A 72,089-nucleotide genomic window follows, 5' to 3' on the forward strand; every position below is an offset into this window, starting at 1 on the left:
GCACTTCCCGTTTGCTGATGATGTCATCAGGAAACCTCACAACTCCTCTCACCACTGTAGCTCCTCCTGGTGCGGGCACTAGTCCGGCCACATCCGATTGCGTACATTCAACCGCAGAAGAAGAACTACTGTCTTTGTAGCTGCTGAGATTCAGAGCATTCATCGTGCCAGAGGGGGAGCTGTGTATCTGAGAGCTGACGTGCCAATTACGTCACTTCCAGGTACCTGGCCAATCACAGGACAGTGGGACAGCTCTCGTTGGCTGGCCAATCATAACACAGTCCGAGTTCTGGGGGTGTGATTTTGGTCTGAAACAGCGCGGCTGACAAGAGCGTCAGTGAGGAGATATTTCGATTGGCTCGTTTGCAGCGACGAGGAGGTTTTTAACCATGAAAACAAGTTAATATATGTAAGTAGACCTCCATAACTAACATGTGCGATACAAGCATTTGATGTCACCTTTCAAGTCTGTGATCAAGCAGGTATCAGTGTTAATGTCTTGTCTAAGAGCTACATGGTGTCTGGAGTGAATGTCTGCCTTTCTAACTCTAGAGAAAATATTAAGCACACCTATGGGCCACTCTCCAGTAACTTATATTCCCTTCAGTCGGGCTGAGAGCAGAGGAATTGCTCCTCAAACATATTCATATAGTTTTACGTGCATAAATCTTGACAGAAATGTCAAGTTGTTGATGCTACTGCAGTCAGCCATTCTAAAAGAGAGAACATCAGTAAAGCAACTTAAACAGCAGGCCAGGGCTTCATTTGACCCACAGGGACATGGCCTTTTTTATTTGGCCTCACTGATGACTTTAATTAAAATAAAGAAACCTCTTATTTAGGATATGCTATATTTGCCATGCTTTCTTTTTCTGTTTTTAAAGAAAGCTCAGCAAAAGTTCTGATTCTTGTGTCACACATAACTCATAAAAAGTGATCATGGTGAAAAATTCCCTTGCTTCTGTTTCGGAGCTGTGATGTTGTCGGCGCTGGCCACAGGTTTTGCAGCTCCATGCACAAGTGTTTCACATTAGTGTTTCGCTTCAGCTTTTTTAGGCTCTGGGAAATCCTCACAAAAATTCCATAAGACCAAGAGTAACTATTGTCTTTATTTTAGGTTTTTACGATTATCCTTTTATAATTATAAGTGTTCTCTGGAGAAAATACAGCAAGACTGAGGGGTGGGACCAGGCAGAGTGGTGGCTGTGGTTTGAGTAATCAGCTGTAGGAGCGAGTCAGGGCAGAGCATGGCTCAGCAGGAGCAGGGCCAGGTGAATTAATCAATTCACTCAGGTGAGGTGAGTTGTCTAATCAACCTCTCTTTGTCTCTGCAGTAATGACAGAGCTGTACATGGAGAGTGCAGCTGAAAAATTGGTTGAGCATTTAAGTTTAGTTTTAGTGTTTAACTTGGAGGCAACTGTGGAGATGACACCGGGCAGCTCTACCATAGATTGAGCTCAAAATGAATCAGTCTAAACACCACACCTGTCTGGGTCTTTGTAGTGAGGACCCCTCTGCTACAGTGGCTCACTGTCAGTTGAATCAAACTGAATTTAAGGGTACAGACACACCAGCCCAAGGGCTTCAAGTGAACCAAAATGGTGGGTAAACACAAACAAAACATAGGCACGTGTAGAACAATAGCCGGAAGAAATGGCTGAGCCCATTGTTGCAGTGTATATGTAGTATGTTCCCATAAAACAAAATAAAAAACCCAACCAATTAACCATTAACCAATAGATGATTAAGTTTTCTTGTTCATTCTTTGTGTCCTCTTTTCCTTCAGTAATTCTTAATGCAGCTCCGCCTCAGGTGAGGAGGGGAATACGTTATTCAAAAGGTTTGTTTCGTTTCACTAAAGTGAGAAAGCGTGAAACAAACTCGGACCAGCTGAATTTAACTGAGTCCCCAATCGCACCAAGTCCAGTGGACTATTAGGTGTAAAAAACACCTTTACTTCATTATCCTTAGTTTCCTGCATCGGGAAGTCAAAATGTCTGCTTATCACTTCACCCCACATAGTGGGAGTGAAGTATTGTTTTTCTTGACTCTGTGTCTGTCTGTGTTTCTGCACTTGCCAATATGACCAACAGAGGCCGACAAAGGCTTGTTGCGTGAATGGGGTGAAGTCTGCTATCTCTGAGTGCCTTGTATTGCAGTTGCATTTGGCTCCTGGCAGACTGTCGGCAAGCTCTGCCACCACAGCTCCATCAGATGTCCAAACGGATTTCACCTTACAACATAATTTCGGTTTTTGACAGAAATACCGCCTAATATGTTCGAGACTGTCAGGAAAATCATGCAACTGTACAAATCATCCCAGTTGTCAGTAACTTATTTAAATACCATAACATTTAACCTCAGTTCCCTGAGAGCATTTGCATTCTAATGGAGCCAAAATAATTTTATGATTTCTCAATTTTGTAAATGTTCTGTTACTGCTACCCAATTAGCTTATTTTCGAGAAAATCCCTGAAATATGGTCTTAATTTTGCTTAGTTGACAAACCTCCACAACAAAGGAGAAGGGCCCCCTCTTCCCCCCTGCCTCCCACCTAGTAACCATATAATGGGAATTACCACATTTCTGACGGACTGACTGTGAAAACAGTGATGGCCGTGGTTTGCAGTCATAACAGAACAATAGCAAACCTCCACACTTATAATAATTCTGCCTCGGAGACTACAGAGGCACTGGCATGAATGCAGCCACTGCCGATGGATAAAAACGGAACACTGTCAAGGTCACCGTGCCACAACCCACTCAAGCACCATTGCTATGGGAAGTGGGAAATGTTGAAACAGATGTTTTTTATATTGGCTTTGTGGCATGGACTTGATGAGAGCTCTGTTACATCTGTGCCGCTGTATAAATCGCATTCGATTTCATCTCTCCCCAATTACTCACAATAAGCTCTCACTCTCTCAGCGTCCATTTACAGAAATCCCAGGACACGCTCCGCCATTGGAGTCGTCAGTCACCTTGTACCCATTTTCAAACCTGTGTATTGGGGCGATTGAGTGTCCTCAAAGGTCTATTAAAAACCCCTTCAATAACATCATTTAGACAATTTACATTTCAGGATTAAGTGAGAGCAACATGTGCTACATTTTTAACCACAAATGTTTCCCATGCGACAAAAATGGAAACCAAACACCAAAACCCTTAAGTAAATAGCCCTTTATGATTAACTTTAATGAACTGAGGTGGAGGTGGGAATGTTTAGGACTTTCCGACCTGGACATCGTCAGACCCTCTAAGTGCTGGATTGCCAGGACATTTTATATTTGTTCTGCTGTGCCCTCAGTGCACCTGGCTGCATAAATACAACAGGATTTGTGCTCAGTTTGTTAATGATGTTTGGAAGCTCCGTACGGTCATGAAAGCAGTAGTAAAGTAATAAATAATGAGGCGATCTCATCCAAAGTACTCTCATGTGGATGAGTCTGACATTGTCCAGAGCGGTTAGATGAATTTGTGTTTGTCCTCTGTCTCCTTTTTCTAACTCTTTTCTCTTATACATATTGTACACCACCACCACACACACACACACAAATTGCTCTCCCAGCCTGGGAACAGATGAAAATGGACATGCAGTTAACTATATTAAAAAAGGAGTCCGACACAAGCCATCTCCATTGCCCTATACCGCTGTCTCCCTCGGTCCTGTCTCTTGGTTTCAATGATAAAGTGCGCTGCCTGTTACAAAACTAATATGTTCACTGCAGAGAGGCCAGTGCCTCATTCATGTTAATGTATTTTTAAAACACATCATTGACATACAACATGAAACATGACCGATTAGCTTCAGAAACAAAGTAGTGGTTCCTTGATTAAACATTAGGTCTTATTTTCTTTTAAGACAAATCCAAATACAGACAAAATAGATGTAGGTCTGGGTTTTATTTATTCAGACATGAGCAGACTTTTAAAGAAAATGGAGTTGACAGAAAGGGACATTTTAGATACAAGGAGGTAGACAGCATGTCATATTCTGGTTGTCAGGCCTTCTTGAATATTTCAACTTGTGTTTTGCTTATGTTATGTTTCCTTTCACTAAATGGTAGGGGTAACACACAAAGAAACTAACAACATGAGCCCTCTGAGAACAAAAACCCCCGATTTTTAAAAGGTGGTGGAAAGAAATATTTCCAGCCATTCATACGAGTGACAGAAAGACTCAAAAGTTACAACAAACAACAAACTCAAAGGCTGACCACTAAGCAACCCTAAAACCCTCATTTGCTTTCAGTAAACACAAAAACCCACAGAGATCTTTCCCCCTCTGACAACACAGGGCCCAGGAAGCTCCTTATATCAAGGCAGGTTAATCAGCCTCAGCTGTGTTTCTCTCACTGGTCAACTCAGCTAATCAACCTCAGCTGTGGTCAATTAACAAAGGTGCCACCTACAATTATCCAAACAAAAGAAAATGCCTTTGGATGGGTTTGATTTCTAAATCCATTACACTTTCTTCAGGCTTTCCATAAAAAATACAACATGCTGTTGGGTAAAAACACACACATGCTTTTGGTCTTGACTAAAATTGATCTGCTGCTTCTTTTGCTGTCTGTTTTATACAACCACTGTAAGAGTGTCATATTGTGTCAGTGATAATGTTATTTTTGACTTTATTGTGCCAGAGCCGGCGAAAAAAAGAAGCAGAGGAAACGGTTTAAACTTCACAGACTGTACAAATGCAACATTTCCTATGGTTTTGCAGAAAACTAAAAATGGCTAAGTTTCTCTGGGAGACCAGGCTGGTGATTTACTAAAGGAATTGTGAAACACTTTTGGGAACATTTTTGATTCATAGCAAAACCAGTGTATAAACGATACATCATATTTCAGGTAGGCCCAATTAACTTTAAGGACCAAGAGCGGTCATTTTCGTCCTTGATTATGACGATGAGAATCTGCTCCTTGCGCTTAGCCACAGGGCATTTTTTTCTCTAGATACCTGTACAGAAAAAAATGGTATAGTGGTATAGTTAAAAAAAATACTCTATAACATAAGTTATAGAGATGAAAGCAGTGCATTTCCCCAAAATGACAAACTCAGTTTAGAGTCATTTCATGACCTCACAGCCCCAGAAAGGGAAACTCATTGATTAATATTGACAAACGTCTTTTATTTGCCTCAAATCTGTACATGAAAATGTGACCGTAATGTAAGCGTGATTGGCCAGGACACAGACATGATGACTTGCCATCACATTTACCATAAGTATTTGGGGTGCGTGGCTTGAAGCAGCTACTTGCAGCTCTTCTGTGGGGCGGTGAAATAAATGGAAAAGGTGAAATAAAAGGAACAAAATTCCACTGACCACTCCACAGAAGCAACAGATGCACAGTGGAAAATGTGCTGTCATTTCGTATAATTTTCAGTTTCGACTGATTTTCAAATATCAGGCCAATAGAAACATGTGCTACTCCGGACTCCCAGAGATAACAGTACTGCAGCACTTTTCCAAATAAAACAGGCTGAAATGTGAACCAACCCATCTGTCATCTTCGTATAATGTTAAACATTCCCTTTATCAAGTGCATTAGCAGTGAGCGTGAGTGACTCATCATTTTCACAGAGAGCATTCTGAGCACACGTCAGCGCTCTCCTCTCCTCTTCTCTCCTCCCCCGTCTCCTCCCCTCCCCATCACCCTTTCACCCCAGAGGACGGTTTACATTTCAGTTTAGTGCAAAATGCCAACAGCCCTCAAGCCACACAAATGCTTCTTATTTTCACTACAATATCCCTGCGTCTCTTTTATGAGGCTTTTGCCAGAGCAGAGCAACTCTTCGGGTTGAGGAAAGAAAAGGCCCAACAGCTGCCAAAAGTGATCGGTGGTTAAGAAACAATGGCACGCCCTGTGTGATTCGCACTGCTCCTCGAACCCCAGACGTCCTCCTAGCTGTAATCCTCTGCGCCTTATATTTGTCAGATCACAGCTGCCTCCTCCAATTGGTTGTGTCAGCTTTGGCGCAGGAACATTGAGGCGACCTGACCGACATGGTCGCGCCTTTTGCCAAAAGGATGGAGAAGAAAGGAAGGGGGAATGAGAGAAATGCTTTAATTGCTGCAGAAATCTAGACAGTTTTGGAAAAAATTGTTTGAGAATTATGCGGGTAGTAAGACACCGGCGAGGTGAAAAGTGGCAGTGTGTTCCAGCTCACTCTAAATTGGCTGCGATGTCGACTTGCAACTTGTGTGGCTGACACTCTTCGGCTGCTGCGCCGGGACAGCGGTGGAGAATCAAGAGTAATTATGAAAGTGTGGGTGTGCATGTGTTTGTCACAGGGACGGTGGTGGTGGTGGCGGTTATGTAGATGCACGGAGAAGCCATGGGTAATTAATGGTGACAGTTGTGGAAGGGGTCTACGTGCCCAAGAAGCAAAGGGAAACAACTGAGTAAAGATGACTTAGCAGAGCAAGTTCCCCTAGACATGAAGTCAGCACACCACAGCCTGCTAATAACACTCAGGGGTATGATTTGTTTCTCTTCTATATGCAAATGAGTACAATACAACTATTTTAGGGCTTGACGTAGCTAACTTGGAGTTTGGGATCATTCAAAAATATGGGAAGAATGGTAAATCGATCATGGAAGTATTGTCCATACAGTAGCTAGGCTATTTTCTGCGAATGGCGTATGGGCAAACAGCTCCTTCAGCTCCAGTGGTTTGGGCTTATGTTGAAGAACTGTGAAAACGATTACCGCTGTGGTTCTTGACTATATTTCAGACATCTGCCGCAGTTTCTTGCGGAGTTTGATTCTGACAGCAAATACTTGAGTAGAGCACAAAATTGTGTCAGCAGATACCTACACTCTCATTCACTTTGAAGAGTTCAGGGCAAAGAGACGTTTTCGCCCAATTTAGTGAGTTTATTGGAGGGGACGCGTAAGGAGAAAAAGATGAATGGGTTTCACTTTATCTTGGCAAATCAAATTCCAATAAAGCTCAGAACGAAATTAAAATACGACCCAGTGCGAGCGCTGAACTGTGACTTGATTGATGTGTGAGGGTAAACTTGTTCCAAAAGCTTGCAGGTGTTTCTTTTACAGCTTTGATATCCAATTCAACCTAGAGGTTTTATTAGTTGCTGACTGTTGCTGCGTGGATGTATTTTCCTATACGATGCCCTGCTCACCTGGATGTGCTTGTCAGAGAGATTTACAACCTCCTGGATTATTATTTAGTTATAATTGCTGGGCATGTAATTAGAACTCCTTATTTTTTGTGAAAACGACTAATTTGAGAAAATTGATGCGAACAAGCAGGAACATTGTTACATCAGACCCTGACATTCATGCATAACAACTACCAGCGATTGACACCGACGTGCTCTTGAGGAAAATGCGCCAGTTACATAGTCTAGACTCCTGCAGCTAAGTGGTTATTTGCAAACAGCTCTGCATATCGTTTCCTTCCTTTTCAGAAATGTTCAGCGTTTTGTTCAGGATTCAACATGAAGCGTCAACACGATTCGTCAGGGTCAATCTGAGGATACCAATGTGGGCGTCTTAATACCACTCAGTCTGACCAATCAGGGCTGTATCTCACTCAGAGCAAATTAGCCTTTGTTTGACATTTTTGATAGAGTGTCTTCTCTTGGTAAAGTAACCATGTCATGTCAATGTGTATCTCTAAATTTAAGGGCAATTCTCCAGCAGAAGAGTTATGACCATTTCATATTAAGTTTCCCTCGTTATCTTTATTGTTGACTCTGACTCATTTTCTGCTATCCTTTCATTCCTCCTGTCCTCCTTGCATCAGTGCGGTCGTACTTTTAACATTTTGCAATCCTGGAGGCTTATACAGTAGTAAGTAATGCTGAGGCTTGTTCTCAGTGCAGGATGCCCTGCTGGCCATGGGGCTCTGCTGGCCATGAGGGTGCCCTGATGGATGGAAACCATTACGGTTTGAAGGGGCCCTTCAGGCTTGGGTCAAAGAAGGCCAACAGAGGCCCAAACCAGATAAATATGAATTACCTGACAGAAAAAAAATTGTAACCCCTTTCAACCCACTGAGACCTTGGGGTCACTTCGTAACCCGAGCGGACTACAAGTCAAATATAACAATAATATATGAGGTATCTTGTTTTGATGTTGTGGTTACACTGTGTAGTGTTTGAAGCGGAAAAAAAGAGTTTTAAATCACATCACAGATGGTTTCAACTGATCTCATTTTAAACAGGTCACAGATAGACTACATTAGAACATGACTGCACACGCACTGCACAAGTATAAATATACAGTACACGCACCTGTCCAGTTTTCTAGGAAAAGTCCCACATCTTTATATGCTGATGCTCGTTTTTAGATGCATAGCTTTAGTGGCACTTCAGAATAATACCCATTAACACCAGTGCGGGGGCATGGGGCTAGGTCAGGGGCATGTGTGGAGTTTAAGTGGATGCCGGTGTGGTGGCCTGTGGTCGGGTGCCAGTCAGGCCATCATCAGGAGAGGGCCGTTCCCACGAGAAAAGATATCACCATGACCTGGTTGGCTGACAGCTTCGTGGCCCTTATTGAAAAATCAATGTCCATTTGTGCGTCCAGCTCACCTGGCTGTCTGCCAGCTCGGCTGAAGTCACCTAATGAAGCCCGATCCCGTTACCTGATTCCTGATTCACGGAGTCAAAGTGACTTTGCAGCTGAAGTCATCCACCCATCAGGGACCTTGGGGGCGAGTTCAACATGAATCATGCAGTATGTTGTTGTTGTTGTTGTTGTTTTTCTGTTTGCATTCCTGTGCTCTTTTTCCATTGTCGACAAGCATCCTGACACACAGATCTGTTGGTTTCATCGATCGCAACTCATTATGAAAGTCGATGCTCGGCTTAGTGTTTGATAAGCCCATCGTATAATAATACGTGCATAATTTTCCCTGCAATTTAGATCGACTCATGTTTCACATTTCTAAATTTCAGATTCAGCTAAAAACCTTCAACTAATCTATCTACGTTTAGTCACTCATGTCTTGTTTTCATATGCACTTTCTGTTTTATTTTCTATTCACCTTTCCCTCTCATTTCAGAACCTGACTTCCTCCCCTTGTGTGATTTCCCGCCACTGTGATTGTCTGCCCCGCCCCTGATTGCTTTCACCTGTTACCACTTACTTCCTGCATAAATAGTCCTGGTCTTCCCTTGTCATGTCGCCAGTTCGTGTTGTTTGGTCCATGAGTTGTGTCGTCAAGTTCTTTCATAGCAAGCATTTTTTGTTTATGTTCTGAAGTAGACTTTTTTGTTAAACTTTACATAGACTTTGAGTCCCCCATCTTGTGTCTAAAAGCTTAAAAAAAACTGCAAACTGAAAAGTTCAATAAGTCTCACTTAATAGAACAAGAGGCCTCAGGTCAGGCAAAGTTGGTCCTTCATTGGTAATTAAAACAGAAATGTTCTCAACACACTGTGTTTTTAACCCATGCACCACTTGCTCAGTTATCTGAGACTGGCTTTGGGTTTTCCACTGCATTCTTTGAAATCCATTTTATTTGGTAAAATGGACTGCTTCCTCCAATTTCATCCGTGCTCTTTTAAGCTACATTACTATAAAGTGTTGGCCGGATGGTGACCTTCTATGTTGTCCATGGCTCACTGCTGCGTGTTATCATTTTGTAAAAAAAAATGCTGCTTTGAATCTTCTTTCTGTCACACGTAGTATATATTTGAAATGTTTTTCCCCATTCCATTCCTGTTAACCAATCAATGGACTGCAATGCCGCCATTCCATTGTGCCAAATAATCCCAACATAACGACAGTACTGATTGGTATCCTTAAATTTTTGTGACGATCAAAACATAAATAATTGCACAACAGCTTGAAGAGCTTGATGAAAGTGAGCATTTCAGTGCATTTATTGATCTTATTGACACACAACTACATTTGTTCTGAAGTTGAGTATTTAACAAAATCTTTTTTTTTTAAAACCTTGAGTATTTAACAAAATATTTTTTTTTTAAAACCGTTGATACGATAGAGAGAGGAATTACATTCTTGCAATCACAGCGTCCATCAGAAACCAAATGAAAACTTGGGTAACCCCACTGTCTAATAGCATACTGTAAATGACTCACACCAGAATGGATTGCTAAAAGCCAAATGCAGCCTGTATCCTAGACTATACACAGTGCAGTATATTGTATCTGTGGTCATGATTTCAAGCTCTGTGCATAAACCACTGCGAAATCACAGCTGAGACTGAGGCTTTTCTTCCAGTCACTCCACTCACAGTTTACCATTAGATGGATAGAAGGACTACACTATGGTATTGTGTATTGTGATTCATTTTTAGCCCGTGTGAGGACTGTGGTCTAATTGTGTCCGGGAAACCTCTCCTGTGTGTAAACGCTCGGCCACTCTGACTGATCATTATGCTAAATGTCAGCTGGCTTTAAAGTTGTGGCTGAGGCAGCTGAGTAGCAGAGCCACCCTTCTTCGGTGGATTACTGCTCTCTGTGAAGTTTCATCTGCCCATGGATGAGCAGCCGGCAGCAGCAGCAGCAGGCTGTAATCCTTCAGGCCACAACAGTAGTGCCTGGTCCAAGGTGGAATGAAACATCCAACTGTAAAACCCCAATCAGAATTAAAAATCCCAGTAACTCTAGTGGACTTGGGCAGCAAGCTGATCCGATGGCTGGTGATTGCTATGGTACATGACGCAGATATATATACAGTTTCTCATCCCTCTGCCTGTTTGTTGCATAAGGCAAAGGGGGTATTGCTGATGAACTGTTTAGCAGAGCATTCTTGATGTACCTTCTCTTAGGGGTGAGTCATGTTGGTTGGGGGGAGATGAGGAAGGAGTGAGGTCAGTGAGGGTGATGAGGAGGAAGTTGCTGGAGGAAGGCGGGGGAGAGGAAGAGGTGGAGCAGAGGAGGAAGGCACTGCTGAGGGCATTGCTCATGATAGGAGACACCATCGTCGAGGCGGGAGAGTGATTCTGCCTTTAAAGTGGCTGCTGTCGAGCTGGCATTCATTACTAGGATGACGTAGTCTGTCTGTACACCGTGTCTATCCCCAGTCTGACCCTGAATTCACACTGGACCCTGCTTCTTCTCATAGAAGGGGAACTAAAAAGGAGAAATAGTGTTGCGTCCTGAAATATGACATATGTGCAACATACGGTTTTATCCAAATGCCCCCCCTTGGTGCTTCCAGCTTCAGCCTATGTCATCCCTGCAGCTCCAACTCTCCTGTTCCCCCTTTCTGTGCATCGTGAAGCCTCATGGAGGAGGCAGTGTGTAATGCAATTTGGTTGATTAAAAGAAAACATTAAAGCACTACCTTATTGAATTTGACGGCACGTACGGATCCGGATCTCACTGGCCACTCTGTTTTATTGGCCAGGAGAAAGGGGATCACGTCATTCCTCATCACCTCCCACCTTCGCACCACCCTCCACACCCAGCGGCCCCGCCTTCCTTTATTCGTCCCAGCCAAAGACAAACCTTGGCAGGAGGACGTTCTGACTTGTTTAGACCACCCCCACCCCCACCCCTCCTCTCTTTTCCGATTCCCCGCCTGTTTTCATTGCGCCTCTGTAACCTTGGACACAACAATGGGGGGGGGTGGTGGTGGTGACAGAGCAAAAGACATTACGAAGAGTTGGAAAAAATGTGAGAGACCCTCGGCGTAAAAAAGGGTCATTTTGTTTCTGTCAATAAACAGGCTGATAGGTCATTAATCTCATGAACGGATGGGTTAGAGGTAGTTACCTCTGTCACTGTCTGCTCGAGATGACTCATCTGTTGTTCCTAACAGGTTCCAAGTCTCATAGTCTGTAATTTAGCGTCAGACGTGCCTTTTTGGGGGGTAGGAAAGGGGTGTTAGTGTGGGGGACAGCAGGGGCAGCCTTCAGTGAATATCAAACACCTGCCAATCTCCTCGGCGGTGGCCAAGTATGCTCTCAGCTCGCCACATCCAGTCCATTTATTAGAGTTATGGTGATGGGGCTGGTCTGCCCGCTCATGTACAGGAACAACAAAACAACTTCTGAATGGAAGTCCTATGTTTAGATGACATCATCTGTGGCTGCTTCAATTACACTGCAAGAAATGAATCACGGCACATAAGGGGTGACGTAATGTATCGGCACTATGTCGGGCCACTGAATTTAGACTTTTTAATCCATATTGGCCGGGTGGTGCATTGTTGACTCCAAAGACTTTGCATTACATTATCTACAACAGAAGAGTGACAAAAGAAGGAAAACGTTTTCATATCACCGCAGAGGGCGTGACAGCAGGCTCACTTTGCAAACTTTGGAGTTGAACTTTGAATATTGTTGATTTCTCAGAGAAGAGAGTAATGGATGATGCCTGGAAACGGAGTCATTACATCACAGTTAATTCCTGTCACACAAGTTGAGCTTGTTTTCTGTGGCTCCACACTCAACCCTGTGACTTAGAGTGTGCTGTTCCTCATCAGGCCCTGACTCCATTCTGATGGAAACACGTCACAAAAGAAAAAAACAAAACTTAAAGCTGGAGAAGAGAACACACTTTTGGTGTTATTGAATAAAAATGCTACCATGAGTATAAAGTAAGTGATATGACTTTGAGCTCAGAGAGTACATGCCTATTGGCTCTTCTACTGAGCAGCTGCACCTGCACATCGCCTTTAGTGCAAAGAACTTCCTACAGCAAATTGCAGACGCAGCAAAGAAAGGAAAAAAATCAGTCAATGTGTCGATTCCTGAGATCGCCTAGCTTGGGTCATCTGTTTAATGTGAGGAACATGCTAATCTGGGGAGATAGCGCCTCCATCTGAAAACATGAGAATATAATGACACAGGGATGAGACTCGACACTCTTTTTCAGAAACATGCTGTATGTTGGTTTCAATAGCTTTTTGTCAAACACCCCACTGGTGCAGCAGGATGGATCAATAACACCAATACAAGCTGCTGATTATTTCTGCTGTTGAGTAATGTTATACTGTATGTTTGATGTGCAAGTACCTGCACTGCACTGCACTGCACTTGTGATGAATACAATCATCTCGCTAATCAGGGAAATCTGATTTTGGCTCCATTACTACACTGTTAGTAAACTAAGACCAAATTACATTCCGTTTTGTTTGCTGGCCCCTTTTCATGCATCTAAAATGAACTGTAACAGCATTAAACTTGAATATTGAGACCTTAAGCATGAAACTTTGGCAGTGGGACGTTTTCTTTTCCAAGAGGACTTGCAGCTGCTCCTGACTAGTCCCACATGTTTTGCATTGTTAAAGGAAAGGAGGGGACACAGTATCAATTAGCATAGGAGGAAACCTTTATCAAAGCAAAATTCCAAAATCATTAGCTGAATAGAGACACCCCTGCAATTACATGCTTGACAGGTTTGACAGATTTATTGGCTATGTGGACGTCTTTTAGGTCACACAATTACACGCACATGCACGGTTTCAATTCCTCTCAGTCACTTTTTGGACTTCGATTTTCTTCTGCATCATTGCAAGATGGAGCATGAGGTGGGTTAGGATAGAAAAGGGAAACATGAGAGACAGGGAGAGGAGTTGGAGAGATGAGGAGAAAAGCAGATTTGAAGGTTAGGATGATGAGAAAGCACTGCCCTGCATTGGTGTGCCCTGTCACTGGGAAACCTGAGATGTGAGCAGATACAATTGTATGCTAGAGTTTCCCGCAAAGAGCCCCGCTCATGGCAGAGCATCGAGTTGAGGCGGGGGAAGGGGGGGGGGGGGTTAGCAGGGTGGAGGTATTATTGTGTTAAGACATCAGATCCAGGGCATAATCATCAGTATATCAGTTGCATAACACTTTTGCTCCCAGGGCAGAAAAGATGGATACTGTGAAACTGATAAACGAAAGAGAAGGTAATTGCAAAGTAGCAGCAAGAAACAGGTAAATGAGTGTTTTCCTAAGCTCTCATCATCCCAGACTCCTGGTGCTGTGAGGAAGCACAGGCCCGGATGAATTATTCAGTTTCTGGCTGGTTGATCTCCTCCGGGACCATCGCTCACTCTCCTTGAATGTTAGAGCACCACTTGACGGTAAATGGTCACTGGGACAAACAAGAGGTCCTCAAAAAAAAAAAAAAAAAGAGGAAAAGACCTGAGCACTAACTCACCCTCACCCCTCCTTCCACACTCGCACCTTCTTCTTGACCTTAACCAAGATCAATACACTGTATTAGCCAGATGTTGCACAATACCACATTGGAGAAACAAGGGTTCTAAGAGGAAACCTCTTTAGGAAGTTGTGTGCCTGCATTTATAACTACTCATAGGCATGTCAATAGATTGTAGGGGGGAGGGACTACATTGACATAGGGAGGCAAAAGAGGCTTGTTTCAAACATTGTTTTTTTTTTTTTTTGTAAAATTTTGGTGCATGTACATTTTTACAGAACCACAGTGATTTACAGAGCTCAGAGCTGTAATCCAGGGATTTCACACAGCCTATTCTCACAGCATCTCACGCTCCATGCTGACAGGGCACTAAGTGCAGTGCTCTGGCTTCAGACTGCAGGTTGGATTGTGAGGTCCAATGCTGCCATCTTCAGCATTTAGGATGAAATAACAGTGCACATGCAGGTAAAAGTACTGTATTACATGGGTGGCTGACATCTTTACACTAGACTTTATTTAGAATCCCCCAAACACATATACACATTCATGCTCAAGATAAATCTTGAACAGTATGAGAAGTTTGTTTAAAAGACAAGTTCAAATTGTGGCTTTCAGGTAACCAGGTGATCCAAATGTGATGTCCAGTGTAACTAATATAATTTCCACAATCACTGGCTGGTCTGTGGACTGAGGCATTCAGATACTAGTATAACTATAATAACAAGAATAAACAATTTTAGTTATTTTGCTGCAGCAAGTATGCTGGGATTGCTACTGCTATTTTTTCTACTCGGTTTCTTCAGTGGAGAAGAGTAACTTCCAGTTTGAGTTGTACATGGGTAAAGTTACAGCACATACACAAGGACAACCAGGTTACCTACCAAATACATCAGGCCTGTCTTGAAAGACGCACTGGTTTGGAGTCACTTTTCATTCATTTTATCCATAAATGTGTTTGTGTGCATTACTATTCATTTTATGTAATGTTATCTCTTCTCACTCTACCAAAACTTTAGATTACAATATACAGTGAGAACACAGAGCATTTAGGCTGCTTTTTTCCATTACTGTGTTAAAACATGTACAGAGGCTATAAGAATGTGTAATATAGAGTGTCTTACATCCTCTTTTTCAGCGCAAACTGATGTACAAACAACATGTTCACCAACTATAATAAAACACTTGAGCAAAAAGTGCTAAAATCAGATTGAATCTGTGAAATTTGGAAATTAAACGATTTCAAAGTTTGCTTGGCTCGTTTTTATGAACAAAAAATAAAAGAAAAACCGTCTATTGTCACTTTTGCACAAGTATTGCTACTCCCATTTTTTTTTTAAATGCAATATAAAATTCATATTTTTGACTCAACTACACATAAGAACACGGAAAAGCACATTTGGTAAAGCCTGAAGATATGACCTATAAACAGAAGATATGACCCCCCCCCAGGATGTCCATATAACAGACATTTTCCACGGCCCCATCCCTTTGCTGTTGCAAAGACTCAGTTTACTTACAGTGATCAATAAAATAATCTGAGAAGAGCCCAGGTGGAACTATAGTGTAACAAAGACGACATGAGTGCAGATACATGTGCATACAGTATGTCTTTGTTACTATATACTGTATGCATCTATGAAAGCATGTACAAGTGTATTTTCCCATGTGTGCGTTCACCACGTCAGCATCCTCCCTCTCCACATCCTGCTGGCTCTCTCCACCAGCCTGTATTATCTCTCAGCAGACCGATGTTCGCTGGTAACCCAACACTGGAGGCAAATGAAATGCAGCGTAGACAATCAGCTCTGCAGTGCCTGCTTTTGGTCTGCTGTTTCTGGCCAGAGACGATCCCCTCTCTGCTGCCTGGCTCTTAGTCTAAACAGAACTAATTGTGCAGAGCCAAACTCTCCTCTTCAAGGTGAGGGCTAAAGCACACTGGAAGCCACAAAGAGACATATGTTGACATGCCCATGCAGATTGAATGTGTAGTTTCAAAGACATGTCTTGGGGGGGAAGAAATGATCTCATTGGTCAAGGTAAAGCTCCGTGGGTGGAGCAAACGAACCACTGTTTTGGTCTCAATGTAAAAACTGATATTGACAGTGGTGTTTTCTCATGATCTAGTAAAGGTCAATTCCAACTAGGCCAATGTGGCTTATTCAAACTCAAATCATGAACTTCTTGTTGTTTGTTGCTTTGCTAGAACAACAATGTCAGTCCTGTAAGACCCAGTAAAAGCTTGACTGATTCTTGAAGTGATTTTTGGCCAGCACCATTTTGTTTTTTTGAAGGCAGTTTAGATTTTGGATTGAGAGAAGTGAATCTCACTAAGAATACAAGGACCGGTCACCATACAGGCCGTCCTCTGTCTATTTGACTCTAAATGAGACAAAATGGACATCACACTGCATTGAAGACCTAAAACGAGCAACTGAGTGACATAAATCACGTAAGAGACAGGGTCAGTTTTCTCAAAGCGTTAAATACCAAGAAAATAAAATATTGGTTTTGTGCTAATTGGCACGTTTTATACTAACATTGCGGTTGTACAACGTTACACCACATTAATAGATAAAATTATGATTAGCATTTGAGAATCAATGTTAATTGATGAGAGCAGCCACACACTCTACTTAAAAGAATTGTTTTTTTTCCTCGACCTGCGCATAATTCACAGCAAAATAGATAGTGAAAGTAAGTTTGAACACAGATTTACTGTCTATCGGTTGAATATGTCACAAACACAACACTTTCTACACCCATTTTGAAGTAAAAGCAATTTAACACAACTTTTATTGTGAAACATTTGCGGACACGGCAGATGCACTGAAGAGTCAGAGTACGGAGGCATATTACAATGTAGGCTATTTATGGCACTTCTCAAAGGCAAACCCTGTATAAAGCATCACAGCAGCTTTGCAGCAGACATGCTCCCTGTGTGAACAACAGAGGTGAATAAAATGCAGCATCTGTGACCCAGTCGTCAAGCACCGCACGTGCATCCACTGAGCCTTTAGCTCAAAGTACAACCTCACAGAGACATTAACATAGTTTTTTTCTTTGGGTCCACTGAGGATTAATGTAGCCTATCAGGCAGTTGTTCTTGAGAGGACAACTAAACCTTATATTCAGGTATAAATGTGTTACACTGTGCAGTATGCCTGTGTTCTGCTGTCTAAAGGCCGTGCCCACTAACCCACTAACAGCGTTCACTGAAGCAAAATAGCAAGCTATCATTATTTACTGTAATTAGAGATAAATGCACGAGCATAATGGGATAAACATGCATACACGGGAGGTCATACATGACGAATAACTGCATTAGCCATTTGACACAAATTAAATCAATGGAGCCCAGCTCTGTGTGATTTACAACAGCGACCCTGTGATTTTGTTTCTGCAATATGTCTACAATAACCATATCTGCTAAACTCAGGAGGCATTTCGCTGACTGGAATTGTGATGGCATTGTTATTGTTGTAGCAGCCAGAGTATAACCACACCGCTGTGTTTGCAAAGAGCACATTTAAAATTCACTGTACTGGAGGTTCAGAGAGACTGAAGGAGACGGAGAAATGTAACCTGTGCTGCCTTTGTGGAGCAGTTGAGTAGTTTTCCTGTAACCGATCACCTCAATTTCCTCTCTTATCCACCATGGCTGCCAAAGCACAGATCCTTCTGAGAAAGTGATTTTAAGGTGCCAAGGACAACACAGGAAATGGCCCTACAGACGTTGTCCTGTTGGGGTTCTGGGCCTGATGAGGCAGCATCAATGAGGTTGACCAGTAAGTGAGTGACCAAGCTCCTCGTCAGGACTGTTTTAGTACCAGCCGTGCAGACGATGGCTGACCAGACATAAATTGATTTGACACGACTGAGCAGTAGTTGTGGTCTCCTCTTGCAAGAATAGGGTTTTGTTTCAGTCTTAGTGCACAGCAGAAGGGAAATGCTGAGCCATTAAGGATCGCAAAATAGCATGACACAAGACAAGGATAAGAACAAGAGGGTTCTGGTGAAGAGGGAGCGTCTAATAATAAACTGCCTTGAAAGAAACATGCACACACAGGCAGAACAAACATGATTCTCACAAGCTTTAAATGAAACTACAGGAAAGGGCTTGGATGGAGCTGAAGGATGATGTTCTTGTATAAGCTCAGTGTAAAACAACCTGGTTACATGCATCCTGAGCTTTTTGGACAACTTTTACAACACAATGAATTTCCCAAAACTCCACAATGACTAAAAATACTCTGTCTAAATAAAGCTATGGAGGGAACAACCACGAATGAAGTCATATCCCTGAAGAGTTTGGCTTTAGTTTTTTCCTCCAAAGCAAACAATTGGGGTGGAAACATTTTTTTGGCCTCCCTATCCACTGATAGATGGAGGCTAAGCTCACCAAAGATATGAAGATATCTAATATGTATGGCGAAAAAATAAAGCAAAAGTGAAGGTCGGTAAGACGGTAGTGAGACTTGCTATGACATAATGTTCAGTGTAATGTACAGTACGTATGGCTTGGACATAGTGGCACTGTCTAAAAGACAGGAGGTGGAGGTAGCGGTGGCAGAGGTGAAGATGCTGATTGACCAGGATGGACAGTGACCAGGATGGACAGGATTAGAAATAAGCCCATTTGAGAAACGGCTCAGGTTAAAAGGTTTGCAAGAGAGGCACCATTGGGATGGTTACATTGGACAATGGACGATGAAGATGGAGCTGCTGGGCAGGAGGAAAAGAGGAAGACCCCAGAGAAGGATGATGTATGTTGTGAAGGAGGACATGAGGACAGTTGGTGTAACTGAAGAGGACACAAGGGACAGGGCAAGGTGGAGGCAGATAATCCACTGTGGCGACCCTTAAGGGGAGACGCAGCAAGAAGTAGTTCAACATATGAGTCCTCACACACATATCACACACACATGTATATGTATGTATATGTATGTATGTATATATATATATATATATATATATATATATATATATATATATATATATATATATATATATATACACACACTGCACAGAACCTAAAAGAAACAGTGTTTATGGTGCTGATTGGGTTAGCTTAGAAGCAATAAAACAGCTGTGGCTATGTCCAAATGTAACAAAATATATAAAAGTAACATCATCTAATGTTGTCACCTTAGGATTTCTGGCAACTAGAGGAGACCACAGGAACATGGTGTTTTAAAAGAAATGATGTGTTGAAAGAGTGGGCGGGCTACTGGTCCCTGAAGTGTTTTTCTTCATCTTATTTCTCCGTCTTTTCTGTAATCAATACCCTCGGCATAGTCACATGTGACTTTTCCAGATGATATAACAATTATGCACAGTTTCCAAATGTTTTTATTTTTTTTTCCCTTTAACTGCCACTCCATATACTTTATGTCCTATAATATTTGCATATGTTTGTATAATTGTACTACTACTAATTGTCTACTGGGTTTTCTTCAGACTTTCATTCCTCCTGATGTTGACAGGGTTATTCATCTTCAAGCACAACACAGACTCCCAGATCAGCGGCATCCTTAATCAAACGTGATACACGACACGTGTGCAGAGGTGTACGCATACACACAGACTCATGCACACTCGTGGTGTGGTAGCACTGAAAAGATGGGGGAGTGTAATTTCACCTTTGGGAAATTAGCTGATGGCAGCAGCTGAGCTGCCCCTCTGACTTACCTGAAGGGATTGGCTTATGCAGGAGCCAACCATATATCAATAAGGGGTTGATTTAGCTGTGCGCCGCTCAAGGATAAAGAGCTTATGCATGAAACCTCTGGAAAAACACTTAAGCTTGGTGTGTAAAATGCTGTCGCTTCAAGCAAAACCCCTGATTAAATCCCCGCAAACATGTTTAGTTGGCGTTATGAAGGGGAGTCGGGTGCTGACTGTGAGGCATGGTGCCAACCATGGAGGACAGCAAGGAGGGGGAGGATAAAGAAGGGATAGTAAAGATGGAAAGGGTGTGTATTATGTCTAAAACCCTCCAGAGAGTGTATTACATACGACAGACGAGTCTGTTTGAAGTGTGCAGGGTTAACGGTTTTCCCTCAGGTATTTAGGATCATCTATGTAATAAGCATGATGCCACCGCTGAATATGACGCTGAAGGCAAAGCACTGATCTGAAATGTGGTGATTACATTGCTGAAGTTCAAAGAAATCATTCGGTGTGATGATTTAAAGTGTTTGGCACTGGTGCCACTGTTGCTGGTCGCTCCTTTTCCATGTTGAATGCAATAAAAAAAAAAACATTTCATGGACATATTGGTCAGTGCGACAGACAGAGGTTTAAGTTGGAAGAAATTAGAGTCCATAGTTTGAGTGTTGCACTGTGTTTTCACAGCCAACAACACCAGGGCCGCTCACTAAATGAACCATCGCTTTAACATCTGTAATATTGGTTGTGGATTTACAGCTTCTGTGAAGAGAACGAGACAACATCGCCTCATTTGGATCATTAATTTTTTATTACCTTTCCTGGAAATCTCTTCATTTGGGATTTTATTGCCATCACAAAATCTAATGGGTGTTTTTCAGGGATGTAGACATGCTTGTCATCTCTGGTCACAGGCCGAAAATGAAAAGATGTGGTAACGCCGCTTTACTTGAAACAGCCCGGTATGTGTCTCTGCAGACTGTGTGACACTTCTAACACATGTAGTGACAGCATAGCAATGCAGCTGAATGAGAGCACGGCAACGGTGTGGCCTGGAGCTGCTCACCAACGAGTTATCTGCCTATGCATCTCATTACGTGAGGCCGACTCATGTCATTTTAAATGAAAGCCCCGGGGTCATACAGGCTGCAAGATGACTGTCGCTGAATAAGAATCATGAGTACATGTGTTGTGGAATGCAGCATTTGGCAGTGTGCATGAATATATATACAAATATGAAACATTCTATTGGTTCATGCATGATTTATGAGCCTTACAGTGTAGCCTATACCCAAAAACTTGTTTTTGGGTAGAATTTTGCAGTTATTTATCCTTTTTTTACTGCGTTGATAACCATCGGAGAGAAAGTTGCTCTGACTTGCATTTGACAGAAACTAAAATCTTCCTCAACCACGAAAAAGAAGTGCTGAACATTTTGAGCAAATTTGCATATGATAAACCTTGTTCCATATGCTTGTTTTGTGTCACCTGTAGTTATTTTAGCCAGAGGATTATCATAATAACACCAAATCTAACAATTTAAGAAGTACCTCTCATTTTGAGGAGGTAATTTAGGTTTTTCAAGTAATGTTGGCTTAAGGTTTTTAATGTAAGGCAACTCATGTGTGATTAGGTTTTCCCTAACTCCATCCTCACATATGGGCGAGGGAAAGAGGAGATTGTAGTAACCTTGAAATGTAACAAATTGTCTGCTTTTATATATCCATGGTATTTTTGTCACATTTTTATCAACTTCACCCTTTTGTTGTTTTACTCAGTAAGTCAAATCATGCTCGTGGGACAAACATTTTAATTGCATTTTAGTCAAAGTAAACACTTAGCATTTTAATCAAACTTCAGCCGACTGCTTAAATTAGATTTCATTCAACTCAACTGATTTGAGCAATTAAATCTGGAAAGATGCAACAACAACTGCAAATCCAATGCAGCCTGACTCTTGCGAATGAGTCTGTCATTTTTTAATAAATTAAATTACATGTTGATACAGTGTTTAATGGCATTGAAAGCATCATCCCTGTCTGGTCAGCGTCATGGAGAAAATAGGTCACACTTTTTGTGAGTCACATGCACTTGACAGTGGTTGTCCAGGACTTCTTCTTACTTAAACATCCGCATGTGTGCGACAGTCTGTGTGACCCCAGTTATCAGAGGCTCTGTGTGGACGTTTCTGAACTACTGACTGTGTAAAAAGATGGATGAACACAGCATTTCCCTAAAGTGAACCCAGAGCATCTTAGTGGATTCAGTATAGATCATAAATCCTAACCTTCTCCACGTTTAAGTATACTTCCAACACTTTTGTGTTTCAGATAACTTTGGATTTGAGCCGTTATTTGAAGCTATAAAAACAGGTTGAGTGGACAGCTAAGATAAAATGATGGCATTATCATAGTGTTGTCAACATGGCTCTACTCTCCAACTACACTGCAACTCAAGGGGATCACCAGCACACGATGGCAGCATCAATATGCAGGATACTCTAGCTTCATTTTGAACAGTATGAGGAAGTAAAGACATGCCGTCCAATGTGTTATGGCCACACTAACACCTGCACATAAGACGGTACTATACGAGAACCCCACATATGCTATGTGACACGTGTTGTCCATGCACACATTGCAAAAAGGGAAAAAAAGGGGATAGAGGAAAAGCAGCTGAGGCAAGGAGGTCACACAGTGCATGTCAGCACTGTCCTGTGTAGGCATTGCTCAGTACAATCAAACCAACATGGAGCTTTGGCTCAGATGCACGACGCCAGGATTACTGGCTTGCCTCAGCACTGCACCAGAGAGGGACTGTCACTGGATATCACCTCAAGGACCACTGAGCTGATTCTCCCACTTCACAGAGGACAGGGACGGCTATAGCCTCCGTCAGCCATTCCTATTTTACACCCACTTTCCTGCCCAGGGGACACAAGCGTCCCTGGCTTCCTGAAATGTGTCTGTGCATGATTTTGCTGTTGGAAAGATTTGCATTAAATATGAATAGCCTTAATAATAAATGAAGGTTCTCGGAAATGGCATCCTTACAAAAACACAAAATGGTTTGTGACCCAAAGCTCATAATAGTGTTTTATGGTGTGGTGCCACTTTGAATTATTTGGAAACAATTTGCATTCATATTTGTGTTACTATTGATCACTTTCCAAGAGAAAGAAAATGCTGTTCTTGTATCTTGACTCTCATGTTTGTGTGTGAATGCCATTAGTTACTCAGTTATACACACACGTGTTTATATATGCAAAGCAGTTTTTACTAGGAAGAGCAGCGTTTTAAGTCAAAGTTTCCTCCATGTCCTCCTCCTGCAGGGACAAGTGTGCAGAGGAGTGGCTGGGACTGGACCTGGTTTTCAGGCTGATAGAGCCATACTGTTTGGCAGAGCGCTTAGAATATGCTATTACTCTCCTCCTGTACATTTCTCCCTTCCACATGGAGATCATTAGAAGCGTGGAGAGCACGACGCCGCCCAGCGTGAGTAGGCACAGTCCCGCTATGACGCACCGGTCCAGATGGGCACCTATCCGGGCGCTCTCCATCTCCAGTCTCTCCATCTCCCTCGCTGACACACTGTCGCGGTCCACCACTACATCCCGAGGCACTGCGTAGGAGATGATCACCAGTGAGATCCCAGTCACCAAGAACGTGACTGCACTGATAAAGCCATAGTCTGTAGAACTTCCCGAGCCCTCCCCGAAGGAGAGATCGTCCTCAGACATGAAGGAAAAGTCCGGAAACGTCTCGGAGCAAGGCTCGCCGTTGCGCACGGGTCTGTGAGCACTTCTGCAACTCGTCTCCGGGCTGGCGAGTCGCAGGTTGACATTTTCATCAATGCAGGTGAACGATGTCTCTAATTCCTGGTCGCAGCAAACTCGGACTTTCTCGTCGCCGAGGTGGCCGAGTGTAAGCTCCGCGCCGCCCTTGCGCGGCGCCGTCCTTGGTGCTGAAAGGCACCGGCCATTGCAGCTGCGGGCCGAGTTACAGGCACCCTCCCCGGGGAGCGCTCCTACTGTTGATCCGCCCGACTTGCGGCCATGCAGTGCGCTGGAAACTCGGTCAAGGACGTCGGGAGGATCAGAGTGTTTGCCTTCCTTATCTGCGGGAAGCAGCTCGGTAGAAGCCATTCGATTATCGCCCCCCGCCGGTTCACTCGGAGCCTTCCACCCACGATGTTTTCACTCCACAGCATCCCTAATAAGACATAACACAGCTCCAAGTTAAAGGGTGCATCTTAATTAGACTGCATGAAACCTCCCACCCAATCGTGTGCAAAACGCGTGCTGCAACTTCGGTAAAACTGAAATCTGCGGCAGAAGTTAAAAGTTGATGAGTTGATTTCGTTTAAGAGGAGCCTCATTGAAAGGAGTTTATAGAGGCTGTGCTTAGACAAATTCCTCTGTATCCAATTAGGGAAACAATCCATGTCCAAACCGAGATTAACGTAGTCCATTGTAATTCCGTTTTAAAATGGACACTGATTATATAGACTGCAAAGGGTGGATAAAACATAATCACACATAGAAGATATTGAACATTTAAATGCACAAACCCACAGTTAATCTGCTCCATATGAAATAATATGCCTTGAGTACAAGCAGTGCTTGCAAAATATGTGTCGAAGCACTCCCTACTTTTCTGCAGGAGACGTGAGATGCTCCTCTGCATGAGGATGCAGTCAAGCACGAGCCGCTTGTTCTTTATTTATTTATTTATTTTTTATTTCTCACTAACCAAATAGAAATACACTCACCGCGCTACCCCAGCGTCCACCGCCGCCTTCTCCTCTTCATGGCTGCCTCAGAGAATATGACAGTGACAGATTATATTTTGAAACAAAGACTCATGCGTTAAAATGCGTTGGATAGCTTATGTTCTATTCCCACACACACACATACACACACACAGTGGTGCTGTGGAGCAGCTCTGTGCTCTCAGTTAGTCCCTCCCACACACGCGCACACTGAGCCTCAGCTGAAAGGAGTTCCTGCTCTCTGTGTGAGCAGATTGAGTCAAGTCAGGGTTTGAAAGGAGTGTGAGTGTCAGATTGTGTACTGTCAGTGTCCTTCTCGTAGGGGTGGACAATTATCTGGAGGTGGAGAGCTGTAGGCATGTACAACCAGTACTGCAGAAATCACAAAAGTTATATGATATATTATGATATATGATGTATTGCTCTACATGCTCACATAAAGGATGTTTTGTCCTTGAGTAGTAGGACTGATCCTCCAGTCTACAGTAAATATCAAACCGAAGATTTTTATTGTGAGAGAAAATTCCAACTTTGAGTTTAATTACGCACATATTCTTATAACCTGACCTGGTGCTCAATATAAACAGCCATAACTTAAGAATAAGACACAAACTAGGCGCCACATTCACTATCTAAGTCTTACTAACTATACGTATCAGACCTGGCACACTGCGATGATGCCTCACTTTTCAGATGTCAGGCATTGTCTCAGTTCTCCTTGGATGTGAGCTGTCACCAGAGGTTCATCATTGATCGTCTCACCTGATAATTAAAATCTTAACATATATATATAAAGTGAAATTGCAAATCACAATTACATCATCCATCTACTACCACTTTATCCTCCAGGGTGGCAGGGGTCGCTGGTGCCAATCCCAGCTCACGAAAGGCAACGTTTACCTTGGACAGGTCGCCAGTCCATCACAAGGCCACATAGAGACAAACATTCACCATTCACTCTTACACTCATGGTCAATTTAGAGTGTCCAATTTGCCTAATCCCCAAATCTGCATGGTTTTGAACTGTGGGAGTGGTGTGCAGCAGATCAAAGTGGAGAACCCAGAGAAAACCCATGCACACACGTGGGCAGAACATGCAAACTCCATGCACAAAGGCTTGTTCTGACCGGCTCGGGACCGGCTCGGGACCGGCTTCTTGCTGCAAGAGAGTTTACCTCACAATTAGATATTTAACCCACATTCAAGATCACATACATACAATCATCTATATGATGTCAGGTCATTCCATCATCATATCAGAGGAAAATGCCCCCATCTGTTGTTCCCAGTATTGTAAAACGGCATGTATCACACGCCATCTGTTCTGCCACGCTCTCAGAAGATTACTGGTCACTGTGTCAAAGCCACAGTAATCCATGTTTAATCCAGACATGTAATAGTTCATCCTATCTGTGACTGTGCACACAGAGGCTAAATCTTTAAGAAGGCTCTTCAGAGAGTTTGTCTCTGTCGCAATAATAAATGATTACATGAAATTGTAGAAAGTGTAAACTATGTGTTTAATAGGCCCCGTGGCCATCATCAGCCATTAAAGATCTTAATCTCTCCCCAAAGTGAATATTCATTTGCTGACTGTTCCACCTTCTTTTAGCACAACCAGGCAACAGCTATAAATATAGTTGCCTCTTTCCCCGGAGTCCATAGTGTGTGAATGGTTTTGGCTCATTTCCCAACAAGACTCAATTTAACAGATGAATAAAGGGAGAGGGAGACGTGTGAGAGAGGGGGATAAAGAAAGGGAGTCACAGGATGACAAAGATTTACTCCACCATTTTTGGATCCACATATTGTTTTTGCAGAGGCACAGGCTTGTTACGGACCGATGGACAGTAAGGGTTTATGTTGAGAATGACTTGTCTGAGTGGGTTACAACAGCTAACTATCAGATGCTATCTGTCTGCAACAGTGCACCATTTTTCCTGTTGGCAAGGACAACGAGCTTGTGAGAGGAGGGGCAGCTGAGAAAAGTGTGTGTCCAACCCCACGTTTGTACTCATACAACAAATAAAATAATAATAAAAAAACATTAGTGTAGCACTGTTTTTCCTTCAGCTGGTAGCAGATATCGTGGTGTGATGTAGAAGGGGAGCAGAAGTATGAATTATGAAGTGAATGAATGAATGAGGGCCTGGCTCACTTCATCTCACCTCCAGCTGCTCAGTGTCCGACAGTCGCTGACTGGGCCACTAATAAAATTAATGGGTATGAATAAATACAGTGTGAAACAGACTGGAAAACCCCCAGTGGCTCCTTGTACTTGTTTTTTTAATTTAACCAGACAAAGCATTGAGATCAAGATCTCTTTTACAAGGGTGACCTAGCAAACGTCATAATAAATACAGAGTTCAAAAGACAGTGTGCAGTGTTCAATGCATTGCCCGTTGTCTGACGTTTAAGATGGAACGAAAAGCTCTGAGTGACATGACTTCACATGTTTTCAGTTCATTTTCTAAAGTATTCCAGGCAGAGGGCTTGGCAAATATAAATGCTGTTTCCCCCCGATTCAGTTCAAACTCTGGGGACAATCAAGTGATAAATGCCTGAAAAGAATGTGATGCATAATGGATATTGGTTCTTTGTAGCAGAGGGCATATATAAGACGAAACCAAGCCAAGAAGAGCCTTACACTAAATCAGTGAGTAAAACATCCAGTGAGTATACCCACAATTTACACCCATTAACTCCCAGCTAGCATCTCCATGTGGGTTTGTCCCTAGTTTCCATTGGGGCCTCGCCCATGTTTGCCCACATGCGCTTCCCATGTCACTAAAACCATATGGGACCTGCATAGTTGGCCCACTTCATCAGCCCACTTAGTACCCAGGTAGCTTCGGAAAGGTTAGTGAGCAAACGCCATGGACAAACACGCTTGGGACCCATATCACCAGCCCACATGTAACGCTTATGGGGTCCACATGGACATGCTGGTTGGGCTGTCAAGGATGAGATAAGACACACCTGTCATATTGGAGTTAAAGTGGAAAATAACAGTGTTGTTTGTCATCTCCAGGAGTTCAGTAATCTACAATATCTACATAAGGTTCATCAATCCATTTGCAGTAAACCCCCCAACACTGACAACTGCATTTAAATTTAACAGGAGTTATATGCTTTTTTATAGAGCTTCTATATAGTCTTCGGTTCTATATTCCTTCTACATATCATATTTTAAATATACACTCATACAGCTGACACTGTCTACCACTAATAACAAAAAGCCTGTACTGCAAAGTTAGCTGAGTCGGCATTTCACATTTTCAACTTGTTAAACTGCTTACAGAAAAAAATATTTTTCACCAAGCAAAGAACACCTGTATTAACAAAGAATTTCCACTTTATTTTAAGTATCTATATTTTACAGTTGGATATTTAATATTATAATATATAGAGTGTTGTTGCCTGCTAACCGTAAGCCTGTTTTCTGTAGTTAATGTGTAGCAGTGTTTCATGCTTGACATTTAGTTTTAATCCTCCAGTGTTGGTAAATGAAAGGATGAGACCTTATTACAATATGTTCATTCCATGGATGGAAAACAACCATTGACAAAATGTATTTGTGTTTGTTTAAGAGCAGTTAAAATACACACATATCACATAGACGCTGATAAACAAAGGAGGGTTAGATAAAGAAAAGGTTACAGAGCATAAAAGAAGAAAAAGCAGATTGAGGTTTACTCTGGATTATATCTTCTCTTTTTGAAATTGTGTTTATGTGGTGGTGGTGGTGGTGGCAGACATGGGTATGAAATATTTAGCACTCAGGCCTTCAAGTTAATTTACATTGACACTCTAAATTGAAGCGATGTGGCTGACTTCAGCTCAGACGCTGTGGTGTAATGGAAACGCAATGATGGCCTACTTAGTGCTCGGTGCTGTTCACCGTGCTCACAGGACGACCGGTGTTGATGCGCCTGACCTCGCTGACATTTACAGCTATAGGCTTCTTTCGCGTACTTTGAATATTGTAAATGACCATTTACAATATGCAAGTCTTTTTTCCCCCTCTCCCCTCTTGCAGATCATATCGCAATATGAAATCATTAACACTCACTCAGAGTTTCCTCCGCTCCGTCTGCTGTGCACAGCCTCAACAGCTCTAAATATTGCATCTAAATTTAATTACTTGTACTGTAAGTGGCAGGCAATTATCAGCCTGAGTCACTATTACTCATGCACGTTATATTCCTGGATTTCTTTTCTTTTTCTGTCAGGTGATTGTTGGCTTATCCATACAAGGGCATTTGTCTCTTTTGTTACTTTCATTTTATATTGTACGATTGTATTTGTGGGCCACACGGTTGGTGTAGTGGTTAGCACTCTTGCCTTTGCAGCAAGAAGACCCGGGTCCGTGACCTGGTCGGAACAAGGGCCTTCTGCATGGAGTTTGCCCGTGTGTGCGTGTGTTTTCTCCGGGTTCTCTGGCTTCCTCCCACAGTCCAAAAACATTCAACCATGACCTCTAAATTGACCATGAGTGTGAGTGTGAGAGCGGATGGTTGTTTGTCTCTGTATGTGGCCCTGTGATGGACTGGCAAACTTTCCAGGGTGTGACCCTGTCTATTGCCCTGTAACCCTCATGTGATGGATGGATGATTGTATTTGTATCCTGTATTCTTATAAGCTTATTCTGTTGTATCTGTTTCTGTTTTAAATGGCCTTATTATCTCATATGTTTTATGGTGAGATCTTGCAACCCACTTTCCAATGTGGTCTTCTTCCACAATAAACTGACTCTGATGTGTGTCTGTGTGTCTGTGTGGAGACAAAGATTTATGCTTCACTCAAAGATACGAAAAAAATACAGCCTTTTGTGATTAAGTAAGCCGAACCTGATAATGAATGCAACCATTTTGTCGACTCATCTTCTATTTGTCGTCGTCTTCTTTATCATGATTAATGTGATCTTATCCCACACGGCACAGCTGCTTTTGCATTTTAATGTCAATAACTCTTAGCGGTAATTGTCTGTCTGGTTTTCTGCTTCTCTGTCTTTTATCTGGAGCACTGATTATCTCATATCGCCATTGTGGTGACACTGTGTCCTGATTATAAAGATGCTGGATCCTCTTTGTTATGACAAACATTTCAGAGAAGGGGAAGCTTTCATTCATTAGGGAAATGAAAGTCTTGAATTTAGGCCAAAAATGTAATTTATATTTGGTCAATATGTAGTGTGCCAAGCAGTAAGTAATCAACTGGCACCACTGCCATTGATAAACATGTTTGCTCCTGAGATGTTTACCGTGAATATTCAATCAAGAACAAAAAGGTACCTCTCTCTTAAAAGCTGCAGAGGATGAATAATGCAGTGTATTAACACAGAAGTAGCTGCTGAGAATTTGTAAATACATTAAGACTAAAAGAGATTTGTAGCCGTGCAAGTCTGGTGAAACTAGACAGAGTCACTTTAAATAAAAAGTAAAATATATTTAAGTACAATATCAGTGCCAAGTCTGAAATAATGCATTTCATAAATATAATTGAATATCGAGATCAGGGCAAAGATATCTGAGAAAAAAATGTTATGTGTATTGTTGTACAGTTATAATCAGAGTATATTCACGTTTACACAAAGTAAAGGCTGAAACAGTGGAAGCTACTGGTTCAGAGTCTACACACATGTTTATTCCTTCTTTGTGAACATGTACAAATCTGCCATGAGCTACTGTGGTTTAATGTGTCAGTCGCAGCATTTGACCACGAGGTGGCAGCAAAGATCCATTTGCAATGTTGGAGGAAAAAAAGCATCAACATGTGTGACTATTACATCAAGTATACTGACTTTGTATAATTTTGAGTAGTACATATTGTAAACTGTCAAATAGTCAAGAAAATTGTCAACTTTTGTCTGTTTTATTGTTGATAAAGTTGTTTCTGGTGTAGTTAATCACCTTAATGTTGAACTCTCTGTAGGCAAGTGCGTCAGTATGTACTAGAACATGTTGTACACAGGTTTTTAGCTGTTTTTGGAATAACTTACGGACTCATGTTGCTACTTTTACTTAAATAAAACCTCTGAAAACCTACTTGTGTAATAATATAATAATATTATTATCACCATCACCAAACAGGATAATATTGATACAATAGTAGCAGCATCAGAAAAAAACAAAAACATTTCCATGTGTTAATGAGTGAACTTGGGTGAATGAGGGAAGGTTAGATATCCAGTAAAAGTGATGTTTTCAAACCAAATGAATTGTTTATCAGGCTATAATTCAAAAGTCTTGCAGTTACTTTCATAAAGCACAGTCTGAGGGGGACACTGGTTTGTCATCTTTAAATAAACTTGGTTCAGAGATTCAGATTCCTAAGCCTTGGACTTGAATCATTAAAGACACAAGAACTCCCATTAGAAAAATCAATATTCTCACTCAGGATTACTTTGGAAAGCCTGCAGTCTCTGACAGCAATTGCAAAATGTCTCACCCACACATGAGTTGTGTGATTTTACCTCTTGACCCCTTTGGGCTCTGAGGAGTGATGACCTCCTGCCAGTAGAAAGCATTTCATTTAGTCCTCCACTGATGTGGTGTAATAGACATGGGGAGGATCAATACACGGGTGACAATGAATTAATACCATGTGGTAAGTTATGTCTATACCAATATTACAAATTGAATGGAATCATAGGGGTTAACCGAAGAGGATCCTCCTTGCAGGAGAGGCTTGGGGGCACTTAAAATCATGATAATCTACCGCTGATGTTATTCATATCCATCCTAAGATCTGTGTGATAACCTGTCCACAGTCACAGCCCCAAAGATGTGGCTTGTATCCTTCAGGCAGTGCTAAACCTCCAGGGAAGGTCACATAGACAGTAATATAAACAGCTGCATCGCCTGCTGTGCTGAAATCTGAGTCATTCTCAGCCACTGCCTTCCATTTTCATTCAAGCCCATGCTGTTATCACAATCACATTAATCTATACCTGGGTTGAAACCTCAGCCAGAATGTTTGTCTTTTCGTCGACAAGAGGGAGGGAAAGTGACGAGCAGGAAAAACATAAACATGTTTGCCTCCGTTTGTTGTTGCATGGTGGATTTCAAGAAGATTGTGCAGACAGTTGAGGACATGGTTTTTTTTCTCCCACCCACTGATAAGCAGCTTTGTCTGACCTGTACGCCTCTACGTGATGTTGTCAGTGTTTTCAGGAGACCTCATCCACCTGTTTGTACTGTACTGTACATGCTGTAATCAAAGTGAGCAGCATGACACCTTGTCCGTGTACTTGTCTAATGAGCATGAAAAGTAATCTAGACACAGGATGATGGGAGAATGGGAGACACATAGAAATACAATGGAAAATGGGAAAATGGGAGAATGCATCGCACAGGCTGCTGCTGCTGCCGCCGCCGCTGTGCTCTCTGTGATTCCAAGTCACGCTGAATCCTTTTTAGAGTCACCACTTGAGGTGAAACGTTATATCAATACTGCGCACACAAAATAATAATATGATAGTATTAATAAAAAGTGGCAGCGTACTTATTGTGATTACTATTACATCTGCATGTGCATCCATCACTGTAACAGTATTATAATTTGGTAACATTGGATCAATAGGTCTCAAAATTAAATTAAAACTTCACCTGACTCTATTTTATGGAATTGCTTTTTCTTGATTAGATGCATGGGCTTTAGAGGCTGTTTATATCTATATATGTCTGTATACTGTATAGATGTATATATCCTTAACACAACACAATTGTGTCAAATAAAGCAAAATAGCAAAACCAGTGAAACCCAATAATTGGACATCTTACACTTGCTCTATTTGAGAAAAATAAGAGCCAATTATAGCCTTGATTCAGTTATTCTACACTAACACCATGCAGTGTCACCCTCTGGACTCCACCATCATACAACATCTCCCACTCGCTCTCTCTCTATTATGTATATGTCAGCAACTACAACTCCTCCGATGACATGTCACTGCATTATAGTAGGCAGCTCATTCAGGCTGATCCACCCAGAGTTTCTGGAATAATGATGCCGCAGGTCTTTCCTCACACCTGCTACTGTAAGACACTGTAGTGAAACCACATGTGTTATATCTCCCTTCATTTTTAATAAGACACTTCATATCAGTGCAATATATTATATCCTCAATCCAATCCGGTTCTGTTTATTTTGTTTTATTATGTGATAAATGATCTAGCCTTATCTTTTATTTCAACTTATCCTATGAAGCATCACTTTATGGTGTATAATAAATACTTAATTGCATCTTTGTTCTGCCCATGGCTAAGAGGAAAGGATTTAGGCTCGTAACCATGAGGGTAACAGGTTCAAATCCCAGACTTTTCATGAATGATTTGTCAACATGGTATCACATTATTAGATGCTGCATTCATTCATTCATTTTAGGAAGTTTGTCATTATGTACAGTAACAAAACACAGCAGTTTACACCATGGAATGAAATTCTTACTTCTCTCTCAAACATAACATACAACAAACATAGGAACGAGAATAAGAATAAAACTAAAAGTAAAAATGATATTTAAATAAAGTAAGCTTAGTAATATTGTTGTATTAAAAGCAGAATCACAATGTTGATGTGTTATAAGACAATTGTGAGGTGTTTATACACTGAATATGGAGGTGAATAGGTGGATAGATAGAGATATTTTAAACACCACAGCACGGTGCCTCAGCGGGTGAGTCGCTCACATGAGGAGGAGACAGATCGTGGATCCAGTGTGTCGCCCCGTGTCTTCACAGTGAGCTGCTGTGTGTGTGTGTGTGTGTGTGTGTGTGTGTGTGTGTGAGAGAGAGAGAGAGACTGTGCACGAAGCTCACTCTCAGTCGTCTGGAGTGGGGCGCGGTGGGTTACAACACGTCCTCCCTCTGCAAACTTCAACTACAACTGCAGCACCCTTCACTTCGCTTTTTCTACTGTTTTTATTTTCTTTATTTCTTCGTGGAAAATTGGAGCTTCATAATGAAACACCACACACTGGATTTCGTGGAGAGGGACAAGCAGTAAGACTGGAAAACATCTGGATAAAATTAAGTTTTTGGAGGATTTAATGACTTTTTATTTTTTAATTATGGGGCCTCTGAATCTTTATTTTTTTCTATTGTAATTCATTTATTTATTTACTATTGATTGCCTGGTGTGATTCCCACCTGAGCGCACAAAGCTACAGACTCTCAGTCATGGAAAACCTCACCATGGAGAACAACATGACTGTGGTGAATGACACGTCGGTGCAGGACAATCAGACTCTGGGCGTCTGGATCGACTATACTGTTGAATATAAAGTGGTCAGTGTGTTGCTTGTGTCCCTCATATGTGGCGTGGGGATCGTGGGGAATGTGATGGTCATCCTGGTGGTCCTGACCACCAAACACATGCGGACTCCCACTAACTGTTACTTAGTAAGTCTGGCCGTGGCTGACCTGATGGTGCTGACGGCTGCAGGGCTGCCCAACATCACCGACGCACTCCACGGTCAGTGGGTGTACGGTTACGCGGGCTGCCTGGGCATCACCTATCTGCAGTACCTGGGCATAAACGCATCCTCCTGCTCCATTACTGCCTTCACCGTGGAGCGCTACATCGCCATCTGTCACCCCATCAAGGCGCAGTTCCTGTGCACTTTATCCAGAGCGAAGAAGATCATCCTGCTGGTGTGGGCGCTCACCTCCGTCTACTGCGTCATGTGGCTCTTTCTGTCGGACACCAAAGAGTTGGTGTATGACAACGCGGTGCTGCTCAGCTGCGCCTACAAAGTGTCCAGGAGTCACTATCTGCCCATTTACTTCACGGACTTTGCGGTGTTCTACGTGCTGCCCCTCATGTTGGCCACCGTCCTGTACGGACTCATCGCCAGGATACTTTTCCTGAACCCGCTGCCATCCGATCCCAAGCAGGGCACCAAGAAGTGGAAGAAGGAGACGAGTCAGGGGGTGAGGATGATGAACAGCAGCAGCTCCTCCAGCAGCACCACGGCTGCCTCCCGCAGACAGGTGAGCCACGACCTCATCAGCAGTGGTGTGCACAGACATCTCAGGGACGGGGGGACGGGGCTCAATTGAAGAAAAATGGCACCCCCTCATAATTATTGATAAATATCGTATTTACTTAATATTAATAATCATGAAATCATGCAGATGTTTAAAAAAGTACAGTAGGTGACAGTGACATGAGTAGTCATGATCATTAATGACAATTAAACACAATAAAATGCTGAAACAAAAGACAGACATTTGCCCACTACAAGTGCTAAATATTTCCTTTCTCACTCTGATGTTTTATAGGAGGTTTGTCCCAGAAGTTAAAGCTGTCATTCATGGCAGAATACAAAAGCGGTTGTGCATTTGCTACGTGATTCACGATAGACACGGAGGTAATCGGACGTTATGCAGGTTGTCCTGTGAAATAGTGTTGCTGCGAGTCGAGCTCAGGCCGTAGTCCGACTAAGACAGGCAACTGGACAAAGTCTGAGTATACGCGTGCATCTGTCTCCGCCTCCGTAGATGGCGCTGTATCGCTCTATAAGATATAAACAAAAATTGAACAGTGAGAAGGACAGCGAGATGGATCGTGCTGTGGCTCTGTATGTTTCGTACCTGCTGTACATGTTAATCGTGACACAAATTAGAACGAGCTTGGCCCTGGAGTTGTCCGAAGAAAGACGCCACCACCGTATTATTTCCGGCAACAGTATTGCACTTTATAAGTCGTTTCCTTCTGCTTCCGTGTCAAAGGCCGTGGAGGAAATTTTGTCCAACTCCAGTCTGACTAAGCGTATACATGCAGGAGTAATCGGACTATGAATTGCATTATTATCCAGGTACTAGCTTGATTTTAGCCAGACTAAAAAGACATTAAGAAAACTGAATTACCGACTAAAATCACTTTTATCATGCATCAAAGTACCAACTGTTTACCGAGTGGAGACAGGTAAAGCAGTTGACGTCATTTAAAAGCAACCAAATTGAAAGTGATGAGGAAATACTTATTTGTAGAGATTTAAAGAGTGTTGGAACCTTTTTGGCTTATGTTAAGTGTACACTACTCAAAAAACAAACAGTAGCCTTGGTATTTTTAGATACTTTAATGCATTTGTGTGCACTATTACCCAATTATAATTCAGGACTGATCTTAGGAGCCACTTTTTAAAGCCTTTTCTTTTAAAGAAAAATAAATCAATAATGTTTTTTGAAGGGACCCTTATCTATCAGAGGGTAAATAGGCAGGTGCTTGAGCTCCACCTGGGGTCGATCTGTGCACCTCCATGCTTATCAATGTGATATCTTTGTGTTTACATGCGTGAGTAGAGGGTTAATGGCTCCAGCTGTTCCGCAGGTCATGTTGTAAATCTCTAGTTTATTCCTCCAAGTCAGCTAGTGCGTTGTCACTTAGCTCCCAAGTGACCACAATATTTCATATTTTATTATTGCACATAAAAGGGAATATAAATGTGTAGGACATGAAGACAAACTATAATTCATGGAAAAGCAAAGGCCCCATAGGAGGGTGGCCTCTCCCAATGCAAGACGTCGTAAAACACAAAAGTAAATTTAAATAAAATTCATAAGAAAACACAAAGATACAGTTAAAATACTAAAAGTATGTTACAATACTGAAAGTTGGTATGAAACTAGGCAGAACAGGCTGTTTCCTCCACAGGGATCAAAGGTACACAGAAGGAGGTCAAGATACACAACAACCACACACACACACACACACACACACACACACACACAACCCTTCATGCATGCATTGTAAAGAAGCGAGCTGTGATTATATACACAAATGCAATTATGCAGATGAGCTTATACTTTGGTTTTCTGTGAGGTATTGTTGCCATCAATAATGTTCCATTACTGCCTTCTCTGGGATTTAATGGTCCATGACGTTTTCCTCTGTTCTTTCTGTTTTCCACAGATGATCTTAGGTCATTGGGTGAGTTTAATAAAAATGTTGACTGACAAAAAACCTCAATTAAAGGGATAGTTCATTGTTTGAAGTGTGCTTGTTTTTAGGTATTTATTTCAACACTGACTTTGCCAAGGATGCCACCGTTTTCGTGACTCAGTCTTGGACTCATCCTATAAAATATATCCCTGCTTAAGTCTACGATATCTTGAGAACAGGTACTGTGTTTCTCACAGTTCAGCAGCCTTATTTTTGGTTGGACATTAAAGTTTGTTAACCGATCTCTGCACCAAAGTCCACAGAGAAAATCCACAGAGAGTTGTAAATCCACCACCGCTTCCATGGGTAAGTTGTGTTTTTTTCACATTTACCTTTGTGACACAAACGTACCAAAGGAGACAGGAGTAGACCAGAAGCTCATGTGACGTCAAAAAATGCTGAGTTTGGAAGTAGGAAAAAGGCTGCTAAATGGTAAAATAAAAAGGTCAACTTATTTTTAAGATATCCTAGACATAAGCAGGGGTAGATTCCATACGGTGAGGCTTTTGTTTGAAATCTGTTTTTCTTATGATCTCTGCTGCCCGCTGATCTTGGGGAGAGTGATTGTTCGGATTCCAGGATGGGTCACAGAAACTCTAGTGCACTTGGCGACATCACAGTGTGTTTGCATGCATGTTAAAAGTCAGATTTTAGTCGGACTAAGACAATAATTCAGTTTTCTTAATCTCATGGAAACACATTAGTCTGACTAAAATCGAGCTAGTCTTAGTCGGACTAACATACCTTGATAATGCGATTCATTGTCAAATTACTCCTGCATGTATACGCCTAGTCTGACTGGAGTCGGACTTCGGGTTCTGGGCATGCACTAAATTCTCGTAGAAGGAGACAACGTATAAACTGCGTCTCGGACTACGGCCTTAGCTCGATCTAACTGTGCATGTAAACAAACACACATAGTAAAATAACTATCCCTTTAAATGGATTTTTTTTTGTTTTTTAACCAACATTAACCTTTTAACTTGTTTCAGTCTCAGAGAACAACTTCTACACCTCCTCTAGGTTCTGTTAACATTCTTTTCTGAATTGCTGTGTTTGGACTCTCCAGAGTTATGATTATACAATAAGGGCCTATTTAGATATGATTTAAAAGTATGCCGTGTGTCCTTGCATTCATTAAAAAAGGAGAGGGAAATGTCAGAACTGGTGACTCTGAACACCACCTCTGTACCGTACTGTACGCCACGGAGCTGCCAGCGCTCATTTGTATTCTTATCAAGACTAGTGAAGTGCAAAATCATTTCCCACTTTTTTTAAAACTACATTTTCCAACGTCAGACACATAGCTTTATAGTTGTCCTCACATTGAATAATGTAGTCAAATTCACCAAAGTGACAAAGACAGCAGGGCCATTTCAGGTCAAACCTGGTTGAAAATGATGGATGTTACTGGAGCACAGAGTTTAGGGAATTGTTTGATTCACCGGGGTTTGTTTGTGTGTGGATGCTTGGCAGAGAGAAAATGACTTTTTAAATGAAAATACCCTGACATATCAGCCACAGACACTATGCCACTGATGACAGTTTCGTCCTTCGTACGTACTCTGAGGGCACAAACACAGCAGAGGTACAAGTTTTGATGGGGGTGTGGTTCTCTGAAAAGGAGCTCCACACTCTATTACATGGTGTAATCTGTTAACCCCAACACAAATAGCCAGTTGGCCTGTGGTCTATCTCTGGTTAACACACACACACATACACACACACACACACACACCCGACAAAAAAACGTTGTCACATATGTTTCTGGTGTTTTGCTTGTACTGTCTGTTTCACATGTTTTAGTGAGTTAACCAAAGGTCAAGAAATAATGAGGGGATGGTTCTTGAATTGATCCTATCCTACACAGTTAGAGTGAGGCGAATCAGAACAGCTGTCGCACAATGTCACAGTGCAAATTTGAACAAGGTTTAATTAAATACAAGTTTCACGTCAGGAGTATAATCAAATCTAGGCTTTGTTCAGGTGTGAATGTGGATTTGATTAGAGCAGATCAGAGTTTCTAGATGCTGAGAGAATCTTAACCATCTTTGACAAGACTGAAATGTCCGTGTTTGACATAAGCTACGGCATCATTGAGACGTCCCATGTGTAAATGACAATATGGGATGATTTTGAGTGAGTCGTGTGATGGTTTGGAATGGACTGGCATCATTGTTGACAACTTAAATCACACAACTACAGTAGATTTACAAGTTTTTGTCAATGATATTTTAAAGTAAATGTTATACTTTAAACACAACACAGAAGAATGTTAGTTTGTCTTAAGTGCAAGAAACTGCCTTGACATCTGTCCTGATGATATTATGCTGCTATCAAATGTGCACTTAAGTTTGGTTATGTTCAAATTAGAGACACTAAAATCCTCCTGCCAGCTTTCTAGTCAGTTTTTCAAAGAATTAGTTCTGCATACTTTCTGATATAAAAGGCTGAGAATGCAGTTATCTTTTAAAATTAGATTGTTCATGTACATGATCTTATACAGAAATGTTATTCCACTCATTTTTCTTTTTAGATTAACTCAATTGCTCAAAGAAGTGAAGTATTAAGCAAAAAAAAAAAGCGGACCAATCAAGATATTTGCTGTTACCTTCATATTCAGATCTATAGCTCAGCCTGCTGTATGTGTCGTACATCTCACACTAAATCTCATTTTATTCTTGACATTGTGTCTGTTTTCTCTCTGTTATTTTGTCAGCAGCCCAGCAGGAACTATATCACTGAGAGTGCAAATCCCGGCCAAGGTTGCTGATGCTCTATCACCACCAAAGTTTAATTATTATTTCTTCAATAGGCAATAACATACTTCCCTAACCTCCTTGGCAGAGGTGACAAAGTCTTAATACATTTTTTTGGTCATTTGATTCACAACACAAACTGACAAACGAGGCCACACGGTTGAGAGAGACATTCATCAGAGGATCAGTGAGCTCTCCTTTCCTTTTAAAGGGCACTGCATTCAATCAGTAATCAGAAGTGACAGAGTTACACCTGTAAAGGCAAAGAGTGGAATGTGTCTAAGAGCTTTCAGCTTTGTAAATCAAGCCAGGAGAAATGAAACAAAATGGAAAGAAAAAGGTTTTTTATTTTAATAAATCACTGGGTGTAAATTATATCTGTACCAAGTTTGTCCGTGCAGAACACTCCATTGGAGAGTGCAGAAATTAGCCGTTCAAGACCAGCAGACTGAGGGTGACACATGGTGTACTTTTTACTCTGGCCAGACTTTTGGTATTCAGTTCAGTTGCTTAAAAAAAATGAAATTCATGATCATTTATTTTTAATTTGCTGGCTCATCAAAAGATTTTATCTCTGTGTCTCAAAAAGTGCTCATTAAAAGTTAAAATAACTATTGGATGTTTTTGATGAATCCAGTCCCACCTTAAAAACATTTTAAAAAAAAACATTAATCATTATCTTTAGTTTCTCATAATGACTCAAGACTTTCATCAGGTCAAGTCAATGATATTTTCAAGGAAGTCCATCCACCCATTGTCTACTGCTTTAGCCTGTACGTAAGGGTCAGGGGTCACTGAAGCCAATCCCAGATGTCACAGGGCAAAAGACAGGGTACATCCTGGTAAAGGTTGCCAGTATTTTGAAGGAAGTCCATCCATCCATCCATTGTCTCCAGCTTTATCCTGTACATAAGGGTCAGGGGTCACTGAAGCCAATCCCAACTGTCACAGGGCAAAAGACAGGGTACATCCTGGTAAAGGTTGCCAGTATTTTGAAGGAAGTCCATCCATCCATCCATTTTCTACCGCTTTATCCTCTTCTTGCTGCAAAGGCAAGGGTGCTTTTTTGAAGGACGTGTACAATGAAAATCAATCTCAACATAGGCTTCAGTGCCCCATTTATATTTACATGGAATGTCACACCAGCCTTTGGTGCCCAGAGCACAATCATTGTTATTCAGGAAAATAGATTGCATAAAACAATGCTTTGGGGATCTTCTGCACAGGTATTGCACACTGCTAAGGGCCTTGAAATAAAGATGTGTGGTCCTCCAGATGCACACAAGATTGATGATTGAAAACATGTCTATGTATGAGTCTATGGTTAATGGAAAACAATAACACTAATAGTGTTTCATTCTTTGTTTGGAGTTTAGCAGATGCTGTGATAACTGTTTTTTTGGTATACTGACCAAATGTTAATTTATGGTGTCATGGAAGTTTTGCTTCATTATCACTTTGTCAGGATTGTCTTGACTTGGTGGCTCTTGAATGCCTCTCTTTTTTATTGATTACATAGCTTTCAGACCTATAATAAATTCCAGTAAAAGTGTCAATATTTGAGCAACAGTGTTAATCTGATGAAGTGTAGTTAAGGTGACTCAAGTGTTGGTTGGTGATGCAGCTGTGTTCACAGATAAGACATTTAAATCCTCACCCTCAAATACTTCCCCTAGGTGGAGAGAAGCTCAGTTATTTATGAGTTTGTTTTATTTTTGATGCAAACAATGACCCTTTGAGCATCTGTCAGTTCTTGGTGGTTTGTACAGCTTCCACAATTCTCCCTGTGCGGTAACTTAAATAAAAATAAAAATGGTTGTATTTGTAGCGTGCATCCAAAGAAGCCCAAAGAAATGACTTCATGTAATACATGATGCAGGTCATATAGTTTAATAAGAGAACTGTGTGTAAACGACAAACCAAACTAAGAATTTCTTTTTGCTCTGATTTATTTTAGAGGATAAGTGATCATGATTACAGTGCTAACGTGACAAATGACGAACACGCTGTGTAATCTGAGACTGCTTCACAATAAGAGGAGCAAAAGACAATGTTCTGTTCAGGGAGTGATGAGCTTGGTATTGAGGATTGTACGTATGCTATTTCTGTGAACCATGTGTAGAACGATCATTTGAAGGGCATGACATTCTTTGATAGCAAAAACCACGGGGGTCAAGAACACCAATCGTGTTCCATATAGCTGCTTCATTCTCACGGCCCTGCTATTGCTCATGACGCTCTGGTTAGCCTGTTGCATGTCTAATTGTAATTATTTCACATAATCGTCACACTTGTTTTCAATAAACAGCTGAGTGAAACAAGGAAACAAAACAAAAAAACATTGTCACTATAGTACCATTGAGTTTTCCACCATTGTGTGTCTGACTGGCATTCGTTTTATGGCCGTGCAGCCTCCGTAACGGTTTAATCACACGTGAGCGAAGCGTCAGCTTCAACCGACTGTTAAACATAAGATAAATATTGAGTTGCTTGAAAATCATGTAGGAGTTAGTTGCAGAGACCGATGCCACAGCACCATCAAAGCACTTTGCTGCAGAAGGTGGCATTTAAAAAAACAACAATAATAATCTGAATAAAAATATATACTGATCAACCAAATTTCCAGGTCCATCCTTCTAAATAGGCAAATAAATTCTTCATAAGCTTGATTATAACATTTTGATTTAGGCTTTTATTTTTATAGGCTTCAATATTATTGGCACAGTATCAATATGGCTCTGAAATGTATCACTGAATCTGCCGATATGAATAATGACTAAAACACTAGGCTGAATATGCTGCTACCTATGCTGGCTATATAGCTAAAGAAGAAAATGCATATCTGCTGCGACATGAGTGTGCAGATATCACTATCCAGATATCACTATCCAGATTTCTGCAGTATGATCTTGTTGTAACTATTTAAAAATCATGATTCACTTCTATTAGGTGACCAAGATGCTGGCTGTGGTGGTGATCCTCTTCGCCTTGCTGTGGATGCCCTACCGGACCTTAGTGGTGGTCAACTCCTTCATCGATAAGGCCTACCTGGACACCTGGTTCCTGCTGTTCTGCCGCCTCTGCATCTACTTAAACAGTGCCATAAACCCAGTCATCTACAATGCCATGTCCCAGAAATTCCGTGCTGCGTTCAAGAAGTTGTGTCACTGTGGCCCCCAGCGCATGGAGAAACCGGCGTCTTACAGTGTGGCGCTCACCTACAGTGTCATCAAGGAGACATCCAATGGCGAGAGTCCCGACCACTTCACCACAGAAATGGATGCGCTAAATTCACCGTCAGATCAGTACTTACCCGCCAGCATCCTGCCCTCCGCTAAGAGGATGCTGTATGAGGAGCCTCCCCTGCCTGGAAGTGACGTTAAAGCCTGACTAAAACAAAAGGTGCTCCACGTAAATGAAGCTGCTATTTAATCAAATTAAATCTGAAGGTCAGCTTTATCTTAAAATGCCCTTGTAAAATACAGATGAAGAAACTATAGGATTCAGCAGATGCTGCTTAATGTGACGAGCCAAACCATCTCCACACCACACACATTTACTACCTCATTTATTCCCAAATGCTCTTTATAATTTAGGTTTGTTTTTTTGTGCAGCACCTGTATCCAAGAGATTTTGCCCTGATTGTTGTACAGTGTGAGGACGTGAAGATGCTTCCGCCATCTTTATACTTGGCTTGAACCCTGCAGCTCCGCTGTGAGCATATAGGGAGGTAATGATGCGTAAGCCGTTGATGAAAAAGTAAATGCATATATTGAGGGTTGGCTGTTTGTCAAAGCACACAGTCTTACTTATTTTTTACATTTCTTTTATATTGCAATTCTCCACATTAGTGAAATACATGAGCTGTGCCCTGTTTAGTGTAATGTAACACATTGCTTTTGTGTTACTATTATAGAATCTAAATACTTAAGTTGGAGCAACCCGTGGCCAAGAGGAAAGGATTTGGGCTTGTAAGGGTTACCGCTTCAAATCTTAGGACAGGTCAAGGGCAGGGGTGCCCCTGAGCAAGGCACCCAAATCCCCATTACACCCCTTTTTAAAGAAATGCGTTTCATATAAGTTGAAATACTGTACAGTGGACATGAGGACCTTTGTTTCAATGTTGGGTTTAAGCAGTGTAACTAACTGCCAGTGCATCAGTACATTATAATTAGGGGAGACACTGTTTTTATTATTTTTATTTATTTTTTTATCAGCCAGCCCTAGGATATCATTATACCACTGATAACCATGTGTTACAGAAATTGCATTTCCTCTTTGTTCCTGTGCCTCCCTGACACAAGCCATGTAATTCCATTGAATCCAAATGCACAACGCCGTGACATTGTAATCTTGCTACTAGAGCGAAAAGCACAGACATGGAATTACATGACCTTTTCCCTTTTAAAAAGGTCTGTGCAAAAGGAAGGAACAGACACTTCCCGGAACCTGCTGTGTTAATGTAGAGCTACCTGTACTCTACTGATTTCTGAACTCAAATAACTACGTCGCAGTGACAGACAATAAAAAAAAGGCCTTATGTTGTCACTGTGAAGAAGACCACTGTGGTCTCGCTGAGGAGCTTGCCCAGTGCAATGGCCATTGAATTATTATTATTATTATCATTATTCTCATTAACATCATTATTATAAGTAGTATGAGAGACAAATGTGTATCTCGGATGTGCAGACAGGGTGGCTGTTCATCAAAGGGTCAAATCACTGTCAAGGCAGTAATTCACTGACATCAGCCCAGAGTGCAGCGTGCAGCACTTTTCTGTGATTTATCAGCTCAGCAAAGCCCACAGTGCAATGATTGAATGTGTAAATAGATTGCGACAAAGTGCCATTCTTGAGCTTGTGCACTTGAGTATGTAAGCATATGGCTCACGCTGCTTTTAAAAGAAAAACCTGCCATTTCTTCAGCCTTGTACACGTGTAAATTGAAGAGCACTCAAAGGGTATGAATATGGAACTAAGAAGCAAACTCATTAAAGGAACCCGTTTCCACGCCGAACAGCAGGCTTCTCTGTCAATACCGTAGACGCCTGAAACGTATTGTACTGTGCAATGTCAAATTAACTCAATATTGTGTTTTCAAACGTGTGTCAGTGAGTGCAGTTATTTTAAAAAAAAATATTACTTATTTGATTCAATGTGTTTTCTGTTATTTCAAAACCGTGAGTGAAAGTTTTTGTCCAAAGTGCAAGGAGATATAGTTATTAGATCGTTTCTAGCATGAGGTACCTCTAATTGGTGCACTTTGATTAGTTTCTCTCGCTTCTTTTTTCCAAACATGTTTTCTGTTCTGCACGGTAGACATGAACACATGCTTTTGTGACGTGAACTCAAAGATTGATTGAAAGCAAGCCGATATCTGATGTGTTTTTTTCCCCCATCTGAGGCGGTGGTTTGAGTCTCAAGGTAGCTTTTTTCCCTGCTCTTGCTGTTTGATGGACTGTTTTGTATTTTGTATTGGTCTTTGTCTACAATAAACACAGTAATTGCGCTGCCTTGAGGATGGTGCCTTATTACTACTTCACAAAAATGATTCCTTTTGTTCCCTCAAAACCTCCACCGCCAGTGATCTCCAAACCAGTGTAGCCACTGAAGAGAGCGTCTCATCTGTGACACCGCCATGAATCAGGCAGATAGTTTGTGTATGAGCAGCGACTGCAAGGGCATCAATCAGAGGGGTCAATGGCTTCATTTTGAAACACTTGGCATCTGGTGGTTTCCTTCAACAAAACTGAATCACACTGAAGCTTTCAGATGCCAGCTGTTAACACAACAAAAACAATATGACACCCGATTGCAATTTATGCTCATTATTCCTGATATCTGACTCATCAAACCTGCCCCAGTTTGGAGAAGTACACTGGTGTGTATACAAAAAAATAGTGATTACCTACACAGTTCATGCACTAGCAACGTCCTTGGGACACACACATAAATTGGGGACTGCAGTAGTGGAGACTTCAAACATAAATTTTAATGTCACACTGAATTTTAGCCTGACACTTTTTTCTACATGCACTGCTTTTTAGAAGCAGGTGCATGCATACATTGTATCACAGGCAGAACTATAACACTGTAATAATGTGAATAACTTGGCTTTTCAGGCAGACCCTGCTCTTCAAGATGAAATAAGAGCACTGGTTTGCTTTAAAAACCAGCGCCAACCTTCAAATGTCATCCAATGGTGGATTAGACAGTATTGGACACACATGAATGAGAATTGTGTTACTTTTGGTAAGTGTCAAAGGGGCTCTGCGTCACCTCGTGTCCCATGTCACATCCACTAGGTCTACCAATTCAGTTCAGACTGAAGCAGCAATGGATTATAACAATATTTTCTTTTTCATTGTCCGTCAGAATTTCCCAGACCCCAGACAAATACCTGCAGAACTACAGAAAGAGTGTGGAAAGTTTCTTATGCTAAGTCCACAGTCGTATCTTGTTCCTTGTGTGACTGGATCGACATAAACAGTATATTTCCATGCACAGGGACGTAGACCGTACAATTGGACGACTGTCCTTGTCCCAGTGTCCAAGCACTAATGAGGATTTACGATTTACTGAATGAAGTGTATCCACCTCTGCTATGCTAGGAGTGGGGGCGCAAAATGTTCAGCGTGTTAGTATTTGGTGGTTTGTTAAGCACCATTCCGAGTCTTCTTACCATCCATTAACGTAAAAATATAAAATTCTTTAAGCTGACAGAGTCAGTCCAAAAAGATTGTACAAGCCTGAATTGTGTCATGTTTTTGTTGCTGTATTCTTCTTCTGGAGCAGTGGTAAAGCGAGTCGTCTTTTAACTTGAAGGTTTGTGGGTAGTCTACATGCCAATGTGTCCTTGGCAAAACTGTGGTATAAAACAGCTTTTGAGTGGCTTTGAGAAAAGTGAGAAAAAGTGCTATACAAATACAACCTCTGACTGAGGGTATATAATCTGTAGTAATGTGTTTCAAAAGCTTGGTTTTATCGGAAGCTGGCAATAAATGATTGTTTGGTGACCATGAACATGACTGAAACCTTTGACCAAAGCATAGATTAAAAACTTTGTATTAGTCTTTATGTTTTGTGTGTTAATGATAAGTTTTGCTTCTCTCACCTCTTCAATAATTTCTTTGATGTGTTCCATTACATACTAAATTCACTTCAATAAATATTATAATGGAAACAGTGAACTTGCGATCTTTCAGCGCACCCCTGGACTAGGATTATTACATCATTTTTAATCACATGTGTGCACTGCTCACCCTCTTACCCTGTTTCTCTGTCCGGCGAAGAAAGTGACAGAGGTCACCCTCTCAGCCGCAACCGGTCAGAAATGAACTTCAACCTTTCCCATTCTCATTTATTTTCAAATAAAGTTCAAACGTAAAATGTAAATTCCTCCACATTGCTGCGACATTATGGTGATTCTGATATCCAGTGTTCCAGTGTGTAATTGCTTCCATTCAGAGATGAATTGCCCTCAAGTGATACGTTCATTCCTCATCTCTGGTGCATGACCTTTCGGCCAAAGATCCATCAGACATGCTTTTCACTGTGCTGCAATGAATAAAAATGATTGATCCATTGGACTGAGACCTACCAGTGACAATATGTACAGAATTGGTCGTCTCTATTGTGTATTTCAGTCAACATAAATTGAATGCAGCCTGGAATTGGACTGCACACCTAATGAGAAAAAGCAATATTGATGCACCAGTTAGTTTTCTTAATTTAACCGTGTATATAGTATCCACTCACGAGATTGAAACAAATCTTTCATGGCTGTGGCATCAAGATTTACTATCGAGGGAGAGCTGCACTGATTTGGCAGGTAATGGTCCAAATTTATAAAAATTGGCTATTGAGCAGAACTGAGTGGTCAAGAGGACGAGGCATCAGAATTAAAGCCTCAGCAATGGGCAGCTGCACCAAGGAGCTTCCTATAAAACATTATTTACTTCCCTGCTTCTGCCTCAGAGCTCTATTTCACTTGCAGCGCTGTACATTTTATGTTTATTTTGACGATGACAAACAAGAAGGGAAATGATGCTTTGCCAGTGAAATGCCAACAAACTGGCATGGGTAAGAACCACTGCTGTGATGATGAACATTTCCCTCTCATGTAAGATTCCATCCCTTGGCTGTGACAGTGAATTATGGCGTTTATTCCCTCCCTGCAGTTCATTTACATTCTTGTTGACATATTCCGCCGTTCTCTATGTGATTCTCACACTCTGTAATTATTATTGGACTGAGATAATATAATGCCAGATGAATGCGTTTTCATTCTGCAAATATACATTTTGCCATTAATGTGATGTCGGGAGCAACAATATATGAAAATGTGACATTTTTATGCTTGTTTTGTTTCCCCTCTTAATAAAATTCATATCAGCCTTATCATGATGAACATGCGAGGATAACTGAAGAGGCACGTCTGCCATCAGCCTCACTCTATCTTTATTTAATAGTGCAATACCATGATGGTTTATTAACACAAACAAGTGGGGGGGAAAGGGCAGAAACATTGCTTAATGTGGATTGCTGAGAGACACATGCTCTGCACCAAACTATGAGGAAAATGTATTCACATAATAACGAGATATTAATGTGGTGGAAAAAAAAAGAAGAAAATAACGTTTATAAGATTTATTAAAGATGTTTCTCTTTCCTTTCTTTAACTTACAGCAGTAGAATACATGAGAGTATTGATCAGAAAATGATGCCCTTTAGTCATTAGTATTATCATATAATTATGTCAACTGTATGATCATCAGAAAACAAGAGTGATCCCAGGACAGGCCTTTACAATGTGGAGAGACAAGCAGGGACTAAGAGAGTTTGTTTTCCTTCTACTGAGCCACGAGACTTGTAAACATGAAAAACCCAGTTTTTCACTTGTGCAAATTGTTTCTGCATCAAAATGAGTTGATCTCATTTGTAAACAGCTCACACAGAAGTACATACTTTCACCATTATAAAAGGATCTTGGTTAAAACATCATAAAACAGCTTCTTTTTTGTATCTGCTCTAAAACGAATTACAAACAAACCACCGTGTACGATTTGATGTGTGCACATTTAACATTTTATCGCTGTCTAAATGTGCTATAATTTCCAGGAATACACACACACACACACATGCACACACAGGCAATTGAGAGGAAAGAAAAACTATGTGGTATGCTGTATATGTACAAACACCATCGAGAAGGAAGGTATAATACAGAGTTTAAATTTACAGCCTCTATAACTTAGGCTGCAGACAATCAGAGGAAGGTCATTGAAGTCAAGGCTACGAAACAGTTGAGGGTGTTTGTCGACTGAGCCAATAAAGCTGTGTCAGTTTTCATTTACCTGTTGATTGACTGAATGGAACAAACCTCATGGGATTACACGCTGGACCTGATACCCTGCACTCACTCTGTTGAGGCTGTTGATCATTTTGTAGGACATTTATGATTCGATTTGGTCCTATGTTTCCATTTTCTTATGTAATGTAATGTTTTAGTTTCTATGTAAAGTAACCATCCTGTGGAAACTGTAACTGTGATGTAACTGTGAATAAAAAGGCGTCTGTAACCTGAAGACCATGATAGCACATGCAAGACTCAAGTCATGCGTAAGAATGAAGAGAGGAGCATACGAGGGGCTCATTTTTCCCCACCATCTCAGCCAGTCAAATTGTAAACAGAGAGAAACGGTGGTATTAAAGAAGCCATGTAATCGAAGCCTGTCTCTCAGGAACCCCAGGAAATCTCTTAAAGGAGTGCAGGCTTCATGAAACATGTCAGCGGTCGATAAGACCAGTGGGGAGGAGGCTGAAAACCAATCTAACCAATATCATATGCTGTGTAGAGACAGCTGTTGCAGGGTTGCATCTACAGACGTTATTAAATGTGCAATGAAATGGATGTGGTTGTATGTGTTGTATGTGTTTTAAATATCAATAGGGACGACCTCCTCCCTTTCATTAGGAGGTGGCTGACCTCATTATTTCTCTCGGTCATCATGGAGGTGAGGAGCTACACCTGCGCTCATGTAGTTTTAAACCCTCTCCTTCTTCCAATTTGCTCTTTCTCTCCCTCTCTCTCTCTTTCTCTCTCTTTCTCTCTCTATAGTCCCCTGCTCGATAAACTGTGTTACTTTTCTCCTCTACTATTTTTGTTGTAGCCTAAGAGTCGGGGGCTGTAACATAATATAACAAAAGCATCAGTAATAAACTGAAGACTTTGATTGTGTTTTCTTTTCAATTGATTTGAATCTTTACAATTTCGATGTTCCACTGTACACCAGAGTATTTTTCTGTTCTTCCACTTTTTCCAACTTATAAAGCACTTTGGTCTACCCTGGTTGTTTTTACTTGACTTGTCTTGACTTAAAACCTATTACATTTTAAAAGGCAACACTTCACATTACAGCACAGTCACACTATGGTTATTCTATGTTAATTGTCTATGTCATTTTCTTGTCGGAAAGTAATATAATGGCATGTTTCAGTCTCAAAACAGAATGTGATGAAAGTACTTAAAGTGAAACTGCAACAAATGGATCTCCACTGGATCTCTGACTCTGCGCTGTGTTCATTTTTTTCTTCTCTAACTGGAACCACTTGAGCACAGGCAGTGTGTGTTTTTCCTCAGCTGCTGCTTCAGATTCTGTCCCTCCCGTGTGAAAAGTGTCATATGGATGTGCATTGAGCTTTAGGTCATTTAGCTCCCATCTGCGAAGATGCTCTGAGGTTGTACAGGTCAATGATGATTGACCTGTCTCTTAATTTGTGGCTATTTGCTTGACATTGTGGCCGGCGGCTGAAATAGCTGTGTGTTTGGACAGAATCTGTGACAAGAATTGAACGGAGGATAATTACAGAAGCACAACAGCTGAATCGGTGGATTCGGGAGGGTAAAAGGCTCTAACAGAGGAGAGCTGTGTAAATAATTGATCTTACGGGATCAATGTCAGGTGTGTGTATACAGTGCAGCATGTTTAATATCCAGCACGCATTCCTGTAATAATGCTGACGTGGTGAGCAGCCACCTTGCTGACCTTAGTCCAACATTTCTCCCATTGACATATGAGGGAAATGAACAACAGACAGCTACAGCCTTTTGCTCTGCACTGATCTTTCGTGAGTATTAAAGACCATTACTGAGCCATTTACTTTTTACTAAGGCTGGGAAATATCTGAATGTTTAGACATTGGGACATAGTCTAAACATTCAGAAGCCATGTTATGTCTGAATACAAAGCTGAAGACAGGTTGTTTCTCTGAATTAATGAAACATTTTCTTTTTTATTGGTTTGTGTTTCTCACAAGACCACCACAGTACTGTAATACACTCTCTGAATTATAGTAATATAGCATTTATGATCTGTATTCCATGCTTAAAATGCTTGCTGTTACTTTTACATGATATTTGATGTGTTTGAGTGGCTTTAATATAACTTTACATAAATGCTGGCTTGCAAGTGTACCTAATTACATAATTCTGCCTGGCAAAACATCCATGCACAAAGGATTGTGGGTATGCTGCACTGAGGTTACACAACGTGAATTCTCTTGCGGGTAGGACTCAGTCCTTTGAAGCCTTTGAAGCATCCTGTACAGTGCGCTGTCAGAGTCCATTGATATAACATTATTGAAATTTAGCCATTTAAGGATCCTCCCTTTGACGTTGAGAAACTGTTTTTATTCATATGAACATGGCTATATTCAATGAATCATATAGGGCTTTGGTGACTACTTTGTGCAAAACAAATATATCCAGGCTAGTTTCTGTAATAAATGTTGCAATTATTCTAAAGTTATTCTCAATTGATTTCCTACTCGTAGCAATTTTCTGTATTAAAAGGGCAAGTAAATGTAAATGACAAATGCCACCCCCAGGCAAGAAAGGATTATTCAGTTCAATTCAGTTCAGTTCAGAGCCATGTTGTCGTTTAATGAAAGTGTGTTTAGCATTTGGCAGTAAAAACAAACAACAATAAAAAACAATTAAACGAAACCACACGCAATAAACAAGGACACAGATCATTATAGGTGCACACAGCACAACCAAACTTGATTTAAACAATCCCAATCAAGTTTCAAATACTCAAAATTAAAGTGCAATTAGAAGACTTGATAATGTTGATTGCACAATCTACAGCCGTCATTTGTGCATACAATCAGTTGTTGGGAGGAAAGGAGATGGTGAGCAGTTAATCAGCGGAGAGCCTTTGATTTTTTAATAACTGTCATTTGTTTTCGAAAGTTTTCAGAACCCTTCACTTTTTCTTTCCCACATTTTGATACATTCACTTGCATCCTTATGTCTAAATAATTTAAATTCATGTACCATCTACACTCAATATCCCATGGTGACAAACTGGAATGGAGATTCTTTTTTTGTTTATTAATGTATTAAAAGAAAAAAGAAAAATGACACTGGCATACAAATTACTCACTACTATTATGAGATACAAACAGGTATAGTATAATGTGTAGAAAATGCCTGATACATAACAATCTCTACTCTTCTTTTGGAATATTGCAGGTAAATGGTTACAGAAAATGTCAAATAGACTTTGTCCACCTTAAATTTGACTGCTCCATCACTTATGCAGTCTAGATTTGTCAAGAAGTAGCAGTTGCACAGATGACAGCTTTAAGTCAGTGAGTTACTGAATGCACCAACTGTGTGTGTGTGTGTGTGTGTGTATGCATGTGTACGACTACAGTGTTATTACAGCACTTCATCAAAGCCCTGACATGTGAAGCCTGACTGCCACACCAAATACATCCCCTCAGGTATGTCGTCTGGTACCTGCAGGTTAGTTATTTGTTTATCAAGAAGATAAATCAAAAAGGGAACAGAGATCGGAACTGGGATCAGGTTTAGACAACGCTGACTCCCATACTGTATATGGCCAATGATATTGAATGGCCCGAAATAATGAATTGGATTGAACTGCCATCACCGTGTTCGTTGTGCGTTTCCTGTGCTCTGGAGGTGGAGCTTTGGAGGGAAGTCTGAAGATAGGGGCTTGGACTTTTGAATTCAAAATGTAGCCTGCTCAAACTGTTTTTCCAGGATCTCCGAGCCTACCTTTAAGAAAACACACTGAAGTCTTGAGTAAGAGCAAACTTATTAAAAACAAACATAAGATTTTGTTTAACCCTCAGTGTGTGTGTGTGTGTGGGGGGGGGGGGGGGGGGGGGGGATATCAGGACAGGAATGACTTTGACAATTATCCAGCATGACATTTGAAAATGAATTAATAATATTGCACAGTCCATTCAGGAAATGCCACTCTCGGATTTTGCCTGGAACAAGATTGATTACGTTATTAAAAAACAGACATTGGCACACAAAGAGGAGTTTCCCCTGCTCAATTGCCACTTTATACTCCAGTAAAAAAAAGGGAATAAAATAAATTGGTGGTTGATTTGTGAGCCATGTTACTGATAACCCAATTTAGCTGGCGAACAGATATGAATATTATGGATATACAGTAAATTGTTTCACTGAGGACTGCTGTGTCAGGTTTTGTAAGGACAGGTGGTTCTGTTTTGGATCAGCATCAGTAACTCTACTATATACATCAGAGAAAGATTTGCAACATTATATTTGCCTGTGGGGATTCTACACACCATTGCAGCGAACAACAGGGTTCCATTTGTTACTAACAATGCATTTGAAACATGAATATCCTTTGAGCATCGTGTGAATGTGCCACAAAGATAAGCAGCAAATGGACCTTCTTTAATGTTGACAAGACCGTCATGAAAATGTTTCATTAGTGTTTTACTGAATCCAACAACAAAAACAACAAAGCACTAAGCATTGCAAATATGTGCAGGGGAAATTTCAGGGACTGTATTATACAATGCCTGGTGCTTACAGAAAGCTAATGGTGTTTTATCTGATCTGATCTGAGCCTCATTCTCAGAGTTAAAAAACCATCTGGCTGCAGATTCAACTTGCACAGATGCAAGGCAAGCAGACTGAAACCCAGTTTTCTGCCTCCATTTTTGTTTTGTTCAACAATTCATTTGGAATGTAACTTGTACTGTGGTTTGCTAAATGTGTGGCTTTTGTTCTTAACTCTCACTAAACAGCATATTGCCCCACGGGGGGAATAATAAAGATAACTTTGAACTTGAATACATTAGTGTAATAACTGTTTGACATTTAATGACGACAGTGCCACATGCCCAGAAACAAACGGGAGAAAGAGCGTTAGCCATTGGCTAGTGCTAATGGACAGCAGTTATCTGATAAAGTCCTTATTAAATGTCTAATTATATAAATTGCAGACATAACAAATAACACAGTTGTGTCTTTTGTAGTCTTGTGGAGAATGACTTGCTGATTATTTATTGAACATAGTTATCTTGTTATGCAAAGTTTCCTCTTGACATAAAAATAAATGCTGTCAAATGTGTAATGACATTTTTGCATTCAGGATGGGCCAGATACAAATCAGGTTCTTATTGGCTCATTAAAATATGGCCGTGCCATTTCGATTTGTATAAATAGCCTTCCCCCCCCCCCCCCCCCCTCAATTGCATCAAAGTATAATTACCTAAGGAATAGCCTGCAGAAAGGTCAGGGAGTTTGAAGCTCTGGACACCTAATCACTATGTTTCTTTATAAGTTAGCACAACGTTTGTGCTTTCCTTCTCACCATCATCATTTGGCTCATTCAAAAAGTTATTTATATAATGATACTTATCGCCAAGGTAAGGCCAAGGGGACCAATAGCTCACAACCACAGAGTACACTTCGTGAACACAGGCTAGCATGAGTTCTCCAAGTTTCTGAAACAGTAGTCAGCAACAACTTCAAACAAAGGCTGCACTGTCTAATTTTTCAAGATTCTGTAAACATATATATATTTCACCAACGATAACTTCCAGTTCTGTATGTAGTATACCTACTACAGAGACTTTAAAAGGCCCGGCATACTCTCCTTTGGGTAAGCGTGGGCAGAGCCAGACTAGGTCACTGGTCTCGGTGCAACAATAGACATGATAAGGTGTAATTGGTCCCATTCTCATAGATGTGATAAAGCTGATAACACATAATAACATGTAATCAAGGTACATCCATAAGGGTGCACAAAGGGGCTTGTATGGCCTTGAAATGTGAACTCTGTTGCACAGGGACAGTGCAGTGCAAAGTCTCAGGGCACCAGCAGCTTTGTTGCTTTTATGTCTGCCAAATCCTGCGATAATTGGCATTTGGATTTGGAATAATGTGACGGAAAGTTGCTGTTTATTTTTTAGCACGCTGTCAATAAGTTTCACACCATACAACATGTTTAATGCGTAAGCATAAACCAGGCGTAACAGACCATTTTCAAAGCAGATATAGACCCTTTCATTGTATACAAACATTCCAAGCCTAGCGAGAAAACAAGTAAGCGAATAGCATGTATGTCCACGGTCCTCCACCGAATAATTCTGAATATGTTCTTTCGTTGCCGATTAGGGACCATGAACAATACCTAAATAAACTAGTATTAGCTGACGGCAACAGTCTGCCTGTTTTTAGCACACCATGTTTACTTGTCAATGCACTAGCTGGCTAGCAGCTAACTACAAGCTAGCTACGTCCAAGACCACTAGATAACTTTAGGCAGCATAGGTTTCATATACATACGTATTTGCATTGACACACAATTCTGAGAAATCCAGGCTTCTCATCGTAATCTAACAGAAAGAGCTGATAAATGATAACTTACATGAAATGAAGTGAGCATTACAAAAGCGAGCCTCTTTGACTGCAGTAGCATCACCCCAGTCTTCTCTTTTTAACGCTTGGAGCCACAGACGATGTCTATTTTTTTTTTTAAAGTTCTGAATAACTTGCTGGTTTTATTTTCACAGCCAATTACGCTACAAGTAGTCATCTTATGTGTTGGACTGTTGTGCAAGTGAATGGTACAAGTGTGTTTTCTGACCCCAAACTGCGCGCGCACATTTCTGTGACGTAGCTCTCGACATGAAATAACCCACTGACATTTATTCGTCTTCCACTACAGTTTTTAGAGAGCCAGAATCGTGCCATTGCTCAAGTGTAAGCGGCCACACTAAATACATGACACTTTAACCTTTAGAAGCTGGAGGCCTAAGATAAGATTTTCCAGAGTTTCCACATTAAAAAGCAATTTGGAGCCTATTAAAATAGGTTGTTTTCAAATTTGTATTTGATGAATAACACTGCTATTTGTGACATAAGATCCTCAGACACAATTTAACCTTGAGTTTTATAACAGTTCAGTCGACATATTAGGGTTCTGTATGGAGGCACTAAACCACAGCAGCGCTGTTTCAGCTAATATACTCACATAAAGATGTTAACATGCTGTTAAAGCGTCTGCGTAGCAGGTGGAAGCACCAGGTCCACTCGCTCTCTTTTATGTGTACTTATGATAATTGTCAATTAACAGAATGTTGGTGAGAATGTCACTTTGGTATCTGATCATGAAACAGATTGGACAACATAGGCCTGAACATAAAAGTTCACTGTATCACCAGTATAATTGAATTCTTTCATGTGTGTGGTGGGGGGCAATGCATGTCTCAGTAATATTTCAGGGCATTTAATGTAGTGTTTGTTGACATCTTATTTGTGTTATGGCTTTAAAAATGAAATGACAAACATTCAGAGGCATTTGCTTTTGTTTGGATAATTGCAGGTTGCACCTGTGATAGTTGACCGCAGCTGGGGCTAATTAGCTGAGGTAACCAGTGAGGCAAACACAGCTGAGGCTGATTAACCTGCCTTGATATAAGGAGGTTCCTGAGTCATTTCTCAGTTTGGGTCTGTGTGGTCAGAGGGAAAAGAGCTCTGTGGGTTTTTGTGTTTATGAAAAGCAAATCAGGGTTTTAGGTTGTTCAATCACTTTTGATAGACTTAAGCCTGTACTGAACTTTTTTTCTTGTGTGGTGCCCGACAACTATTGTGCCAGAAATTTGCAGTGGGTGTGGTTTATGTGGATTATCACATTGTCATTCCCTATAGGACTTCCCAAACTGTTTCCTGTGAAGTATGAAATGTCCTGGCCAGAATGAACTGTTCTTTTTCTTCCCACCTTGAGAAAAAGAACTAATTTCTCTGTTCTTGTGGAGTATGTACAGGTGTTTAGTGGATGGTTGGAACTATTTAATTCCACCATCTTTTAAAACCTGTTTTCAGTTTCTCTTGTTAGTTTCCTTGAGTGTTACCCCTACCGTTTACTATTGGTTGAGAGGAAGCTAAACAATTGGGGGCTGATAAGACCTATTTGTGTTCTCAAGCATGGAATTCAGTCTGGAGTCATATATTGTAAATTCAACATGGGGAAATAGTGGGGTCATGCAGGAAATCAGACCCCCTGCAGATTGCTCGCCAGTTTAGCACCACAGTGGCAGCAGGAAGGATGATATGAAAAGGGCTGTAGGTGCCTGTTTATTAGAAAAGCAAATCCTAACTGATTATGAGGCCAAGTCTGAGTTCTTTTGAAGAGGGTAATGCTAAGGAGGGTGCTGTGAGTCCTGCCACTGAAATGGGTTTAAAACAATTAGAACAGAAGCTGAAATTGGAACAAAAAAAAAAATAAAAATTGAGCAAATGCGAATGAAACTGCAATACCAGGAGAAACAAAGTGCGCAGACTATTCGAATGAAGCAGCTGGAACCGGAAGAACTCAAAATCAAAAGCAAATCAGCAGTCTGACTTTGGCTGGGAACAGCCGGCTTGTGCCACCATTTAATGAGGGTGAGGTGGATGAATACTTAACACTGTTTGAAAGCATGGCTCACACACTAAAGTGGCCAAATGAGTTAAGGCCTTTCCTACTTCAAAGTTTATACCTCCGTGTCTGTTGCTCAGAGTTCTTATTTTAAGTCTGTGATTTTAAGAGATTCTTCGTGCATATACGAGTTGGTCCAATAAGAATACAGTATAGGCAGTTGTTCAGGAAACCTTCAAAAAAGCGGAACTCAAACACACATGCAAGAGAACAAGTTTTCTTTGAGCGATGGTGTAAGTCGCAGGGTGTCAAAGAAAGCATTTCCCATTGTTTAGCACCGTCAGCAGAGAAACAAATCTCTGTAATAGATGTAATGCCATATTTGTTGATATATTTCAGTCTGGTCCAACCAGCAGAAAAGCTGGAGGTATGCAGCTTGTGTAGCTAAAAATTAGTTTCACTTGATGAATTTTCCTCTTTTTCACTTGCTTAAACTCTTGTGATTAATGATCCCTCAAAGTTCTTCAAGCTGAAAAAGTTTTGTCATTATCCGCAGTAAATTAATTCAGTCTATGTAAAACATTGACAGAGTTTGGCAGAAAATTATATTTTGATAAATGAAACACTTTTTTACTGATAATAATTAAGAGCTTCTCGGACATAAATGTAGTTGTTTCAATTTCTGGATTCAGGCACTGGATCACTGCTTCTCTCCCCCGTTCCAGTTTCTCAGAGGAGTTGCCTGTCAGCCTCTTGGTGCTGGTTCATTCTTGGCATCAGGGGAAAGCACTTAATGGCAAACCAACTAATTGGCCTTTATGTCAAGAAATTAATTCAGTGCAGTAGTTATCATGGCTTATTAGTGGAGTTGTGAAAAACTAGCCTGAGTCTGCTTATGTTATTGTCATCCACATGTCAATACTGTAACAACAAAAACAGAGGAACAAACATAGTAATTTCTTAGGCTGTAGTTTTTTTTTTTTACATCCATATCCGTCTTCTATCGCTTTATCTTCCACATGAGGGGCACAGGGGGCGCTGTGCCAATCTCAGCTGACATAGGGCAATAGGCAGGTCACACCCTGGACAGCTCGCCAGTCCATCACAGAGCCACATAGAGACAAACAACCATTCACTCTCACACTTACGGTCCATTTAGTGTCCAATTTGCCTGATCCCTAAATCTGCATTTTTTTTTTTTGCACTGTGGGAGGAAACCGGAGAACCCGGAGAAAACCCACACACGGGGATTAACCATGTCTTGCTAATTTTCACTATTAAAACAACAACAAAAAAGAAGACTACATATTATTTCATCAAAAGGTTTGCTGTCATTTGTCAACACAAATATATATTCCAAAGTCATCAGATATGCTCTATCCACTACAATCCTCAATCCCTTCCGTTATTAATCCTATTGATTCTATTGGTGGTAGTAGTCATGAATCAAGCTCTAGCTGTCACGTTTTAATATTAATTACTTCATTGGAACCTGCACCTGTGTGGAAGGTAATTGACTAGGTTTCTTCATTTGAATTATGTGGTTTTGTGCAAATGTGAGGAACTGATGGGAGACAGATGGTGGTTGGTAGTGAGTACAGATATTGCTCCTGGGGCAGCAGATGGAGGTGACTGCCATATTGTTCATTGCTTGTTCATACTTTGTTTTCGTAGTTATGAGCTAATGTGGGTTTATGTGTGAGCTGGAGCTGTGTAAATGGAGGCTGCCTTCCATGAAAGGCTTGTGCGCTTGCTGTTGACAGACAATGATCATCAACGTGAGAGCAGGAAAAAATGTTCTAACCTTTTTGAAAACCACTCACCTCGCAGGTACATGTGGCTTGATACAGAGACCTCTTCTCATTCAATATTTCCTGTTGTGACAGGACAAATGCTCATCTTTTTTTTTTTTTTTTTTCTCAAATGCTACACATGAGATGAATTCACAAGGCTTTCACGTGACCTGACAATATTGACGTCACGTCAGGGAATTGGTTAGGGAAGAAACATATTCGCTTATGTATCTTTATGCCCACAATCAGGCTTAGGTGAGTTGTGTTGTTTTTCCCATTTTCCATCCCTGATCATTTTGACAACTCTGACGCTACACACCCCACTTCCTCATTTCATTGATCACACGGGTCACATTATATATGTCAGTTTGATAAGCCTGTCAATTATGATTAGCAAGGGGACAAGCCCAAGGTTAAGATCATTCCTGTCGTCATTCAGGAACTGGTGCTCAGTCTGAAGCACATGTACAGCAAAGCCCCATGTCCAAACCTCTGTCCTTTAAGGCTCATTACACCCTGCTGGTGCATGGCCACTAATTCAAGTAGACTGGCACACAGCCATGCAGGGAGGCTAGCAGCTAGAAAGATGAGTAAGCAAACAGCCAGTATGAGCACAGTATAGCATGCTCCTGACAGAACAAAGCCGTGTTCTTCATGCTGCCCACACGCCTGATTAATGAGGACAAGCCCGCTGGCCAGCTGAGGGAGGGGGCGAGCACGGGGGGGAGATAAAGTCCACAAAGACTGCAGGAATAAAAGAGTGATTTTTAGGGACAGAGGTAGAAAGGAGGCAGAGGGAGGACTCGAGTGAGCAGACAGAAGATCAATTAGCAGGCTTAGAAACCGACTTTAAAAAGCTCATTCTCTTCAGGAGCTTGAATAAGCTCCGCTTCTTTCTAGACAAGGTTTCTATTTCGTAATATCATAGATTCAAGTAAAAAACTTTCTTTTGAATAATCCATCTAGAAGTCCCTTTTGTGATGGTGCTCTTGTGTACGAGTCGCAGTGATGTAATTCACATAATTATTGTACATTATTTTTTCAGAGCGAAGAGGCGAGAAATTGGGATATGGTGAGATGTCATGTTTTTTTTTCTAGCTTTGACACATAGTTTTCTCTCATTTATGTATCTGTAAATCAGAAATGACCAATCGTTATAAGCTTATGGATGGATAGATATCTCATTAGTTGCATGCATGCTGCACCAGCAGTTTGTCTTCGTGAACAGGATCCTGAACACACGTGAAAATGTCCATCCATGATTTTCTTGTGTGTTGGATCTTGGTGGCGGCAGCACCAAATCCCTCTTTCTCAACAACATTTTCCAGCTCGTCCTGAGGACGTCTGATGGTTTTTCCCAGGCCATATGGGTTATGTGACACTCCACAGGTTCTGGGTCCTGGGTCTACAACAATGTCTCAACCTAGTTGTTTATAACCTAGAAACACTTCCCATGGAAAGTGTCAGGGAGGCATCATTTCGTCTGAAATCCTCACTCCATTTCTAAAGCAGACAACAGACACTCTATGAACAAAAACGTTTTTGGATGCTTATTTTTGGTCTCATTCTTTCCATCACAACGTGTACTAAGAGTGCACGTGCACAATGTCAGTTTTATGAAACATGGGTGGTTGACGTGCCCAATCTGTAGTTTATTATACTGTGTAAGCTTATTATTATGCTAATCATGTGAATGATGTGTGGAAAGTTTTAAATTCTTGCAGCGTCTACGTTTCCTCAAGGCGACACAATTTACACTTGTTCCTCATGCCCATGTCCTCTCTGTGGAGCAGTTTACATTCAGACAGAGCAGAGTTAAAAAGTAAACACTGCTTAAGTTTTACATTCCAAGTGGTCACTCCCATCTACAGGCCAGTGCCATTATTAACACTTTATTTTGACAGGAGTTGTGATGTGCCGGTTAACTGAAGGACAGTAGGTTAGCGCTCTTTCAGAAATATTTCCACCTCCTCTTGATGTTGGAGGAGTTTCCAAAACTCTAGAAATAAGATTTTTTTTCAACTATCACAGAAAAATCTGATGGCTGTCCGGCATTTTGATAGACTGAACAATGATGATGATGATTAACTGGAACTTTAAATAATTCAAACACAACATGTCAATAACCACTTTTTAGACCACCTGTTACAGTGGCACTACTGACCTGTAATAGACCCGCCGCTCACGCAGGTAGATGTGCAGGTCTTCTTCATTTTGGCCACAGGTACACCACAGCACGTTTGATGCTAAAGTGAGCATCAAGTTTAAGTCCCTGCGGAGCAGGAGGAAGGTTTGGGTTCATTCAGGGCAGGCTACAGAAGGTCAGCTGTAAATAGTTTGCTCACTTTGTCTAATTCTGTATCTTTGCATCATTCATATTTGCAGAAACATCGCACTTTTGTGTTTTAGAACCCTTCTCTGCTGTCTTGGTGGAACAAAAATAAAGCATTGAATAAAATTCTGTCCCCTGTAAATGACCATGCGTTATTATCATTAAAAAATAAAAATAGACTATGACGGCTGTTGCCAACATCATTAACCAGGCTGCGAGTTATAAAGAGCATGTTTATCTGAGAGAAAATTTTATGAATGAGAGCAATGGGATACATATTCAAAGAGTGTCTAAGCCTGGTAATTATTTCCTTTGATTTGGGGCTAGCATTAACATTAGCACAGAGAGTAGGTATTTCCAAGTGGATGGTGCAAGAGCTACAATACATGTATTCTTGTTTTTCCATTGCATGGTCCCGTCTTTTTTTGGCTTTTCTATTCACGATAGTGCCTGGTACTTTTTTTAGTACCTGTTGTGGCGAGGTTCCAAATGAGCTGAGGCGATACTATGCGTGACATCACAGGAAGAGGCATGAGCAAAACAAAAGAATCAAAGCAAACAATGATGAACTGTAGATCAGTTAAAAATACTTAAAAACCCTGAAAACTTCCGTTAATCTCAACAGTTAACAAGAAAATGTCTAAAATCTCAATATTTAACAGGAGTCTGTATTTAGCGACAGCGCTGCTGAAAGACTGCGAGCAACGAGTCGCATCACAACAGTATCTTCAGTTCGGTGACTGTGTCAGATGGAGTCTGTGCTTCGGTCATGCAGGAAGTGCTGAACAAATCTTTTTAATTCACTGATTTTAATGATTCAGTACATCGTAAACAACTGCTTTACAAGTCACTAGTTTCATGCAGCTGTGCAGTGATGACCCCTCCTATGTTGAGGAGGTACTAAATTGAAATGAAATACCAAACGAGCCGTGCCGTGCCAAGGCGAGACAAGCTGGGACCATGTCGTGGAAAAGTGTCATACTCTGTTGGCATAAAGGTCAGCAATGTCAAGGCCTCTTGCTGGTGGTCAATAGCGGTGACAAAGTGTATTAAAGTGTTACAGAGTTTCATCCCTGCGGGTGAATCCACTTTTCACCGTTTTTAAAAAGCCAGCATGATCAGGCCTAGACCTGATGGAACAAAGTAGTCAAATATTAAACTTTTAACTCCCCCACGAACAAAAACAATACAAGTACTATCTGTAGGCTTTGTCTAAATAAAGATGGAGGGTTAAAAACAGCACTTGTTCTGTCTTCTTTGCTTTCCAGCTGTGGACTCTGGAGCTAAATTTCAGCAGGAGCTGGTTGGAGGGCTCTGAATGTCGTGACAGGAGAAATGTCAGCCACCACTGAACCCTGGTGAGCCCGGTGTCGTGCTGGTTACAACACCATCAAAAATACAGGCTGCTAGAGGAAAAACAGGTGGTGACATTGTTACCTATAATGCTTTGAGTAAATGGGAACACTGGGATCAACATGTGACCAGCCTTTTTTTTTTTTTGTTCAAATATCAACATAAAAGTTTGTCTGCACAGTACTCCAAAGCACAACCTGCAATGAGGCCGTCTCAAAGGCTTTTCACTGATATTACTATGGAGCATACGTTCCCTCCTCAGCACAAGTTTTCAAAAGAAATGCGACATTTACATTTCACATGTCAAACCGTACACCTGTCTGCTCTTTCCATTTCTCTAATGTGTACACATTAACAGGCATTTGCCATTTTTGCTGTGAATGAGCTGTCAGCCTCTTTCACCTGAGCTTGAGAAGATGTGGGCTTATTACATTAGTGCATGTCAGAATGAAATGTTAATGGAGGGCAGGCCATGCACTGCAAAGCTGCTGGAGTTCCGCTCATCCTCTTAATTCTAACCCATCACCTGGAGCTGTCACAGATAAGGCGACAGAAATGTCGACAGAAATGTGCGCGTTGACCTTATCGCTTTTCTGATGACTTTTTCAAGGATTATGAAACCAAGGAGCTCAGTAATAATAGCAACAAAAATGCCTTTGTTTATGTATGTGTCGACAATTAAACATCAAGGTAAAACTATTTGGACAATTTATACATTATAGCTCAGGGTAGCTGTTGGTAACCTAGCATGTCTTTCCTGGATCACTCAGGAATAGTTTGATATTTTGAGAAATACATTTTCCTTTTGTTATTTCTCCACTCCATGACCAACTTGTACCAACTACCTCGTAGTAAGGGCTGAATAATAAATTATTGTTAAACTAAAATTGCCATCTGAAATAATGTCATTAAATTCAGAGATAATCCTTTAAGCAAAACCGTTATCTTCCCACGTTTCAAAGTCATACATTCAGAAAGTGAGTCGCCATGTGCAAGTAAAATGCAATTTGAAAATGCACTGAGATCTGTAGCATCAGAGAAGTTTGCGGTATTGGCAAGACTAAACACAAACAGATGTATCAAGCACTAATCCCAGCAGCAGTCTGCGGCTTGAATTTGATACAAGCTGGCAACTGCTCTCCCGTATGGAAAGTGTGGCACTGTGATTGTGATGGCCCACGTCAAGAGCAGTTCAAGAATTGGCGGAGACACCTGCTTAAAGGCCCTCAAAGATACGTACACAAGCTCTTTGGGTGACAGCGAGGCAGTGACATGTATCCTGCGATGATTGATCTCTTTTTCATTTCTTTTATTAAAACGGTTTGATAAGGCTGTGAATGCTAAACAAAAGCAGCAGACGCGGGGGGTCAAACGGCAAAGATATTAGACGTAGAGGGCAGACACAGAAACCCATATTGTACATTAGTGTTATGCCTGGGCTCTCGATGCATGTGCAGTGCTTGACTGCTGTGTTCTTGTTGCTGAGTTGCTGCTCATTGCCTGTCACAGACAAAAACATTGTAATATGCCTCTCTATGCAACAAAATCCCAGGACTATTCAGTATGAAACTGCGCATCTGCCGGCCCTGCAAATATTTCACGACAAAAACACTGGCACAGACCATTCCTGTGAAGTGTTTGACTCTTTTTAGAGGTGAGTTCAGCTTCAGTGATGAAAAGATGTCATGACACTGTGCTTTTCCACCTGTCACTTGCTCTCAAGATAGATTCCTAGTGGCTAAAACTTTATTTTCATTTCAAGCCTATGGACTATATCTATAAAGCTGAAATCAATACATTTGTCACAATGTTAAGTGATTTCACAGAGTAATGGTGATACCAATAGCACCACTTAGTTGTATATCACCTATAAGCCTTGTTTTGACTGCATTATTCTTCACATGGCCTCCATGATGGCATTTTCTCCACAGAAAAGAGACAATTTCATCGAGAGGGATAATATTTCATATTCAAAACATTAAAGAAAATAGCATTCATGGTATATGGGGTTGCTTGTTATGACACAACCAGCTCTAAGGAAATTCACCTGTGTCCTTCACTGTGTCTTGCTGCTGCTGTGTCTTCAAAACAGTGACCAAACCATAAAGGACACATAAGTTGCCAGATTTATGAATGCTAACTATTGGCTAGAAAATGAAACCATTTTACTGACCAAGGTGTCTCAGAGGGAAGCTTATAGACTGACGATAAGTGCACAAGGATGTTTTTATTTATTCTGTTTTTTCCCCTTATTTTAGTCTCTCTCAAATTTCGTCTTGATCGTCCCTTTAATTTGCCTTTTTGTGTTTTTATTACACGTGTAAACAGAAGAAAAGCTCTAAACAAATCAAAACAAATGAGCCACTTTCATTTGGCTATAATGCCCAAGAACAAAAAGCATTGTGAAAACTGTAAATAACATATGTGTTTAATATGAAAACAGAAATAGATCAATTAAGTTAAAAAAGTGAGTGCATGGATAGTGAGATCATTGCACAGACAGCTGCAGGCTATTTAATAAACAGTGTGCCCAATTATCTCTGAATGCATTATTCATCAGTAAATCAACTCCCATAATATCCCATAATGTGCTGTGAGGATCCCATAAATGAAATGTCACCATTGATATGCTTTCACTCTAACATGAGATGGCACTATCAAGTGAGGGAGTCGTGTTCATAATGTGCAGGTGGATAGATGCCTGCTTCAGATTCACTTAGCATCAGAAATTGATCTTTGAAACAATAATACAATATGCTGAGATCAATAAGACAATATCGTGAGATGTGTGCAGCCTTTTCAAGCTCTTAATGGAAGCGTAGGGGATTCTTTATGTCATGATGGGATTGGAAAATACGTTTTTCCCAATACCACCTGTGATTGTTTAATGCATTCACGCAAACAGACATGTGCACACATGCATACGCACACTTGACAGACCTAACATCAGGCCATTGAGAGGCTCTGATTAATTTTATCCTGAGTAGTTTGAGATCACGGCTCTGTGAGGCAGCATCGATATGAGCTCCCCGCGTCTCATATGGGCCAAGGGCCTCAACAGACTGCTCTCTTTAACACTTTAACTGATTTTCAGGCCCTTATACCAGAGTAAACAAGGAGCAGATGGCCATTTGGACCCACAAGTGCCAGTCAGCTGGGATGGAGGTGACAAAAGATAGTGAAGAGTCTCAAGGCACCTGTGTGAGAACATGAAATGTATGCACATTCATGCACACACTAAGATGCAACAGCATGTACATTCACGGCAGGGTCAGACCAACCCATTAGCCTTTTGTCTGAGGTTTTCAGTTTGCATGTTGCCCAGTCCATCAAGTCACTTCATTTGCAACATTTCTGATAAGAGTTTATGGATTCAAGGATTTATGGATTTACATGGACAGAAGTCACTGTTGCAAAGGCTGAAATACCTGTTTCCTTATGGAGAGACTAAGTGTGGGAGACAATTTAAGTTGAATTACTCACCTGTTCTTATAACCAGAGCTGGTGTTCAATATTAACAGCCATAACTGATGATAAGACACAAACTAGGCACTTTTCTTAGTCCCCTCCCTAGATACTAAGGCGCCAGGCATCTGGACCAGATACATACATTATCTCAAGGCTTACTAACTATGTATCAGACCTGCCAGAATCTGCATTGATGCCTCACTGTTCAGATGTCAGGCATCGTCTCTGTTCTCCTTGTATCTGAGCTGTCTTCAATAAAATCTTTCAACTTAACTCATCCCTGACTCCAGAGGTTCCATCATTGGTCATCTCACCTGATAATCAAATCTCCATAACATTAATGTTTAACGTGTGTGTGAAAAAAGAGAATTGAGATTGAGAAGAGAAAGAGAAAGAAGTTCTCGAGCATAGAATGGAATAGACATTATCATACCCTCAGTCATTGTTAGTTTGCTTTTATTCATGAACAAGCTGTCTAGAGTTTGTCTCGGGCCTCATTTTTCTGTCTGAATCTGACCAAGCCTGAGAGAATATTGACCAAACCTGACACGCCAAACTGGCCCAAACATGACACATTTAGAAGACATACAAATAACAACTTATTGACTTAAGGACCCTCTGTTCTGAAGTTTTCCAGTTTCTCTGACATTTAATCCTCAGTCACACATCAGCTCAATCAGACTATAATAGTATTATAACAATAATAATATAATGATGATAAATGACAACATTAGGGTTTCCAACTTGTACTGCAAGCTTGGATTTACATGTGTTGGCCTGGACCCTTGATAACAACATTGTCATCATTTTCGTTTAGTCTTCAAAAGACAAAGTAAAAATCTGCAGGCAAATAAAATGTTAAGTTTGAGTCAGCAAACCCAGAAACAGCAGAATGGATAAAAACTGTAAAATGTGCATTTTTTTCGGCCGATAAAGCACTCACTACTGAGTTCTCACTGACGTTGCCTTTGATTTGGTCTGCCATGCACTGATCAAAGGTAGATAAAAATTTTCAAGCACACCTCACCAACCCATGCCCAGATCTTCGCAGACAAGGGCTGCGTCCACGTCTGTTCGTTTTCAGAGGGGGAGAAAAGGCAGAAAAATATACATATTTAAAAAATACAAATAGCAGAAAAAATGCGTAACATGCGCTTAAATGTTCTGAACGAGCAGAACGTTTTGATACCAGAATGGACAAAGAAATAGCTTCTTTTGCTTCTAATAACTTCTGGCAGGCTGTACAGTCTGAAGTTCTTAATCACAGTTGAGTTTCTTCGAAGTTTGTCAAAGAAGTAGCGGAGTATTATATTGACATCACAAACACAGCACAGACATGACATCATCCAGTTTTGCAAACAATGTAAGAAATGATCAAAGGGGTGTTCCGCTGAGAAGTTATGGTAGGTTACAGACAACTATTTACTCTGTTTGTTTACAAAGAGGACTACACTTCTGTACATCAAATGTTCACAGAAAAGTGACGTCACATTTGTCAGTTAACATACTGAATTATCCAAGGAGCTCAACAGCAGCAAACAGTTAGTGTTTCTCTTCATTCTGTGAACAATTCATCCTTTTTAAAACGTGTTTCTTAATATGCCGTTATAAGAAAACGTTTGTCTGCCGTGGTGTCTTCATCTACTTGTTTGCATGATACATTGAAAGGATATATAATGATATATCATTTCAAAATGAATACTCTGTTCAGTATCATTTGCATTCATGACACACAGATGTTTACATGTGTTATTGTGTAATTGTGTGATTGTCGCTGTGGACTTTAATGCAGAGAGTGAGAGAGAGTTGTTGCCTTTTAGGTTAAAATCTTTTCTTTTCTCCTTTCCTTGCCTGTAGCCATGTTTTTACCAAACCTGAGCTCGCATGTTTTAGCTCAAGGAGAAAGCAGAGCACTGCCGTCTGTATATAACTCACAAACTATGTGTAAGCACAACTTCAAAAATACTTCAAGACCACTTTGTGATGGTTCCTTACCTCAACACGAATCATAACACATTATTGTCTGTCCTTCATTGACAAAACAGATTCAGAGGCAGAGTACTTGGGCAGCGACGTGAACCAGGCCAGGGTTGCTTTGTACTTCATCCAACAACAGCTGCTTGAACTGACGAGAGAGTGCGACTTCATACTCACCAACAATCTCGTCGGCATCCACTTTTTCATGGAGCTGCAAGATAAATTGGAGAAGGTTCTCCATGAGGTGTTTATCTGTCAGGCTTACTGGAAACTCTCACATTGATTAGTTGCACTGTACTGTAGTAATATTTTATTATGATACCTTCAAACCCTGTGGTGTGAGATTAACCAATAAGTCATTTGTCATCTGTTCTCCGACAAACAAAATCCCCAAACCGCAGGCACTGATGGTTTTAATAATAAATCATCAATCAGTCAAGTTAAAGCTTCCAAATGAGAAATAGACACTGACCTCACACAGCCAGGTTCTTTGTCTGGTGGTCTGACGGAGCTGAGGTGGTTCATAATCATAATTCTCCTCCATTTATAAGTGATAGAAAATCTTGTATTTTGTTGTGTTTAAATCAAAATCAACCTAACACACAGTCCTCCAGAAAAAGCCCACTGTCAAGCCCTAAAAATACAAACGTGACACCAGTAAGGCTGTAAAATAAGGCTGCTGACTGTGCTTATTTTACTGTACTTTGCTCATCCATGTGTCTGATTTAGACTCGTGCTGCCTGGAATCCTCCCGTCAAAAAACCAGAGATGAGTGACTTTGAAATAATGAACACTATTGGCAATGGCGGCTTCGGGTGAGTTTCCTTTTTTTTGGAATGTAACGTCAAGGTTTGTAATGGCACACTGCACAATACCTGGGCAGTTAAGTGGAACATTATATGAGCCACAATATAGTATATAAATGGAGTACGGAACACCAGGTCATAAAATGATACAAACATCATCTCCATATCCACCCAATCACGATGATTAAAAATTTGTGCAAATTTGCAGTAAGAGAATTTTCAGGCCACAGTTATTCCCACGTGTTAAACCACACACACAGTCCTCATCTGCACTAACTGGCCACCATACAATCAGAACTTAATAGCCTCGAGATTCATGGTTTGACCAAAACCATGTTGAGGTTTTGCAATCAGAAAATAACAATTTTCCTCTCAATGGGAACATAATTAACATGTGCCACTGAGGAAGACCTGAAACTAGCCACTGAAATCATATTAACTCCTGAAGAAAATGTTTCCCTGACGTGATAAATGAAATGAAAATTACACTAATTTCCCAGTCGGAGTTAATTTTGCAACCTGCAGACTCGCCCCCTGGTTGCTATTTAATATATTCTTACTTCCTGGTTGGCTTCAGCGAGCAAATGGGGAGATGTAATAACAAAGTAGGTTATCGGTCTTTGTGCTGGGTTCAAAGAAAACAGCTGATTGCTATGTGTTTGTGATCAAATGGGATCTTTGGATGGATGAGATGTTGTTTCTTTTAAACTGGAAGTTGTATATTTAGTAGTAAAAGCTGTTTTGTGTTTCCAATATTCATTTTCCAGCACTGTCAAAGTTGTGACTCACAGCGACACTGGCCAGAAGTTTGCCATGAAAATCATCGATCGGCAGACACTGACCAGAAAGATAGATGTGAAGCATGTGCTGATGGAACGAGACATCCTCACATTCATTGACAACCCCTTTATTGTCTCACTGTTTTGCGCATTTGTAACACAGACAGAGCTGTGCATTGTGATGGAGCATGTAGCAGGTAAGAATTCAGTTTCTCTGTGTTCTCTTTCTGGACTTTCTTTAACATTTAACATCTGATATCAGCTCTCTTGACTGGTTTCCTCTGACCTTGTAGGTGGGAGCTGTGGCACCCTGCTTAATCAAGTCAAAGTTCTTCCTGTGAACATTGCACGTTTTTATACAGCAGAGGTTGTCCTGGCTCTGGAGTACCTGCACAGCTTTGGTATCTTACACGGAGACCTCAAACCAGAAAAGTGAGTCCTCTTCTTCCATAATCTAACTCATTGGTTGCTAAGTCCTGCTCACTTCAATTACTGTTGGTAAGCCTGCCATGCCTTCAGACATGCATACAAGGTGAATTTCCCATTCACAATACAGTTTAAAAAACTATCATAAGCACTTAAGTTTCAAATCCAGATCTGGATTACCACCAACATATCGTTTTTGGAACACACATTCTCAGAACATCATAGTTTATTTTCGAGTTATGCTGCTCATAGACTAGCTCGTAAACCTAACCTAAACATTAGCTTTAGGCTTCAGAGGAAACTGATGTCCTAAAAGGTTATTTGATCCCAGAAACAGCAACATTACCATCACACTACCGGAAAATGTTTTACTAGCGTCAGTTCTTGTGATGGTCCTACTGCTGAACACTGAAATTCTTACTTCTTATAAGGGAATCGTAGTCGCCCATGTGTCAAGTAAATATTCTTCTTCTGCTTTTTTTAGCCTGTTGCTGACTTACACAGGTCACATTAAAGTAGCAGATTTTGGGCTTTCCAGGATCGGTCCAGTGAAGATTACAGCAGACATAAATGGAGAACATATTTTGAATATTGTTCAAGAGTTCACTGATGGACTGGTTAGTGTCTTCTCTTCATTTGTTTAGACTGGTGGGATTTGTGTTGGCAATCTTATCAATCATTTCCTTTCCCCTCTATGAATTTCCTCCCATAGGTTGTAGGTACTCCCATGTACACTGCCCCAGAAATGATCCTGGGGATCTCCTATGGGAAGCCTGCAGACTGGTGGTCTGTGGGCATCATTCTGTACGAGTTCCTGGTTGGTTCCTGCCCTTACCGAGGGTACCGGTTTAAAGACGTCTTATATGACGTAGTCACAAGTAAGCTCCTTGAGTTCAGTTAATTTCTCCTCACATTCCACTGCAGTGTTTTTCAATCACACACACCTAAGGCATTCTGCTGTCAGGAGCATGTTGGGGTTGGTGTTTTGCCTGGGGACACATTGGCTAATAGACTGAAAGAGCCAGGGATGGAACTGCTGACCTTCTTGTCAGAAGACAAGCTGCTCTACCTACTAATCCTCAGCTGGCCCATAGATACCATAGATAATTTTTAAATTCCTTTTTTTTTTCTCCAGAAGACATCACCTGGCCACAGAAGAAAAGGGCTGTACCAGCTGATGCCCAGGACCTAATCACCACACTTTTAAACACTGATGCGATCAGTCGCCTGGGAACGCGTAAGTAGAAACTTTAAAAGTGACATCTGTAGCAGTACGTAAAAGCACACTGTTAAGTCTCAGGCTCCAGTGCTTTATTCATGGCATATTATGAAATTAATGATAATAATTACTAAATGGTTTGTCCTACTTTTATTAAATGTGATAAACTGCTCAGAGACTGAGACTGAGAGGTGAGGTTAATGGTCCCCAACAGCACAGTTTTAGGTCCAATCCTTAATCTGCCCCTGACAAAAGATAATGGAGCTGTTTCGTATTACAGAACTGGAATTACCTATTTACAACCCAGTAGTTGTGTGGTTGTTGCACGTAAAACAAAGCCTTTATTGCTGTACGTCTCATCCAGGAGGAGCCATTGAGCTTAAGCTCCATCCGTTTTTCCAGGATGTGGAGTGGTACAATCTCCTGGATCAGGACCTTGCATTTTACCCCCAGGAGGACCTGAGGAACCTGGTTCCGAATTATGAAGGTGGGTGTCAGAAAATTACACATGACAAACCAGACTCTGAGTGACGGCACTGGACACTTCACTTACCTTTGATAATCTTTAAAAGTCACGTCCTTTTGTCCATTCACGTCTGGTGTGAATTTCAGTCAAGATAAATACCCCATCAGCTTTTCTGACTTCATGTTTTAATGGTTGTTGATATGTCCTCTACAGACCAGTCTGACACATATTCCGAGTCATGTTACACTGATTCCATCAATGACACCACGGATGAATACAGCACCTCTGATGAAGAGGAGGTCACTGACGACTGGTTCACCTTTGAGCTCCAGTACTTCTGCTCCGTGCCTTACCGCTTTAAAGAGGTCATTTTTTCCAGCTCATCTTCTCTTCTGCTGTTTGATATCATCTCCATCTGTTAACCACTGGATACATAAAGTACAGAATGACAGTGACTGTCTGATGGCATGAGTGTGAATCTTTGTTACCATTTGCACAAAGTTCCT

General features: G+C 41.0%; 3 protein-coding genes across 5 annotated transcripts in view; 2 read left to right on the forward strand and 1 right to left on the reverse strand.

Moving 5' to 3' along the window:
• Positions 1-21,557: 21,557 nt before the first annotated feature.
• On the reverse strand, positions 21,558-23,970 carry LOC131471457 (transmembrane protein 74). The gene has a single exon (XM_058648015.1). It carries the CDS (start codon positions 23,906-23,908, stop codon positions 23,060-23,062), a length of 849 nt encoding a protein of 282 aa, XP_058503998.1. The 5' UTR covers positions 23,909-23,970; the 3' UTR covers positions 21,558-23,059.
• A 9,377-nt stretch (positions 23,971-33,347) lies between these two features.
• Positions 33,348-44,639, forward strand: trhra (thyrotropin-releasing hormone receptor a). 2 transcript variants are annotated; one of them, XM_058646830.1, is made up of 3 exons: positions 33,348-34,529; positions 36,454-36,471; positions 42,192-44,639. In XM_058646830.1, exons 1-3 carry the CDS (start codon positions 33,717-33,719, stop codon positions 42,630-42,632), a joined length of 1,272 nt encoding a protein of 423 aa, XP_058502813.1. In that variant the 5' UTR covers positions 33,348-33,716; the 3' UTR covers positions 42,633-44,639. The 2 variants fall into 2 exon arrangements, with proteins under 2 accessions (XP_058502813.1, XP_058502814.1); XM_058646831.1 differs by lacking the exon at positions 36,454-36,471.
• Positions 44,640-67,007: 22,368 nt separating this feature from the next.
• Positions 67,008-72,089, forward strand: part of LOC131471729 (microtubule-associated serine/threonine-protein kinase 3-like) — a 5,876-nt gene continuing 794 nt past the window's right edge. The window contains exons 1-11 of one of the 2 annotated variants that reach the window (XM_058648445.1): positions 67,008-67,451; positions 67,768-67,854; positions 67,956-68,131; positions 68,617-68,702; positions 69,461-69,669; positions 69,766-69,904; positions 70,383-70,515; positions 70,611-70,776; positions 71,034-71,135; positions 71,482-71,604; positions 71,797-71,948. In XM_058648445.1, coding sequence (XP_058504428.1) covers positions 67,247-67,451; positions 67,768-67,854; positions 67,956-68,131; positions 68,617-68,702; positions 69,461-69,669; positions 69,766-69,904; positions 70,383-70,515; positions 70,611-70,776; positions 71,034-71,135; positions 71,482-71,604; positions 71,797-71,948 — 1,578 coding nt within the window. In that variant the 5' untranslated portion in view covers positions 67,008-67,246. The remainder of the gene's footprint in view (positions 67,452-67,767; positions 67,855-67,955; positions 68,132-68,616; positions 68,703-69,460; positions 69,670-69,765; positions 69,905-70,382; positions 70,516-70,610; positions 70,777-71,033; positions 71,136-71,481; positions 71,605-71,796; positions 71,949-72,089) is intronic. The other variant, XM_058648446.1, reaches the window with a different exon arrangement.

The sequence above is a fragment of the Solea solea genome, chromosome 13, assembly GCF_958295425.1.
Source record: "Solea solea chromosome 13, fSolSol10.1, whole genome shotgun sequence".
Lineage (NCBI taxonomy): Eukaryota > Metazoa > Chordata > Actinopteri > Pleuronectiformes > Soleidae > Solea > Solea solea.

Bases quoted from the DNA above. Each gene is read 5' to 3' on its own strand.
- LOC131471457 (XM_058648015.1), bottom strand. From the start codon at position 23,908: ATGGCTTCTACCGAGCTGCTTCCCGCAGATAAGGAAGGCAAACACTCT.
- trhra (XM_058646830.1), top strand. From the start codon at position 33,717: ATGGAAAACCTCACCATGGAGAACAACATGACTGTGGTGAATGACACG.